Raw genomic sequence first — 59,157 nt, 5'->3', positions numbered from 1 at the left:
GTTGATAAATGCAAAGTAATGCACATTGGAAAACATAATTCCAATTGTACATAGAAAATGATGGGGTCTAAATTGCCACTCAAGAAAGCTTATGCCCAAATAAATTTGTTAGTCTTTAAGGTGCCACGGGACTCCTCATTTTATTTTATTTTATTTTTATTTTAAATACGGAACTGTTATTTACTCCTTCTCATAACACACGAACTAGGGGTCATCAAATTAAAGTAATAGACACCAGGTTTAAAACAAACAAAAGGAAGTATTTCTTCACACATCACACAGTCAACCTGTGAAACTCCTTGCCAGAAGATGCTGTAAAGGCCAAGACTATAACAGGGTTCAAAAAAGAGCTAGATAAGTTCATGAAGGACAGGTCCATCAATGACCATTAGCCAGGATGGTCAAGGATGGTGTCCCTAGCCTATGGATGTTTGCCACAAGCTGGGAATGGGAGACAGAGAAGGAAAACGTAATGATTAATTTTTCTGTTCATTCCTTCTAGGGCACCAGGCATTGGCCATTGTCAGAAGACAGGCTACTGGGCTAGATGGACCTTTGGTATGACCTAATATGGCTGTTCTTATGTTCTTATGGTCATATTTGAATGTGGCCCTTATCAGACACCAAAGTAAAAACACACAGTGCAGAAGAAGTGTATTTGGGGAATCAATTCTCAAGGTGTGATAACTAGGATTTGGATTTCAAAGGTGCCTAAATGTGCTGGCATCAAAATCCCATTGAGTTTTTTGGACACTAATGCTCTCAACTTCCTTTGAAAAATCACCTCATGCCACTACAGATCTAACACACTCCTGAAAGGAGACAGCAGGTTCCAAACACCTCTGGCCTCGATACAAACATAGATTTTCACATGATACTGCTCTGATCACTAATCGAATAGGCTTCACTGTAAGGGTGTGATCTAAACTCTGCTAAAGCCAGTGGTGGATCGTTCCATTTCCTTCAGTAAACTGCAGCTCAGCCCTTATATCTGGAGGGATGTGATGGATTTCAAGGGAGCTCTTTGTGCACTAGTAAGGTCAGGATGGCCCGGAACTCGCTGGGCACTGCCCAGGCACACGAATCCCTCTATAGAGCCCCAGGACCAATAGCTCTGATCATTCAGGGAAAGGGGTTGTGTCTCTCCTATAAGCAGAGGGATATGCAAATAAGGTGAGAGTTTCCTGTTCAAATCTGTCCCTCTCTCAGCCCAGGCTGCACCTGGAGAGACAATCCGCAGCCCCTGGGTCTGTGCAGTGACCAGCCAGGCCCCTGAGAACTCTCCCCTCCAAAACAGGGGACTTTGGTTTCATTTAGTTTTCATTTTTGCAGCTTTGGAAGGTATTTTTGTCTCCCGAGTAATTTGCACAGTCAGGTGAATGTGATACTGTTGCTCTTTTTATGTGATTTGTGTTGCGTCTTTCTTCCTAGGTGCCCGGTCGCAGGGCTTGGTGGAGTCCGGAGGGGATTTGAAAAAGCCCGGAGACTCTCTCCGCCTCTCCTGCAAAGCCTCCGGGTTCCCCTTCAGTAGCTACTGGATGGAATGGGTCCGTCAGGCGGCCCCCGGGAAGGGGCTGGAGTGGGTCGCCCGTATCAGCAGTGGCAGTGGGAGCAGCACATAGTACGGTGATGCAGTCAGAGGGCGATTCACCATCTCCAGGGACAATCCCAGCAACCTGCTGTATCTGCAAATGACCGGCCTGAAGCCGGAGGACACCGCCCGCTATTACTGTGCCAGACACACACCCTGCACAGTGAGGGGAAGCCGGGCTGAGCTCAGACAAAAACCTCCCGTGGCGGTTACCAGAGAAAGTCCCAGCTGGTTTGCTGCTGACAGGCCGCGCTGGGAGCTCACAGGAGACAGTAATTTCCTCCTTTTGAAATGGCAAAGAATCCTGTGGCACCTTATAGACTAACAGACGCCCTTGCATCCGAAGAAGTGGGTATTGTGAAAGTAGAATGAATTATATTACAAAAATAGATAGGATTAAAGAAATGCTGTCTGTACCTTTAAGGAAAATCGCTGGAATGCTGAAGTCCAGGTGTCAGGAAAACAGACATTAACATAAAACATTTGCACCGTTTAAGGGCAATTGTTGAAGCATTAGCCTTAGATCGATAGGAGTTAGTAAGGAAGTAGGATATGCATGCTATGCCCCAGGTGAATTTTGCTGTTTTACTCTTTTGTCCCTTTGTTTGATTTCCGCTCTTTTATCTGTATAAATAAGACTGTGTGGGCCTTGCATGGCCACTCACATTATCTGAGTGTTATTGGCGGAGCGCTTTGCTAATAAAAACAGAGTGGTCTGACAAATTGTGAGTCTTGATTCTAACTTTGACAATTTGGAGGTTCCACCGAGATGGCAACCGTCTTCACTGGGGCTGTGTGATCCCTGTCCGTTTTGTGGGACGACCGTGGCAGCCGGCACCTGGGCATTTGGCCCAAGCGGTCCTCCTTCTGAACGGAAGGGTGCACAACCACAGTGAAGTCTACGCCATCGAACCTGTTGGTTCCCACTCTGTTCTGGTAGGGATCCCAGGATCTGGCATCAGGAATCTGGTCAGGTAATTATATCTGTGTTTTGTCCGGACTGAGGACTGTCCTGTCTCTGTGTCTATCCGTCCTCTCTGTGGAGTGTTTGAGTCTGGGTGCCGTCTCCGTCCGGGGATTGGCCGACCAAGGGGTTCCTGTCCCCGCGGTCTGAGTGAGTGAAATCTGCACAATCGCAGCCGCACCGCACCTTGGGTAAAGCCCCTGGTGTGAAAGCAAGGGCGATTGAGGCAGTAGCCCGTGGGCTCCTTTTGTGTGTGGCACTGGGCATCGCTCTGCCGAACCCAAATTTCCTTCTTGTGTGATTGGTGTGTAAAGTCCTCCTGTATGGGTAACCAGACGTCTAAGTCGGGGCAGTTCCCTAAAGGAACCCCGGCTCATTTTATGCATTTTAGGAAGGGTCCGGACTCCTGTAAATTTCTGGAAAAATGGTCTAGGCTAACTCAGGGAGATCCCAAAACTCAGTGGCCACTGTTAGGATCTTGGGACAAGGACCGAGTAGACGTCTTAAAAGACAAACTCGGCCAATCTAAAACTAAATTGGCAAAAGGAGAGGTTGACTGTTTCATGCAATGGTGGGAAGAGGCAAATCGTAGATGGACAGAATCGAAACTCGCCTCTCTCAAAGATTCAAATGATAAGTTAAAAGCTTTATTGGAAACCTCCTCTCCCACCACTAGACCGAGCGCTCCCCTTTATCCTGTTCTCCGAGCAGACCCCCCTTCATACTCCTGTCTCCGGGTGGGAAAAGACGAAGAAAACCCCTTGCTAGATTCCGGGGACGATGATGAGGAAGACGCACTAATTGGCCTGGCAGCCTTGCGTCGGATCAATAGACAGCCACCCACGGCCCCAGCTCAGGAACAACCGTCACCAGATTTCTCAGCTCCTGAACAATTCCCAGAAATCTCCAGTTCAGACCTGTCTGGATCATCCAGTACGGCTGAGGCCCATTCCTCTGAACCCACTCTGCCCCGTAAAAGCTCGCGCTTGGGCCTTAAAAATGTCCAGGCTCCCCTCCGAATCCTGCATACTGGGGGCCGAGAAGGGGGTCCCACTTGGAGCTATAAACCCTGGACTCGCACAGAGCTCCTTTCAATTGTAAAAGGCTTTCCAAAGCCCCGGGAAAATCCTACCAAATTTGCAGAGGAATTTTTGTTAGTATGTGACACCTATGAACCCTCTGAGGCAGACCTCCTGCAGCTGTGCAAGCTACTTGTAGCAGCCCCAAGTGAGCATGAAAAATGGCTCACAGCAGCAAATTGGCTCACTGCTGACCGCCACTCTACTTTACCAGACACTGGTCCTGATACTGATTACCGGAAAAAGTGTAAAGAGCGAGCTAAAAATCTATTTGAAGCCATCCCTCAGGTATGGACTCCTAAAACCAACTGGATGGTCATAAATGGCTGTAAGCAACGACAGGGAGAACCCGGGCGACTATCGCACTCGGCTAACTGACATTTTTCTGCAACATTCTGGTATACAACAGCCAGACAGAAATGGACAGGGCGCCCTGGCTAGTGCGTTTGTTAATGGCCTCCTACCTGCTATTGGCAATATGCTAAAACGAATAAGTGTTGGGTGGGAGACTGAAACCATGGACAAATTGCAAACAGTGGCAGAGCATTGCCAACGTACTTTAAAGGGAAAGGAGGAACAATCAGCTCAACAGTTAATGGCCCTGCAAATACAGCATTATTCAGGGCAGGGCAAACAGTTCCGGGGAAGGGGAAAATACCAGGGACGGGGACGTGGTCGAGGGAGGGGCAAAGGAACTGGTTTTTCGGGTTATGGGGATGTTTGTAATTACTGTAAACAGCCCGGACATTGGAAGAACGAATGTCCCAGCCGGCCTGGTAATTCTGTAAATAACCAGCTAGACCCCCTGCCAGCACAGCCAGTCAGTCCCCAGCCTTACTTTGTCCCACAGCAATGATGGGATGCCGGGGAACCTCAGGAAATTTTAACTCCTTTACTACCACTCACTCCTACGGGTGAGTGTGTGTTAACTATCAATGATCTTTCTCTCCCTTTCCTTGTTGATACGGGAGCTTCACTCTCTGCAGTTCGTACTACTGATCTGCCTGCGGTTCCCCGCTCCGGAAAAACTGTGTCCGCTGTGGGCATTACGGGAGTCCCAACCTCTTATCCCCTTTCAAAACCTCTACCAGTCCAGGTTGGTCCCCTTTCTGCGGATCATGCCTTCCTTCTCTCTGATTCCACTCCGGTAAACCTTTTGGGTCGGGATCTGTTATGTAAGCTTGGCTGCACCATATACTGTTCCTCGGATGGGGTCTATTTACAAATTCCCCAGTCCTCTCTGAGTGATTCTGTAGCCTCCCTGCTGTCTGAAACTTCCCTTTCCACTCCAGTCCCTTGTTGCCCACTGGTCCCATCCCTTGAACACCTAATTTCGCAGGTCCCATCCTCTCTGTGGCCAACCCATCCCTCTGAGGTGGGCCGCTTAAACACTGACCCCGTCTGCATTACTGTGGACTCCTCCAAACCCCTGCCTCGCCTTTCTCAATACCCTTTAAACCCTGAGGCAGAGGCTGGCATTGCTCCAGTCATAGCTGCCCTGCGGGAGCAAGGCATTATTGTTCCCTGCTCCAGTCCCTGTAACACCCCTATCCTCCCAGTTCGAAAAGCTGATGGCAAATCATGGCGATTTGTTCAGGACCTCCGAGCCATTAATCGTATTGTCATACCCGCCTTTCCTGTTGTCCCAAACCCAGCAACAATTCTGGCTTCTATCCCACCAGCTGCAACTCATTTTACTGTCGTTGATTTGTGCTCTGCTTTCTTTTCTGTTCCGGTTCACCCTGACTCCCAGTACCTCTTTGCCTTTTCTTACAAGGGACAGCAATATACATGGACCACGCTTCCCCAGGGGTATACAGAAAGCCCATCTTACTTTTCCCAGGCATTAGCCCGAGACCTAGCTGACCTTGTTTTCCCATCCGGGTCCACTCTAGTCCAATATGTGGATGATCTACTCCTCTGTTCCCCCTCGTTATCTGCCTCAAAAACTGATTCTTTAGTGCTCCTTACTGCCTTAGCAAACAAAGGTCACAAGGCTTCTCGCTCTAAACTACAGCTCTGTCAAGCCTCTGTCACATACCTTGGTTTTCTCCTCTCCCAGGGTTCCCGTATGCTCTCTCCCACCCGTGTCCAGGCTATCCTTAGCTTTCCCCGACCCTGCTCCCCACGCCAGGTCCGAAAATTTTTGGGCATGGCTGGATTTTGCAGGCAATGGATTCCCCAATATGCCTCCCTTGCAAAACCTCTCCAGGAACTCACTCGACTCTCTGTGCCTAATCCCATGCCATGGCCCCCTGAAGCAGACTCTGCCTTTGTTTCCCTCAAACAAGGTTTAGCTTCTGCCCCCGCTTTAGGGCTGCCAGACTATTCTAAGCCTTTTACCCTTTTCTGCCATGAACAATCTGGATGTGCACTTGGAGTTCTTACTCAGGTGCACGGAGAAAAGAACCGCCCAGTAGCTTATTTCTCTGCCACTTTGGACCCTGTGGCCCAAGGCCTACCCCCCTGCCTGCGTGCTGTGGCTGCCGCAGCGCGCCTAGTCGAAATGTCTGAATCCCTTGTCCTTCGCTCTCCCCTAACTCTCATGGTCCCTCACTCTGTGGAAACTCTACTGTTACAGCGTAACACAAGCCACCTCTCCTCCGCTCGCCTTACCAGGTACGAACTTCTACTGCTGTCGGCTTCGTATATCACCATAAAGCGTTGTTCTCAGTTAAATCCTGCCACTCTCCTTCCCTTGTCTAATGATGGTGATCCCCATGACTGTCTTGCAACTGTGTCTGCTGTCACTGTCCCGCGCCCTGACCTTTCCGATGTCCCTCTCCCTAACTCTGACCTTGTTTTGTTTACTGATGGTTCCTGTTTTCGAGACAGCCAAGGTCGTCTCCTTGCAGGATACGCTGTTGTGTCACTCTCTGAAACCCTTGAAGCTGCACCTTTACCTTCTGTGACCTCAGCACAAGTTGCTGAATTAGTCGCCCTCACCCGTGCCTGCTTTTTGGCGGAGGGACGCTCTGCCACCATTTACACTGACTCCCGCTATGCTTTTGGGGTTGTACATGACTTTGGCACCCTGTGGCAAGCCCGGGGTTTCCTCACCTCCGCTGGTACCCCCATTAAAAACGGCCCCTACATTGCTGCTCTCCTGTATGCAGTTTTACTTCCCTCTGCCCTAGCTATTGTTAAGTGCCCTGGCCACTCGACGGCAGATACTGATGTTGCTAAGGGTAACGCATTTGCTGATGCCTCTGCTAAACATGCTGCTGCCATAGAACCTTCCCCAGATGCATTTCTAGGTTCCCTTTCTGTTTCTATAGCACCGCCGTCCCTCACTGACCTCACCCTACTCCAGGATTCTGCCCCAGAAGCCGAAAAAGACTCCTGGGTTGCCCAGGGTTGCTCTTTGCATCCTGATTCCCTTTGGCGTTCGCCTACTGGTGCCTTTGTGGCTCCCTTTTCACTCTACCCGTCTCTGGCCGCCCTGCTTCACGGTGTTTCGCATGTCGGAAAGGAGGGGATGGTCTCTGCTGTAACTAAGGTGGGATGGTGGGCCCCCCATTTCAGCTCTTTTGCAGCCCGCCACTGTGCCGCCTGTACCACTTGTCAAAGCCACAATATTGGTAAACCTGTAAAAGTGGCTCAGGGATTCCGGGGCCTGCCCCAAGCACCCTTCTTGCATTGGCAACTTGATTTTGTACAAATGCCCAAGTGCCAACGATATGAATTCATTTTGGTTATGGTATGTTTATTTTCTGGTTGGATTGAAGCCTTTCCTTGTCGCAAGGCTGATTCACTGTCTGTTGCTAAATGTTTGTTAAATCATATTATGCCTGCCAAGGGAATTCCTGCCACTCTGTCCAGTGATCGGGGTACACATTTTACTGGACAAATTGTTCAACACTTGGATCGTATATTACATATCACACATCTGCTGCACTGTCCCTACCACCCACAAAGTGCAGGTGCTGTGGAAAGGCGAAATGGTGTACTTAAGAATAAGCTTGCTAAGATTTGTGCCTCCACAGGGTTAAGCTGGCCAGCAGCTTTACCACTAGCCCTTATGGAAATGCGATCCACTCCATCCCAAAGACATAAACTGAGTCCCTTTGAAATTGTTATGGGACGCCCTATGCGAGCTGTGGCTACCATTACTCCAGTCCCAGACTTGAACTTGACTCACAGTACGCTCCTTCAATACTGCAAGGGATTAATGCAAGCTGTAAGTCACTTCCATTCACAGGTTCGAGCCGCCTGGCCGACGGAACCCACCTCCGACGCTTGCCACAACCTCGAGCCAGGTGACTGGGTCTACGTACGGCACCATCATCGAAAACACGCCTTGGAACCCCGATGGAAGGGTCCTCATCAGGTACTGCTTACTACCCAGACGGCTGTTAAACTATCTGGCATCGCAGCGTGGATACATGCTTCGCAGTGTAAGAAGACACCCTCCCCGGCGAACCAATCATCACCTCAGGACTGCGCAGAGTCAATTTTGACTCCAGAAGAAGACGCAGAGGAACAGCCTGCAATACCTTACAATCTACGCTCTCGTAAGGGTTGCCAGAAGCAGACGACAACCTAAAGCAAGGCCCACCAAAAGAAGCAGTAGTGAGCCTAGCGCCTGCTGCCTGGTGGATGTAAAACCGTGACTGCAGTTCCCTCAGTTGAGGTTATCAGAACCAGAAGGGCCTTGCCTCCAACATGCACCTCTGGTGGCGCCTGTTCTTCGGCTGCTGGTGTCTTAAGGTCTGGGGAGCCCACAATGACAATTCTTTTATCCAGCAGCAAGTGTGGATAGCTCAGACCCTTAATATTTCTAAATGCTGGGTCTGCAGCCACATCCCAGCCCATTCTCAAGCTGGTATTCCTGTCCTGGCTATCCCACTCAATTCCCCAGATCTCACTGGAGGACCTCGTCCGTTTAACAAAACATGGAACAGCAATGACACTTGGGAAGCAGTGGGAATAAATGTAACTAACTGGATAAGTGTGGTGGAGGGAAAGGGTCACTGGTGTTGGGTGTGTAATGGGACAGGGCTGGATCTGGGAAAAAGCCATTGCCTTCAGCATATTGTGGCCAATGGTGTATGGGATTATTCAAACAAAACTAAAGAGTGGCGGGTTGGGTATGGAGATATGAATTTTTTCTCAACCTGGGATCAAACAGAAAAATCAATCTCATGTTCCCCTTACAGTAATCTTAGTAAAAATAATACAATCTTTCAATGCCATACAAACACTACCACTCCTCGTAAGGAGAATTACCCTGTCCCCTTTGGAGGATATTACTCCTCATTTGTAGACACCTATGTAATAAATGGATGCAATCGACCCTTCCCGGCCTTAATAGGCCATCATTGGGTTTGTGGAACCAAAGCTTATACTGCATTACCAGCTAACTGGTCAGGTATCTGTTATCCCGCCCAACTCTTCCCACAATTCCGAGTGCTAGGTTCCTTCCCACGAGAACGCCTCCGTAATTTCAGGCGAAAAAGAAGGGACTTACCAGATGCCCAATGGTATATAAATAACATAAGCCCCTTAACCTGGGAAGATGCCATTGGCGGTTCCCTTATCCCACTTGGGGGAGTAATACACCATGCAAAAAGGCTCCTGAGGTTACAAGCAGTAGTTGAAATAATGGCAAATGAAACCGGAGAGAGTTTAAAAACTCTGGCCAAAGAAACAGAGGCGATCCGACAGGTGGCCCTTCAAAACCGTCAGGCATTGGACATAGTGCTGGCGGCCAAAGGAGGGACCTGTGCACTCATTGGAAAAGAATGTTGTGTGTATATACCTGACAATACCAATGAGGTAATAGATCGTGCTAGCCACTTAGAACAAATCGCATATCTTCCCCATGAAGAGCCGAGTTCTTTATGGAAGTGGCTAAGCAACCTGTTCAATTTCTCTGGCCTAGGAAACTGGTTGTTTCAGGGAGCCCTGACTATCCTGTTTGGAATCCTAGTGATTTTTGTATGTTTTCAGTTAATCTCCTGTTGTATCCAAAATTGTATAAAATATGCCACCCAGGTGACTGCCCCAAAACAGAGTACTAATATGATGATTTTAAATATTGCTGATGAACAAAAAGATAAAGAACGGTTAATATGTGGAACCCAGTCCATCGTTGGTCATGGCGAAGCGTGACCAAAAGGAGGGATTGTGAAAGTAGAATGAATTATATTACAAAATTAGATAGGATTAAAGAAATGCTGTCTGTACCTTTAAGGAAAATCGCTGGAATGCTGAAGTCCAGGTGTCAGGAAAACAGACATTAACATAAAACATTTGCACCGTTTAAGGGCAATTGTTGAAGCATTAGCCTTAGATCGATAGGAGTTAGTAAGGAAGTAGGATATGCATGCTATGCCCCAGGTGAATTTTGCTGTTTTACTCTTTTGTCCCTTTGTTTGATTTCTGCTCTTTTATCTGTATAAATAAGACTGTGTGGGCCTTGCATGGCCACTCACATTATCTGAGTGTTATTGGCGGAGCGCTTTGCTAATAAAAACAGAGTGGTCTGACAAATTGTGAGTCTTGATTCTAACTTTGACAGTATTCACCCACGAGAGCTCATGCTGCAAAATGTCTGTTAGTCTATAAGGTGCCACAGGATTCTTTGCTGCTTCTACAGAACCAGACTAACACGGCTACCCCTCTGATACTTGACTCCTTTTGAAATGCGGGAAATGAACCCGGCTGGTCAGTCAGATCTAGACCCACAGGAGGCGGCGATACCGGGAACGGGGTGTCGCGCACTGAGCGCGGTGGGGATTCACTCGGTCCCAGATATTCAGACACTGATACGGGGGATAGGATCTATTATCCGCCAAAGTCTTAAAATTCCCATGTAAACCGCTCACTTCCCGTGTGTGAGGACAGAACGCAGGAGAAGCAAAACCCTGAGCTCTGGCAGGTATAAAAGGGCCCAAGGCCTCTGCCGGAATCGCTGTTGGTCAGTGTCACAGAGCTGTGTCGGGTAGGTTTAAAATGTTACATACGGTGTTTATTCGACTCCCTGCCCTGTACATTGTCTCATCTCTATTAACATAATCAGTGAACTGGTCTCCAGCCGGTCTGACCATGGCTCATTATGGATTCAACCATCCATCCTTATTGTCTAGGCATCACTCAGTAAATCCGTCTATTTAACATTCCCTTGCCACGTATCTATCTTCCCCCATACAGCCTATCTATCCCCATCCCCAGACAGACTACCTAGCTATTTATCAACATTCATCCCATCTATGTACCTGTCCACCAAGCTCACGGTGCTCAGTCCGGGAACCGCTCCCGTATATGAAGGGGTGTCTATGCAAATCAAATGCTAATCACTCTGTTTAAATCCTGCCACGTCTCTGGTCCTGCAGCTCCTCCAAGAAGAAAACGCGGGTTTTCCCACACTCTCACTTTCGCTTTGCCGCTCGGAATTTCTAACTCTCACAGAACCCAGGAAAATGAGATTTTGGCTAAACTTAATTCTCATTCTGTCACTTCTCCCAGGTAACAATTAAGCCATTAAGTGTATCCTGAGTTACGGAGTCTGATAGAATCAAGTGTCTAAACAAATCTGTATTTGCAGGGGTCAGGCAGCAAATCCAGCTGGTGGAGTCCGGAGGGGATGTGAAAAAGCCCGGAGACTCTCTCCGCCTCTCCTGCAAAGCCTCCGGGTTGACCTTCAGCAGCTACTACATGGACTGGATCCGTCTGACCCCTGGGAGGGGGGCTGGAGTGGCCTGCCAGAACTGCTGCTCAGGGAAGCGCCTACTACGCTGATTCCGTGCAAGGGCGATTCTCCATCTCCAGAGACAACGCCAAGAGCCTGGTGCATCTGCAAAACAGCGGCCTGAGAGCGGAGGACACGCACAGCCAGGGACCTAGGACATAAACCAGCTCTGTCTTATAGCCACGCTCTGGAGTTGGCTGCTTGGGGCGCTCGAGGTTTGAAAGTCTGTGGAAATATGGGAAGAGACTCAGACAACGTTTAAACACCAGACCCGCCCCACTGGGGGCACTGTCTGGATCAACAAGCTTGGGAGTCTTGGGGCCTGCAGGTGGACTAGCTCCCCGAGCCGGGCACGCCTGCGGGAGGGCCACCGGAGCCGCGGGACCAGCAACCGGCAGAGCGCCTCCGCCCGGCATGCCGCCCTGCTGGGGGCGAAATGTCTAGAGCCGCCCCTGTCTAACTCACTCGCCTCTTACAGCAGGGAACAGAATAGAACCAAGGGTCCTGATGCCCAGCCCCTTCCCCTAACTGGGAATGAAATGCAGGACTCCTGAATTCTACTCTCCACTGTTCTAACCTGCTGGAAACCAACTTTCCTTCAAGAACAGAAGAGTCCCACTGCTTCTTATCTCTAAATTGTAGAAACAAACGAGAGGATAAGTCTGAATATTTTCGAAGAGCACAAATCTCCCAATGAAGTAAACCAAAGCTGGGGAAAGGATCATTTTTGTGGTCAAGGAACTGACTTAACAGTCAGCAGAGCTCGGTTCAGTTCTTACCTCTGGCACACGCTGCCTGTCCGATTCTGGTCAAGGCCCTTAAACTGGGATTTTGGTAGGGGCCTAAATGATTTGCCCAATTCATTTTGAGTTGAGTGCAGTGAAACTCCCGGTCTAAACCTCTCTGTGCCTCAGTTTCCCACCTGTACATGAGGATAATAATTCCACCTTTCTTGTCAACGTAGAGCCTGTGAGATCTCTGAGTCAGGGACTGTCTCCTACTAGGTGTCTGTGGAGCCACTAGCACAATGGGCCCCCAAACTCTGTTGGGGCTTCTACTCTGATAGAAATAATAATACTAACGGATACGGCTCTGTCATTCCTTCCAAAGCTGATCCCAGCTGCGGGAAACCTGCCTGCAGATCATTGGGTTCCTCTTCAACTCATAAACGGATGAATTTAGGGAGGTGCTGTGTCTGCCCGTAAACATCACCCGGGAATTTTCAGGCTGAAATCGTAGAAGAGAATGAAGTTGTTATTAATTTTCTTTTTCCTATTGACCATCACATCATGTAAATTTTCCTTGGGTGATAATGGACATCTGACTCAAATACTAGATTTAGGATTGGATTGTCAAATCCACTGAAGGTTTTTTTTATTACTCTCTAGTCTCATTAAAATCAAATTTAGTATCCTTGTTCCATAGGAGGGCTTTGAAAATTCCATCCCCAGAGAGAGACTGAGCAGGGAAGGATGGACAGAGAGATAGAGAAAGATATTACAGAAGAAAGGATGGATAGAAGAGAAACATGGTGCAGGAGATGATAGATAGATAGATAGATAGAACCTAAGGAACTATTGGCTTTAAATTCTCTTATGTGTAGGTGCCCTTTCTCAAATCCACTTGACCCAGTAAGGTCAAGGGAAAGTGAAACCCGGAGACACGCTCAGACTGACCTGTGCCGTGTCCGGTTACTCCATTCCCAGGGGTTACTATTGGAGCTGGATTCGGCGCCCTGCAAGAAAGAGGCTAGAATGGCTGGGAGGCATTAGCTTTAATGGCGAAGTCGTCAAAGACAGAGCCACCATCTCCTGAGACATCAGCAAGAATGAGTTCTACATGCAGCTGAGCTCGCTGATCACAACAGACACCGCCACATATTACTGTGAGAGAGGACACGGCAGTAGACACCATGGCAAATACTGGAAGGTGAAAAACAAACCAACCCTTATTTAGTTAATTATCGCTCAACCATCAAGACTGGACTTCTCTTGATAAAAGACATGACTAGCAGGAAGAGAAGTCTAGGCTTGATGTGGGAATCATTTGGAGAAATTCCCTGCCCTGTGTTATACAGGAGGTCAGAAGAGAGGAATATATTGATTCCTTATTTCCCCCAAAATGCCTAAAACTGATGTCAATAATAATAATAATAATAATAATAATAATAATAATAATAATGCTGGATATGTATAGCGAGTAGCTAACAGATACTTACTAACACAGCCATTTCAGGAGAAAGGGAGTATGTGGGTTACAATAAATACAATATTCAGAGGGGTAGGCGTGTTAGTCTGTTTCAGCAAAAATCAACAACAAAGGTCGGTTGCATTTGACGAAGTGGTTTCCAGCCCAGGGAAGCTGGTGCCCAAATAAATGTGTTAGTCTTCAAGGTGCCACAGGACTCCTGGCTGGTTCTTAATAAACACAATAGACTCCAGCAAGGCGGTGGGGATAGAATGCGTTATTTGCTCTGTGCGCTAAGCACCTGTCCCCGTACAATATTATTGCAAATCCCCACCAGTGTTGGTCAGTCTGGGGAGCAGAAAGAGGCCCCCCCCCCATGCATCGAAATTATTTCTCTCCCGGCTGTAAGGTTTAGACATAGCCCAAGGGGCCTCCTCACCTAACTACAGCTCCCCCGCCCCCTTTGCCGTCTCTTATCCCCTCTGTGCGCCACCGCCATGCAAATCACTGAACCAACTCTCCTGTTCAAATACAAGCGCCCTGGATTTTTTTTCACTGTCACAAACCAGAATCTGAGCTGACCGTTTGTGACAGATATCCCCCCCCCCCCCCCACAAAATACGATGAGTTCTCTGCTTATTTTCCTTTCTCTTTTAGCTGTCCCACCATGTAAGTTGTTGCTGTTTTGTTGGCTTTTTTAGAGTTCCATCCTGGTAGCCGCTGGGCATTCTGGGTAGAATACAGCAACATATTTAAGCAACTGCTTAACTTTAAACCTCCATGTAGCAGGTTACATGCCAGTAACTCCCACTGACTGTCAATGGCAATTATACGTCTAATCTCTAGGTGCCCGTTTGCATCTTTTTAGGTGCCTAAATATCTTTGAAAATTTAGCTCAATGTGCTTTACCCAAATGCTGCTGGTTAAAATGTGCTTCAATGCGTGTTCAGTTTAAATCCAGGGGGCTCAACTCCTCCTCCTTTGGGGATGTTGGAAGGCACGTATCCATAAGCAAATACAATGGGGATCTAATTGGTTTTCTTCCTCTGTTGCAGGTGTTCTCTCAGAGATCCGGCTGGAGCAGTGGGGAACAGAGCAGGTGAAGCCCACGGAGTCTGCCAAACTTACTTGTGCTGTTTACGGTACCTCTGTTGATGGCAACGCTTGCAGCTGGATCCGGCAGCCTCCTGGAAAGGGGCTGGAGTGGTTGGGAGTGATCTGGAGCAGTGGATCAACTGACTACAGCGCGGGTATCAAAGATCGAATCAGCATCACCAGAGACAGCTCTAAAGGCCAAGTCTATTTGCAGCTGAACAACATGAAAGCTGCGGACACCGCCACCTATTACTGCGCTAGACGGCACAGTGACCCAGACCAACAGAGCGCTCATGCAAAATCCTTCCTGCCCAGAGTCAGCTCAGACCCTGCCATCCATGCCTTGTACACTCAAGGCCGGCTCTAGGTTTTTTGCCACCCCAAGCAAAAAAATTTTTGTCTGCCCTCCGTCCCAGCCCTGGGCTCCTCGCCACATCCCCTGCTGCCCCAGCCCTGGGCTCTCTCCCCCACCCACACCCCCTGCCAGCTCTGGCCTCTCCCCTTCCCCCCACCATTGCCCCCCCCACACCTCCTGCTGCCCCAGCTCTGGGTTCTCTCCCCCCCCCACCTCCTTCCGCAGCAGCCCTGGGACACTGGTAACTCGCTCCCAGGGCGGGTCATTCAGCAGGAATTTTAGATGTGCAGAGAACACAGGCAGAATTGGTTCCCATATGGTTACAGAGCTGCAGTAAAGTGGAACAATTTTCAGCTTGTGTGATTGGAGGGTATCTGGATGCATATTATAAGACTGTCCTCCATAAATGATGAAAAGTTGAGGTGCCTTTATTATTCTTTTGTTCCACTCTTTGTTTCTATGGAGAATTTGCCAATGCAATATCACCGTCTTCCTTTTAAACAAACAAAGAATGGCTGTTGAAAATAGCAATTCCAGTCCTAACAACCACTGGGAAGCATTTCTTGCTCAATTTTATCCTATTTTTCTACAGCAAGTTACAGTGGATCAATATATTTGATTTGGGAGAAAAGAAGTAATAGCTGCCCAAATTGAGCTCCTGAATTTTGAGGTGCTCAAATCTGGAAGGCAGATGCTGGGGAGGGGGCTGTGGCTCCACGGGGGAGCACGGCAGCATGTATGCAGCAGCGTGTCTGGCGCTGCAGGGAGCCAGACATGCTGGTCTGAGTGGCAGGGTAAGGGGGCTGGGGAGATGGAGAAGGGGTAGGAGGTTCCAGGGGGGCAGTCAAGGGTCAGGGAGCAGGGAGGGTTGGATGGGGAGAGGTTCATGGGGCAGTCAGGGGCAGGGAGAAGGGGGGTAGATGGGTCAGGGGGTCGGGGGGGCAGTCAGGGGACAGGGAGCCGGGGGGCGGGGTTGGATGGGGCAGAGGTTCATGGGGCAGTCATGGGCAGGGAGAAGGGGGGTAGATGGGTCAGGGGTTCGGGGGGGGGCAGTCAGGGGACAGGCAGTGGTTGGATAGGTGTGGGAGTCCTAGGGGTTTGTCAGGGGACAGGTAGGGGGTAGGGTCCAAGGGGGGAAGTTTGGGGGGGGTCTCAGGAGGGAGCAATCAGGGGACAAGAACCAGTGGTGCTTAGATAGGGGGTGGAGTCCTGGGGGGCAGTTAGGGGCAGGGGTCCCGGGAGGGGGTGATCAGGGGGACAGGGAGCGGGGGGGGGGTTGGATGGGTTGGGGTTTCTGTGGGGGGCAGTCGGAGGGAGTGGATGGTGGCAGGGTGGGGCTTCCCTCCTCCTGGTGTCCTGTTTTTTTAATGTTAAAATTTGGTCTCCCTACCATCCACAGTGCAACTTTGCACTCCCAGCACGCTGCAGCATGAGCTCCCTCTCCTTCCTTTCCAGTTGGTAGTGGCCAAGGGAATGCTGGGAAATGTAGTTCTTTCCCTGCTCCAGGGCTGGCTCTATAGGCAGGGAGCTAACCAAGGAACTACAGCTCCCAGAGCCCCCTGTTGGTTCTCAGCTCCCAGGCTGGATCCCTGCCGCCCCTGCAAATGGGCTGCCCCAAGCAGGTGTTTGCTTTGCTGGTGCCTGGAGCCGCCCTTGTACACAGCACTATGTTCTTTCTGTAAAGGTCAGCATGTTGCCTCTTATACTGAAGTGCCTGCCACTTTGGTGTGAGTAAGCCACCACACACTGCCAGGCAACAGAATTCAGCTTGCTGGCAGCCGTGGGGTTCTGCTTCTTCTACATACATTTCAATGCGTTCAAACTGCTGGCCCCCTTTCCCATAGCAAGCAATGCGTGGTGGGGTTGCCATATAAAAGGAGGGCCTGTGGGCTGTCTGGGATGATCGCTTCACACAACACCCTCCCCCACACACACATACAGGGTCACCCAGAGGATTCAGGGAGCCTGGAGCAAAGTAATTTCGGGGGACCCTTCCATAAAAAAAGTTGCAAAACTATAGAATATTATATTCTTGTGGGGGCTCCTGCGGGGCCCAGGGCCTGGGGCAAATTGCCCCATTTGCCCTCCCGGGCAGCCCTGGGTTTAGGCTTTATTGAATGCTTGTGAGTTGTTGCATGCATTAATGTCACTTGTAATATATGTATGCTATAGAGTAAGGTCATATTTAAGTGACTGTATTGTGAGCCTGTGTGAATCACCAAACTGGGGAGACATATTAATTAGAGTGATACACTGAATCTCAACAGAAAGTGTTACCTCCTTCCCAAGAGAGTTCATTCATCCCAGGGGTCCGAAAGTGTCAGGAGGATCCCAGCGCCCTGTGCCCGGCGCTGCACAGACACACAGGAAGGGACAGTCTGACTCCCGCACCCGGAGCCCTAGGGCGAGTCACTCAGATCACTGGCAGCAGGAGTGTGTGTCTCTTATAAAGCGGGGACATGCAAATGAGGGAGACAGTTTCCTGTTTAAATCTGAGCCTCCCTCTGCCCAGGCTGCACCCGGAGACACAATCCGCAGCCCCTGGGTCTGTGCAGTGACCGGCCAGTCCCTGAGAACTTTTCCCTCCAGCACCAGGGAAAATGGGATTTTTGCTCCTTGTAATTTTCGCTGTAGCAGCTTTGGAAGGTATTTTCCTCCTCTGAATAACGAGCAGAGTTAGAAGAATATTGTGTTACCGCTGTTTTTATACCGATATTAATGGCCTGTCTGTATTCCCAGGTGTCCGGTCCCAGGTGCAGCTGGTGGAGTCCGGAGGGGATGTGAAAAAGCCCGGAGACTCTCTCCGCCTCTCCTGCAAAGCCTCCGGGTTCACCTTCAGCAGCTACAATATGAACTGGGTCCGACAGGCTCCCGGGAAGGGGCTAGAATGGGTCGCATTTATTTACAGTGATGGGTCGGGTCCAAGCTACGCTGATGCAGTCAAAGGCCGATTCACCATCTCCAGGGATAATCCCAAGAGTGAGCTGTATCTGCAAATGACCGGCCTGAAGCCCGAGGACACCGCCCGCTATTACTGTGCGGGAGACACAGTGAAACGAAACCGGTTTGTGATCCTACAAAAACCCAGGCTGCGGAATCGCGCTTCTCCCGGCAGCCGCGCGGGGGCAGCAGTGACACACACACCGCTCCGGGCTCGGACAGGAGACCCGGCACCCGGGTGAATGTAACACAAACCTCCCGGCAGTTTTAACCCTTCCGTTACCGGGCAAAGTGTTTCCCCTTCCTGCCCAGAGCCCCGCTGGGTGCAGAGATCCCTCGCTTCATCTGTGAACTCCAATCCGGAGTGAGTCCTGTTCTGAGTCGCTCTCCCTTCGCTGACCTGGCACGTTGGCTCTCCCGTGGCCCGTCTCTGTGTCAGACTCACAGGAAGGGCCGGATCCAGACCCCAGCACGCTGGTCCCGCGGCTTCGGTGGAACATCCGCAGGCACGTCTGCGGGAGGTCCACCGGAGCCGCAGGACCGGCGACCGGCAGAGCGCCCACCCACGGCGTGCCGCCCTGCTTCTGGAGGCGAAATCACTAGAGCTGCCCCTGCTCACAGGACAGCGTCTGTCAGTGTAAACGGGACAAGTGCATTGGGGTTCGCATCAGACCCAACGTATGGAGCGAATTCCTCATAAGGACAAATACTCGCTAGTGGAAAGTCACCGCAGCTGCTTCCGCTAGACTGAGTTACTCCGGATTTACACCAGGGAGGCTCTGGCCCTTTCAGCAAACTGGGACATTTAGCGGATTAATGCAGCGGAAGGTGATTAGTTCATTATAACCCATGTGGGGCCCCTCACCGTGGCGTCTCAGCCCTTCACACGCGGTTATCGCCTTTCTCCCCACAGCGCCGCCGGGAGGCCGGGAACTATCCCAGCCCCTGGTTCAGAGCGGGGAGACTGAGGCAGGGAGAGCTGGAGGCTGGATATGGAAATGGACCATTCAGAGTCCGGGCGGGGCTGTGGGCAGAGATCACCCAGCGCCTGAACAAACCCCACTCCACTGAGCCTGGGGATGTGGCACCACCCGGACTTTCCCAAGCGGCTCGTGGATTGTTTTCACCCCACTGACACTGGGCAATCACCGCCCGGACTCTCCGCGGGTGTCAGTGGGTGGAGCTGAGACATCCCAACCCACAGTAAAGTGCCACAATGTGACAGAGTCACCATGGAGATAACGGACCCCGCCCCTCGGACCGTGATGCCATCACTCAGTCTCAGCCCACTCTTGGCACTCAGATCATTGGGGACAGTCTTGTGACTAAGGGCACTACGATGGGGTCACTGGACTCGCTCAGAGTCAGGCGGGTGCGGAGGGAGACGCTGAGCCGGGCTGGAGAGAGGTGGGGCCAAGAAGGACAGACAACGGGGCTCCCACTGAAATAGGCCCAGGGCTTCCCTCAGCCTTCTGTGAAAGTCCCACCCTACATTAGGCGCCACCTCAGTGTTAAATGTCAGGACTCTCATGATTCTAAACAAGCCAGTCTTCATTGTCTCTGCGGCTCAGACAGAGCCCGAAAACACCCTGTGCCAGGCCAAGGGAAGCCGTGTGCCCAGGTGTCGTGTGGGGGCTGCTGATGGAAAGTGCCACCAGGCCAGGAATAAAGTCAGGTTTTAGGTCTCTAATTGCCAGATAATATTCCCGATTGTCCATCGCTCCACAGTGTCCGTGCAGCTCGGCTCATTCTCCCTTCAGCGACACTCGGTCCCACTGTAACACACAGTGCCGGGATTTTGAGAGAAATCTCATAGATTGAGGCAGCTCTCTCATTCAAAAACCAATCCAGCCCAGACTGTGATTTGGCCTCAGTGTCGCTTTCTTAAGGATGTGTGTGAACGGGTGCGGGAATATTAATGGCAACAGGAGTGAGTCCGAATGCTGCCAAATACTCTTGTCTCTCACAGTCTAACCTAGGGGTGGGCAAACTTTTTGGCCCAAGGGCCACACCTCGGTGGGGAAATTGCATGCAGGGCCATGAATGTGAGGCTGGGGCAGGGGACTGGGGTTCAGGAGGGGTGCAGTGTGCAGGAAGGTGCTCAGGGCAAGGGGTTGGGGTGGAGGAGGGGTGTGGGGTGTACAAGGGGGCACAGGGCAGGGGGTTGGGTGCAGGTGGGGGCTCAGAGCAGGGGGAGGGGGCTCACAGTAGAGGGAGGGATGTGGGAGGGACTCAAGGCAGAGGGTTCAGGTGCAGGAGGGGTGCAGGGTGCAGGCTCCAGCCCAGCGCCACTTACCTGGAGTGGCTCTGGAGTGGCAGCGGCGTGCACCGGGGCTAAGGCAGGCTTCCTGCCTGCCTGCTGTCCTGGGATCTCACCCCCACTTTGAGCTTGTGGGTTCAAAGATGGGGACCCGCATGTATTCTGCCACCACCCTAACCCTTAGGGTAGGGTTCCTTCTCGCTGCCACCACTCGATTATTTCGGTGAATCGAGACACCCCTCTGTCCCCCCCTGTCTCCCTTCAAAGACACTCCCTGGGAACACAGATCCACTCACAGAGGAGGAACCTTCCCCCTCCCTTCTCTTCCCTCTCTCCAGCCTGCTCCGGAGAGAGAGATACCTTGATTCAAACTCCTTGAATCTCTACACACAGGGAAGCAGCCCACTTCCCCCCTCCCTCTCCTCCTTCCAGAGACTTTCCCGGGGAAGCACAGATCAAATCACAGAGGGAGAAAGATTCCTTTCACTCCCCTCTCCCTTCCCTGCTTTCTCTGCTTGGAGACAACCCTTGTCTCCACAGAGTGGCGCCTAGCTTCCTTCCCCTGAATCCACAGGTAAGGAACTTAACCAAGTCCTGAACCTAAAAGAGTTTATTAAAAGAATAAAAAAGGAAAAAAATACACAATCTCTATGAATCCAAGATAGACATTCATAGGGTCTAATCTTATTAATCCCTGGAGAAATTTCTCCCTTTTCCTCAGTACAAACAATACAGGCAAAATTACGAATAATCAATACAAACACACAGAATTGCAGACACAGGATTCTTATATGAAATTACCTAGTACTTCTAATACTCACTAGCTTGAATAGAAGAAATTAGTTCAGAAAGATGAGCAGACTTGATTAAGCGTCTGTGCTGGTGTAGTTTCAGACGGCTAAGAACACAGAACAAAGAACACAGAGACCCAAGTTCCCGCTCTCTGGGATTTTCAAATTCTCTTCCCTGATTGGTCCTTTGGTCAGGTGTTTCACCAGGTCTGGGTTAACCCTTTACAGGTAGAACTTAACCCTTAACTAACTACTTATGACACCTGCCCTGGTCTCGCACCACTCCTGGCAGCAGCTGGCACCACATCCCTGCGGCCCCAGCGGGGGAGGGGGCAGAGGGCTCCGCGCAGTCCCTCACCTGTGGGTACCTCCCCCAAAGCTCCCATTGGCCACGGTCCCCCATTCCCGGCCAATGGCAGTTGTGGGCTTTGGTGCCTGCAGGTGAGGACAGTGCGCAGAGCCCTCTGCCCATCCTTCCTCAGGGGCTGCAGGGACGTGGTGCCGGCTTCTTCTGGGAGTAGCAAGAGGCCCGTGGCGCCAGGGGGTGGCAATCCCGTGGACCAGATCCAAAGCCTTGATGGGCCGGATCCAGCCCGCGAGACATAGTTTTCGCACCCCTGGTCTAACCCAAAGGCAAGGAGGAATAAGGGAAACTTTTCCCTGGCCCCAGAACACGCTCTAGCAGGCAGGGAAGGATGTCTTGGGATTTGAGATCATTTTATTTCTCCCTTAGGTAAAAGCACAGACATGATCCCCCAGCCCAGGCACTTCACAACACAGAATAAGGGGCCCTCTGAGTCCTCCACATTGTTGCACCCACTGTTATATATTTGCAGCAAATATTGTACAAAGGTTGTCTAATGAGGTGTCTATGAAAAGGTTATGAATTGCCGGTTATGACTACGCTATCTGTATGCAAGTAGCATTTTTGTATGTGAAGTTATAAGTATTGGAATATCCACCCACTTTATGGGGATTGTCTGCTCCATTCCTTGCAGTTCACCCTAATGGAGTGACCACAGCTATCCCCCACTGGGACACTGCCATTGGTCACCAGTGCTGGCTCTAGGCACCAGAAAACCAAGCACGTGCTTGGGTTGGCACATTTTCAGGGGCAGCATTCTGGCCATCTGTTTTTTTTTTTGCTTCGGGCAGCAAAAGCCTAGAGCCGGCCATGGCAGCAGCAGCACCTCGTGCGCTGGCAGAGCCCTGGGGCTGCTGTGGTTCGCGCCAAGGGGGAGCAGCACCCACACCTTGTGGCTGGGCTGGGCAGGCTCCAAGCGTGGGACACTCGGGTTGGGAGCCGCCCTGTGGGGCACATGGAGCTGCCTGCAGGTGCCACAGAGTGGCCACCCCCCAGCGTCGCAGCCGGGGCTGGGTGAAGCAGCCCGAGCCACCCAGGGACTGTGGCAGAGCGGCGAGAAGCAGGAGCAGCAGCGGGGCCAGAGAGGGCAGGGCGCTGCCCTGCAGACCCATGTCCCGCTCTCCAGGACTCCGCTCCCTCTGGGGCTACTGTGCCCCGGCTCCTCAGCCCCCTGCCGGAGCGGTCCCCCAGCTCTGCCCTGCTGGGTCCTGGACAGTCCTGGAGGCAGGAGCCCTGGCTGGAAGGACCCTGGGCTGAGGGTTAACCCAGACCCTGCCAGTGCCAGACCAGCTGGAGGTGAGGGGGTAGCAGGCAGAGTCAGCACTGGTAGCAGGGAGCCCAGGGCTGGGGTGGCAGGGGGTGTGGGTTGGGGGAGGGAAGAGAGAGCCCTGGGCTGGGGTGGCGGAGAGTGCGGGGGGGCAATAGTGGTGGTGGGGGGGTGATAACCCAGGACTGGTGTTGGGGGCAGCCAAAAATCTTTTTGATTGGGGCGGCAAAAAACCAAGAGCCGGCCCTGGTTCCATCTCCTTTTCAAGGGTGAGGTTGGAGTGTCTGATGTTTATGAAAATCTCCCGGCCAGGGCCTCCGTTTAAATAGCAGCTCCTGGGTTCTTATGGGGACCCGCCTGTCCAGGGGCTGAAGTGAATTTAATTTTTCCCCTTTTTCAAAAAAAATTGAAAATGTGATGTCACTTCTGGTTTTATTCGTTATCTCCCCCTGTAAGTCAGGAGGAGAATTTCGGGGCAATTGACCAAACCCTGAGGAAGAGAGGTCAGGATTTAACTGTAACGTGTCCTGTCTCTGCAGGTGCCCGGTCCCAAATCCAGCTGGTCCAGTCCGGACCGAGCTTGGTGAAGCCCGGAGACAACCTTACCCTGACCTGTACCGTGTCTGTTTACAGTCACCATTTCTTCTGGTTATGACTGGATCTGGATCCGGGAGGCTCCTGGGAAAGGCTTAGATTAGAATATATTGGGGTATATATATGCAACTAATGCTGAATCACCATCTCTGCACACACCTCCAAGAACCAGTTCTCCCTCCAGCTCCACTCCCTAACAATGGCAGACTGCTCCAGAGACACAGTGACACGGAGCAAAGCAGGACCTGTACCAAAATGGGAAGCGGTTTCTATACACACATCCAGGACATTTAATGTTCTCGTTTTCCTAAGAGGGACACAGGCAGGTGTAGTAAGAGGAGGCCCTAAGATATAAACCTTGGTATCAGAGGCCCGGTATGAGGCCTGAGGCCTGAACTAAAGTAATAGTCAAGACTTTGCTAACATAAAGCAAAGTGAAGCTGTGAGCCAGAGGCAGGCCCTGCTCACAGAAGCTGGCAAGGAAAGGGCTGATACGTACCTAAAAGGTACTGAACATTTACATACTTGCACATTCCACACAGATAACAAGAACAGGCTGGCCCATCCCAATGACAGGGGCAAAAGGGTAATATGATGGATAGAGTTGTTTTGTTTGAACCAACATATACAAGGTAGAAGGCGGCACCTAAATATGTAGAAAGGTTGAACCTTGCTGTGTAGAGGGGTGGCCCCTCAATACGTCAGGAGTGATGTGTAACTTGTTTGTATCTGTGTATAAGAATGCATCTCTGGGGTGGTGTCTTTGTCCGGCCTAGGGGGCAGTGGAAAGTCCCGCCACTGACTGAGCTGGGTCCATTGCCAAGAGGCACTTTCTCGTAGTATGCCCTGAATTAGGCTAAGAAACCTACAGGGAACTGCCATTGTGTCCGAGGTCGCAATAAACCTAGCCGACGTGGCTTTGCATCTTACTGGACTCTGTGGTTATTGGGGGTTCTCGTCGGGTCTGCTGTGTCAGCTATCTGCAGAGCTGGGGCAGCACACAGAGGGAACTCACGCATGCAGCCGAGTGATATCAACAAGGAGAAAGCAGAGCACCACACCGGTAACACTCTGACAACAGTAGGAATAGAGAAGCAGAGAGAATCTGTAACAGTGAAGGTGTCATAACGTTCACACAAGCAGTCGATATCCTGATATTGCAGAAAAGCAGTGAAAACATTGTCACTTCTTATTGCAGGACTAAGGGTTAAACAAAGAAATCACCGGCAAACCCCAACTCTCACCGTGTGCTCCCATCCCCCGCTGTTTCCCTCCCACTCCGCTGCCGTTCACACCTCAGGGTTCACTACTGAGCCTCGCTGGAAGAACTGGTGATGTCACTGTGCATAGGGCTGGGACAGGGAAATGGGAATTTGTGAAACCTCACGCAGTGATAGGAACTGCAAGATGAGTGAGAGCAATGCACAGGGAGGCGCCCAGATGCTGTGGTAACCTCTGTATCGGAACGTGCAGAGACTAGACTAGACTAGAGTAGAACAGAATAGAGAACCCTAGAAAGGACCTGGATGCGCCATCACCCTGCCAGATTCACCAGCTCGGGAGATGAAATGTCGCACATTGACACATGACCCTGAGTAGGTTTCAGCCCCTTTCCCTACAGGAGTAAATGTATTATCGATCCTTGTGTGAATAATGGGAAAATGGGAGTTGCTGTGATTGTGAATATGACATTAGTGCCCTCACTCCCCAGCCGAGAAGGGGTCACTGCCCTGGGCACCTGCTTTCTGTCCCTGCCCTGAAGAGCTCACAGTCTGCACAGACAAAGGGGAAGGGGAGGCACCGCCTGGGGAAATGACTTCCCAGGGTCACACAGCAGGGCCAGTGACACACCCACCGCAGTAGCTGGACTGTTCATTCCTAGCCGAGGGCCCCTCGCCTCTGTAATCACAACACAGCCCTGACGATGCATCTTCTCTCCATGCCCAGCCCCCTCCCCGCTCACTGAAGGGATTTCTCGGTCTCTGATGCCTGAAACGAACTCCTGTGAGGGATGGTCTAGGTAACACTTAGCCCTGCCATGAGTGCCGGGAACTGGACTACAGGCCCTCCCATGGTCCCTTCCAGTCCTACCAGTCTCTGATTTCCCTCCCCACCACATCAGCTCCTCTTGCAACAGATTCCCAGGACGATCTCACGGCTTCTGTCCCAGCCTGTACATTACATCAATTGATCCTATTTGCCCAGCCCATTCTGCATTAGCCCCTGCTCCGTTGGAGAGACACTAACAGCGCCTCAGTGGGTCACAACTGGGGATACCAAATCCAGGACGAACGGCTGAGAAATAGGGCAAACACAACCCAAACCTGGCGGTTAATCCCCCATGGGATATACTAAACCAGCAAGGAAAGTAAACTCCTGTTTCACCGCACTGGCTAACAATAAGCCATAAAAGCAGTTTCCTTGGGCATTCCAGTTCTCAAATCACCACCAAAACCACTGGATTCAGAGGTGTGTGGTTTTTTACAACCAGTCTCATCAAATAATAGGTTCTTCTGATCCCAAAGGACCAGCTACACACCCAGGTCAATATATAACTTAGATCTTACCCAAAAATCACAGTGATGTCAGTCCCTTAGTATCTAAAATCTAAAGGTTTATTTATAGAAAGAACGAACGAAAGAAAGAAAGTTGAAGTAAGGTCAATGAGGGGAAATCCTGTTCTCAAGGACTCAGATGGGCCATGTCTAAAAAATTATATCAGTTCATCTCTATTTTACTGTATGCTAAAAATTGTTGTTTAAGGTTCTATGCCTGTTTCTGAAAGCAACTAGTTTAAGAATAGCTTTTCTCAGGGCCTCATTGACCTCCTTGTTTCTCAGGCTGTAGATGACAGGATTGATCATGGGAGTCAGGACTGTGTAGAAGACAGAGACTAGTTTGTGTAGGACCTTGTGACTGTCGGCTGTTGGAACCACATAGACAGTAATCAGCGTCCCATAATAAACTATAACCACAATGAGGTGAGAGGAGCAGGTGGAAAAGGCCTTTTGCCTCCCTGTGGTGGACGGGATTCTCAGGATGGTGGCGATGATACGAATGTAGGATGTCAGGACCAGTAGAAAGGGCACAAATGTCCCTATGGCAGAGACAATAAATGTCAGCAGTTGCACAGCCTGGGTGTCGCCACAGGACAGCTTTATCACCGGTGAAAAATCACAAAAGAAAAGGTCAATTTCTTTTGAATCACAAAACTTTGATTCGAACAAGAAAATATTTATTGTGGTGCAGGCTAGAAAGCTACTTATCCAGGACCCTGTGACTAGCTGGCAACAAATCCTGCCATTCATCAGAGCAGCATAGCGGAGTGGATTGCATATCGCTAAATACCGATCATAAGACATTGCCGCTAGCAGCAGACATTCTGTAGCTGACAGGATACCAAAGAAATATGTTTGCACAAAGCAGCCCTTAATAGAAATGGTTCTGTCTCCAGTCAGGAGACTGGCCAGCAGCCTGGGTAGCAAGGTGGAGCTGTAGCAGATCTCCAGGAAGGACAAGTTCCCCAGGAAGAAGTACATGGGGGTGTGAAGGTGCTGATCAGCCACAACTAGCACAAGAATGAGGATGTTCCCTACCACGGTCACAACATAGATCACTAGAAACACGAGGAAGAGAAGGGGCTGCAGTTCAGGGACATTCCCAAATCCTAAGAGGATGAATTCCAGGATGGGTGTTTGGTTTCTTCCTTCTCCTTTTTCCATTATACGTATCTAGAAGAAGAAAATCATTAAGTGTTGATGGAGTGCACACAGTCAGGTTGTGCTGCCGATTACACTCGGTGAAACCAAGAGCGGGTAACCTCGTACCACGGCATCTCTCTACCGGAAAAGTGAAGCTGTCACTAAACAGAGGAAGACTCATATAATTAAGAGGCTGAGCTTCCAATATAGGTGTACCAAGAGCATGGAACCCTATTGAATTGCAGTAATGCTCCTTCTACCTCCTTGAATCTCTCTTGAACTTTAAAGAAAGACTTTTAGGCTGGGAGTTTGAAATATCTTTATCCTATCGGTGCCATATCAAGAAATCTAGAAGACATAAAAAATCAATAGCTTGGAAATGAAAAATATTTAGAGTTCAACCACGGGTACATCTGCCCTGCATCTAGGAGGTGTAATTCCCAGCTTGGGTAGATGGACATGCACTAGCTTGGATCAAGCTAGCAGGATAAATTTAGCAGTGAGAACACGGCAGCACATACAGCGGCTTGGGATGGCCACCTGTGTATGTACCTAGGATCTCATCAGATGAGATCGGGCTCGGGCAGCTAGTCTCTGCTGTGGAGGCTATTTTTAGCACAAAGCTCAGTAGCTCAGTCAAAGATGGAGTGTGTAGGTTTGCCGGAGCAGGGAATTACACTTGCCACATGCAGTATAAACACACCCCGTAAGGCACATACTGAAACACCGAAGAGGCCGAAGTTTGCACGAAGGTCTATCCAGGTGTCCTCTATCAGAGCAGATTCAAAGACAAATTTGCACCATTTGATAGATGCGGCTGAGAAACAAACATCCAAAAAAAAAGACCCCACCACAACCGCTCCTAAACACACACTACCGGCAATTTCCTGTACACAATTACACCAGGTTCAGTTGCATCAGTTTCATGTGGATTTACACAAGAGCAACTGAGATTGGAATCCATCTGCATATAAAGAAATGTAAGTGAAATAAAAATGAAAACTCATGAAGAGAGAAAGAAGAGAGTCATTTTTATCCAGAAGGGAGAATGTGCTTGGAGAAAAATGAAAAACCAGAGAAAAAGAAAGAAATATATAGACAGAATGAGTTAAAATACAGAGAGAGTGAGTGAGAGAGAGAGAGAGATTGTTTATTTCTCCAAATGTTATGAGCAATAAAATACAGATACACTTCTACTCCAATATAACACGAATTCAGATATAACACGGTAAAGCAGCGCTCCAGGGGGGCAGGCCTGAGCACTCCGGTGGATCAAAGCCAGGGCCGGCTCCAGGGGTTTTGCCGCCCCAAGCAGTCCAAAAAAAAAAAAAAAAGCTGCAATTGCGATCTGCGGCAATTCAGCGGGAGGTCCTTCGCTCTGAGCGGGAGTGAGGGACCCTCCGCCGAATTGCTCCCGAATCCCTGAAAGTGCTGCCCTGCTCCGGAGTTGGCGCCCCAAGTTCGGCGGGGTGGGGCTGGGGGGGGGCGTGTTTCGGTGGCGCAGTGCTGGGGGGGCAGGGCTTGGGCAGGGGCGGCCTAGGCATTTTGCCGCCCGCAAGCACGGCAGGCAGGCTGCCTTCAGCAGTGTGCCTGTGGGAGGTCCTTCGAAGCCACGGGACCAGCGGACCCCCTGCAGGCAAGCCATGGAAGGCAGCCTGTCTGCCGCCCTCGCAGCACCAGCAGAGCACCTCCTGCGGCTTGCCGCCCCAAGCACGTGCTTGGCGTGCTGGTGCCTGGAGCCGCCCCTGATCAATGCAAGTTCGATATAACGCAGTTTCACCTATAATGAGGTAAGGTTTTTTGGCTCATGAGGACAGCGTTATATCGGGGTCAGGGCCAGCTCCAGACCCCAGCGCGCCAAGCGCGTGCTTGGGGCGGCATCCCGCGGGAGGGCGGCAGGCGGCTCCGGTGGACCTCCCGCAGGCATGCCTGCGGAGGGTCTGCTGGTCCCACGGCTTCAGTGGAGCATCCGCAGGCATGCCTGTGGGAGGTCCACCAGAGCCACGGGACCAGCGGACCCTCCGCAGGCATGTCTGCGGGAGGTCCACCGCAGCCGCGGGACCGGCGACTGCCAGAGCACCCCCCGCGGCGTCCCGCCGTGCTTGGGGCAGCGGAAATCCTAGAGCTGCCCCTGATCGGGGTAGAGGTGTATGTTTAAAGAGGAGTAGCAGTTCCTTGCTGTTAAAGCAAAGATATCAGAGCAAATAAGTCTGAAATCTGCACGTCTTGATGTATCGATAATTGTACCTTCTGTTCTCTTCAGCCACTGCCTTCCGCTGTGCCCCTATAAACTATGTCTATACCAGGCATGGCAATGGTACACTGAAAGCAAAAGCAAAATGGAAATCCAGAAAAGCGCGCGCGCGCGCACACACACACACACACACGACTATTTTGTTTCAAAATGTTTACAAGCAATAAAACTCACATGGTAAAAAATAAAATACACACTCAAGGAGCCAATACACTAAATAAATGCATGGTGGACAGGTCCATCAATGGCTGTTAACCAGGCTGGGCAGGGATGGTGTCCCTAGCCTCTGTTTGCCAGAAGCTGGGAATGGGTGACAGGGAACGTATCTGTATTGCTGTATTATAAAACGCCAATGTATTCTATGATAGTGTATTGTGCGAGTGGGCAGGGGAGACATGGATCCTACCCATTGCAGAAGTGGAGAAAATAACTGATGCCTTTGCCTATCTGGGGCCTGAAACAAACCCCCTTGTAGTCAAGGACTGAGAGTCTTTTCCTTAATGACAAAGGACTTTGGATCTGGCTCATGGTTATAAGATACAAGATGCTGGAGCGTATGAAGCATAGGGAGATAAAGAATGATTTTGCATCTCCTAACAGGGTGACAACTTACCCAGTAGGGGGCTGGTTGGTGCTGTGAAGTATGGATCTGGTGATGTGCACAAACCCAGTCCAACAGATCCCATTCTCTAATTTGCTTTAATTATATTGCAACCAATACAATTTTACTTAGTGTTGATGAATTGTGTAGTAAATCCCTTCACCCACTTTGGTTCATTATCAAATATATTCAAGAAACCAGATAACTAATGTCAGTCAAGTGTTTTTTTTTTAACTATTGGAGATATACCAATCTCCTAGAACTGGAAGGGACCTAGAAAGGTCATCAAGTCCAGCCCCTGCCTTTGCTAGCAGGACCAATTTTTGCCCCAGATCCCTAAGTGACCCCCTCAAGGATTGAACTCACAGCCCTGGGTTTAAGCAGGCCAATGCTCAAACCACTGAGCTATCCCTCCCTCCACTTATTTCTATAAACCAGTAATAATATGGTAGATTAAAAAGGTGATGTGCAACAGGGAATGGATCACTTGATGATTCCCTGTTCTGTTCATTCCCTCTGGAGCACCTGGAACTGGCCACTGTCAGGAAACAGGATACTGGGCTAGATGCACCTTTGGTCTGACCCAGTTTGTCTGTTCTTATGTTCTAGATCTGAGAACCATTCATTGCTCTGTCTTAGGCATGTTTTGCTATAACCCATCTGTGATTGGTTCCCCCTGGCATGCTACCTGGAGCAAGGATTCCACTGAGCCCACTGACCCTCCAGTCTGGGCTCTTTCTCACACCTCCTCCAGCATTCACACAGGTAGGGACCCACCCAGCTGCAGTTACATGCAGGCTCTCTGATCAGCAACTGCATGAACCAACAGTAGAGAAGCTACAGACAAGATAACCACCAGCTTCCCAGCCTAGGACCCCAGAGCTGTACCACCCTGCCCTGGTCAAAACACCGACCAGTATGAATTTGTTACCCTGTTCTCTCTCCCTGACTGTGGAGGGGAATATGCACACTTGTGCTAACCAAGCTGAGATTTCCCCCCAGGCACTTCAGTTAAAGGCACACTGGTTTAAGTTAAACTACAAACAAGTTTATTAACTACAAAAGTGATTATTAGGGATAGGAAACAGATCAAAGCAGATTACCAGCAAATAAACAAAAATTCAAACTCGGCTTAACACACTAGTTAGATTGACTATGAATGAGGCAGTTTCTCACCCTGACTGATGTTACCAGCAGTCTGGCAGATTCTCAAGGCACAACCTGCATTTGCTTTGCAGCTTAGGTTTCTCAGGTTTCCATACGCAGGCTAGAAATCTCTTTAACCTGGGTCCAGCACTTCCCTCAGTTCAGTCTTTGTTCCTCAGGTCTCTCCAGGAATCCTCTTGTGTGGCATGATATCGCTCCCTGCCTTATATAGCTTTAGCATAGGGCGGGAACCCTTTGTTTCAAAACTTCATTCCCAGACCAATTTGTGGAAAAATACAGATGTCCCAAGATGGAGTCCAGAGTCACGTGGTCTGGTCACCTGCCCTGGTAGAGTCATGGCTACCATTACTTACAGGCTCTCTGGAGTGTTCTCAGAAGGCTCACCGGGGGGAGATAAGCTTCTCCTAAGGCCAATTGTTTTCCCTAATGGCTCATTACCCTGAATACACTCTTCCCAACCAGCTCTCTAGACTGAAAGCATCTACACTAGTGGATGTTACCCAGATGTAACTACATTTGAAATACAGATACACAGGCTATGGCTACACTTGCACTTCAAAGCGCTGCCAAGCGCTAAGTGTAGTCAAAACGCCAGCACTGGGAGAGAGCTCTCCCAGCGCTGTCCGTACTCCACCTCCCTGTGGGGAATAACGTACAGTGCTGGGAGCCGTGCTCCCAGCGCTGGGGCTTTGACCACACTGGCGCTTTGCAGCGCCGCAATTTGCAGCGCTGGAGAGGGTGTGTTTTCACACCCTGCTGCAGCGCTGCAAATTTGTAAGTGTAGCCATAGCCATAGTCAACATTCATAACTTCAGATACAAAAATGATACATGTATACAAATAGGATAATCATATTCAGCAAATCATAGCTTTTCCAATGACACCTTCAATGATCCATCTTGCACAAAATGCATCATATTTATGTTATAATCATGTCATAATCATATCCCTGTGAAGAATACGGGGAGCAGTGTCACACCATCTACCTTCATTGACTTTGCCCCTGGATTGAACAAGGAATCCTATTCTTCCTGACATGGTGGATGCCTGAGCAGGATTTTTTCATTTCTAAATCAGATTATTTCATTGTAACTGCACTGCTTTCTCTTTCACACAGATGATCTATTGCCAGCCATACCCTAACCCTAACCCTTCCATCACCTTTTGTGAGACCAGATTACAGTCTTTGCACTGCACTTTCCATTCTCTTCTACTATTCATAGTCTTCAATTATCTCAGTAAACTGAGTTTTGGGTTCCTTCCCGGATGTCTCAGTCGTGCTGCAGTTCTTGGTGTATTTTGTTGTTATTCCCTTTCATGGAAATTAGCATCTCTCCTGTTTGGTAATTTCTCCTTCATATGAAATGATGTAATCTCCCTTGATAGTCTGCTGGTGGGAATTTGAAATTATTACATAAGGAAAGTGAATATTTATTTTTAGAAAGGAAAAACAACAGTACAAGGGCAGTCTTTTTACTAACCTCAAAGAGGAAGTCATGGAAAACAACTGATTCCAAAGGGAAAATAACAGAGACAGGAAAATCGTTGACCCAAATTGTTTTTTTTTAAGGTCTGCCCTAGTTCAAAAGGAATTATTTTGGAGAAAGTTCTTTGGCCTGTTCTCTACATGAGAGCTGACCAGATGATCACAGTGGTCCTTTCTGGCCCTGGAATCTGTGAATTATCTCTGGGAACACCTTCCAGAGAGATGAGATATCTCCCTGAAAAGTATCCTCATATTCAGCTGAACTTGCTGGGTTTCATTCAGGAAACACCAGCTGAGATTCTACAGATGGGATTATCCTAATGGCCTCTACTGACCTTAAAATGTTTGTTTCTATGAAAAGTTCTCTCAAGTCAACTGTCCAGATTCCCCTCTAATTTAAACCAATGTAAAACAAAAGTTATTCAGATGAGGTAAATAGACCCAAGCCCAAGTAAACCTCATCTAGGTAAGAAATGTCAAGCATTTTATCACTGATGTATATCATATGATTGCTGAAGTTTTGATGTATCTTGAAGCGTCATGCATTGGGATTGGAAACTCATTTATTATGGAATAGTAATTTTCTGTTAAGATTTTAGCATACCTGTGTGTGTTATAAAATAAGAAATAATGCTACCCAGAAAAAAATAACTCTAGAAGACCTTACATTGTTCTTGTTATCCGGAGGAACTCTGTGAATAAACATAATATGATGTTTACCCATCAAACCACCTTTGATTTTAAAGGGACCTATGGGAGTTAGAAGCCCAATTCGGAGTGATTTTTATGGCAGTTGGGCACCTAATTCCCCTTGTTTTCTTTGAAAAATCTCAGACATAAAGAATCATGAATTTTGGAGTGTCTTCTGATTATTAATGAATATGCTCGAGTGTTTAAGTAGTACCATTTTTTGGGTGGTGTTAATTAGCTGGTTAGTCACTCTATACACTTACTGTGATGAAGTGGGGGGTTTTCTTGGGGTTTTCTGTGTTTTCCAGTGGGTTGCATGCAGAGGGAGGAGGACTCAGTGTTCCCGGGTGTTTAATGAGGTGAGGGGAGAGGGAGTTTGTTGTTACAGAGGACCGGAGAGGGAACTCAGGATCCTGGCCGATGACCTGGAGGATGGAGACCCCAGCGACTCATGACCTGGTGATGACTTGGAGACCCAGCTTAGGAGACTCAGCAGGTTCTGGCCATTGAGAGGACAATAAGCTGCGAAGAGAGCACCCCGGTGACCTGACCAGCCGGTTCCAGCCAGAGGAGCCAGAGGAGGGCTGACAGGAGAGGAGACCCAGGCGATCCTGTTTACGACCCTGTTTACCTGGAGAGAAGACAATGGACAGAGGCGGGGCTTGGGGCCGAGGATATGGGAGGCCCATCTGGGAAGCAGGGGGGCTCGGGGCTGGAGATGGGGAGCAGGCAGAGCCCACTTGGTTGCAGGGCGACTGGGATGTGCTGGGATGAGGGAGGCCAGGCCTGAGGCCCTGAGAGTTTCCTGTGCTGTGTTCAACTCTCAATAAACCCTCCTGTTTTATGCTGGCTGAGAGTCACTCCGGTCTAGAGAACAGGGTTGCATCAACCCCTTTCGGGGGTGAGGAGGCCCTGGGGGTCCAGAGCGTGTGGACTCCCTGAGGGCCCACGGCAGAGACAGATGTGCTAAGGCTCAGAGAGATGTGGCTCCAGGAGGTGGAGGGGCCTGATCCCAAGAGAGAGTGGATTCCTGAGATGGGCTGTAGCACTGAAAGGGGCACCCCCCAAGGACTGCACGGGGCCAAGAGTGGGCACAATCTGTGAGTCCGTGACACTTACATTTCTATAACTACTCTACAGATAGTCACTCCTACCGAATCTAAGGCTATAGAGTGATAAACAAACTAATGATGAGGAACAGCCCAAACTCCAACAGAAGTCATCAACGCTCCATCTATTGGCTTCACACAGGTCCTAGGCCTGGAGCCGGAGCTATGGTTTTGACATTTGTCCACTAGGAAATGGCCAAAGCTATGAAATTGTTGTCATGATTTACCAGCATTTAGACAGTAGCAAAAGCACCGGGATTCATATCAGTGAAAAGCCAAGCTGCCTGTTCTGAGCCCCTTATCCTAGCCTGTTTGCAACTGGGGAATTTGGGATTTAAATAACTGATGTATGAACAAAAAACAAGAATCCCTCAATGGACTGTAAACTGTGTCTTCACTAATTTATCCCACTGGTGATGGAGCATTTGTAATTAGCACCTTTGGGTATTAATTAACACCATTGCATCATGTCCTCTGAAATATTGCTAAGAAGTTGCAGTGAGTTTTCAATAGCGTGGTCCAAATTGTTCCCTGGTGTATCTCTCCTCTTTTCCCTGTGGTTACACCAGGGGTGCATCTGAACCAGTGTGTTTTTATCGCTGAGATACTGAGCTGGGTTCTGATAACAGATACACCACTGGAGTAAGGGGAATTACTCTGTATTTACATCAGCATACCTGAGATGAGAATCTGGGCCATTGTGCACATGCAAAGTTCTCCAGCATCTCAAAATAATGTGTGATAAAAATACTACTATCAAAAGGAGAACCCAGAAGAATTGCTATGTGTTGTGCTTCTATTGTAACCAGTCCATGCTGCCTATGGAGGACAGGCACAGTTATAACCCAGACTGTAAAAGCACACACACAGAGCTGGAGATCTGGATGACAGCCCTGGGTCCTTTATTTCCAAACACTCAGAGCCAGAGTTTCAATGGTATTTGTTTGCATAAAGATGCAGATAGGAACCTAGTGAGATTTTCAAAAGCAGCAGAGGGCAAGATGCAAAAAAATGGACCTTGGCTCCTAACCACTATAGGTGCCAAAATCCCAAAATCAGACCCCAATAGGATTCTCTAAACATCCACTTAGCTTCTCCCAGACTCTTTAGGCATCTAAACTCAACTTGCAGCCTAGTTTTTGCAGTGAAATTCCCTAGGGTGCCCAGGTTTCTGTCTCTGGACATGCACACTGCGGCCTCAGATCAGGCATCCAGACACATACATCCCAGAGTTCCTCCCCCTAACTCACCTAAGAGGCCCAGTCTGGTAGGTGAGCTCACACAAAAATTTGGGGTGGAAGGAGGGATTCTTTTGTCACTTTTAGCCCAGTGGTTGGGTACTCAGCTGGGATATCAGAGATCCTGGTTCAAGTTTTCCCTCTGTTGAAGGGGAAAAGGGAGGATTTGAACATGTCTCAGGTGAGTGTCCTCGGCAATGGGCAATGGGATATTATGGTATGTGGGACTTCCTCTGTCTCTCCAGTTGAAGCTGTTTCATGCTGTGTCATAGGTCTCACCCCCACTTAGAGCTGTTGGGTTCCAAAATGGGGACCTGCACTGGTTTCCCTCTAAACTAAAAATCCTAGTTTAGATCTGGTAAAAGCTGCCACCACCCAATCAGGTACGTGGATTGGGACACAGTCCTTCCCCAAAATCGTTGGGGATCCCAAGAGCCCCAAATCTATGGAGTTCTTACACCCAGGAGAAATAAACCATTCCCCCTGCTTCCTCCCCCCTCCCTTTTCCTAGGAGAGATACCGGGATCTAAATACAGAGGGATGACTCCTCCTCCCTCCTCCCCTTTCCCTGAGAAGCCACCCAAGGAAAGATCAACCAAGTTCTTAACAGAAAAGATTTATTAAAGAATAAAAAGAAAGTAACTTGTCTCTGTAATCCAAGATGGAACAATACACAGGGTCTAAATTTATTAATCTCTGGAGAGAATCCCCCCCTCCTTTCTTTCTCAGTAAAAGCAAAGTAACAGCAAACAAGAATAAAGAATTTCCTTTAGCAAACACACAATTGCAAATGTAGAAATCAAATTATAAGACTAATCCGCCTTTCTAATTAATACTCACTATTGAATAGTAGGAACTACTCCAGGAGAACTTGGAGACATGACTGGCCTCTCTTAGATCCAAAAAGAGAACTCTCTAACAAAGAGCACAGACAAAGGCTTCCCTCCACAGAGATTTGAAATTATCTTGTCTCTGATTGGTCCTCTGGTCAGGTGGTCATCAGGTACTGCATGTTAACCCTTTACAGGTAAAAGAGACCTTAACCCTTAACTATCTGTTTATGACATGCTGGATAACTAATGGAAGAGTTATTGGGTCAGCAAGAAAGACAACAAATATCAGAGTGACTCTATAGCTGGTTAGAGGATCCACTTCTTTCTCGGGGGGCTGTAGAAAAAAACCCAAAATGTCCTCAATAAAAAACGTCATTTCATGACTGGCTTTGTTCTCCCAGCTTTGCCCTGAAGAACTGGGATATGTGAATGCAGAGTTTTGCCTGCCTCTGCCTTACTTGAAAATACACGTATGCTGAAGCGGTAGAATCAAGTGTTCCTGGAAAGCTTTTCAATCCTGGATTCATGACATTTGGGTTCCTACATTAGTATTTGGCTGTGGAAATTAACTTTCGAGACCCATATTAAAAAATGTTCCACCTGAATTCACGATGCTGCTTTTTACTGGTTCACATTGATTTTCTCAACTACCTCTCATAGTTCCAGAGGCGGAAATGTGCACACTGCAGTTTATTGTGTATTGAAGGATCTTCATGAGGCAAACCAATCACATCACCCTCATTTTCTACCACCACAGCCTGACTAAACAAGAGGAAAACCACAAAGAAGGTAGAAGCCACTAAGCTGTACCCCTGTAACTCATTAAACCAGCAGAACGTATCCCCCTTTCTTTTAAATAAAAAAAAATACATTCACTTGGAGTCTCTGAACTCATGTGCAAGGCACAAGTTTACTGACAGAATTGCTCAGGGCCTCCTTTAGCTTTGTATTTTGCAGGCTGTAGAAGAGGGGACTGAACAGGGGAGTCAGGACTGTTTAGAAGAGGTGGAGCCCTTTGTTCAGGTCTCTCCATGATTTGGACTTTGGTAACATGTAGACAATAATCAGAGTCCCGTAGAACAGGTGGGAGGAGCAGGAGGAAAAGGCCTTTGCCTCCCAGTGGTGGAAGGGATTAGGAGGATGGTGGAGATGTAGGATATTAAAGTTAATTAAGAGAAAAGGGGCAGAGTGAAAAATATCGGTTAATGTTCATTTATTTCTTAGAATTCAGACCCATGTGATGCAAGAACATAAAAACTGAGGGAGAAAGCAGGCTGCTCCCTAACACAGAGAGGCCTCACTCTAGCCTGGCTGGATGCAGAATGACTCACAGCGACCAGAGCATGTTTCCGTACAGAAGTGCCCAGTCCGCAAGTGGGACCAGAAAATCCCCCTACACTCAGAGTGACAGCTTATAATTTAAACACAGTTCGCAATACCCCACACTCTACATAAGGATGAATTAGTCTGTGACAAAGTTTCTGGCCTACAGGGAGTAGGTGGCTGATCTAGGAAGAGAAATGAAGAGTTGTGATTCTCAGACCTGTGTCTTAACCAAAAGACAGACAGACATCGATGGATAACCCAGTCAGTGTGTATGTCGGTCCTGCCAGATGTTCCGTGGCACAAAATGACAATTAGAGCTCAGTGAACCACTGATTTTTTATTTCTCTGGCAGTTCTGGAAAATAAAAGCCTTACTACCAGGCTATGAGTCATTCTCACGTACTCTTCGTATCCCAGTGACTACTCAGTGTCATTCATGATGAGGATCAATAGTCATTGGGTCAAAAAGCAACTCCAAGGATGACTCTGTAGTCTGGTAGTTAAGACACACACTTGGGCTGCAGGAGATTGAAGTTCAACTCCCTGTTTCAATGACTATTTAATTATTTATATCCAATAGAACCACTTTAGGAGGAGAGAGCGAGGGAGCTTCTGCGGCGAATATGCCATAGGCCAGTGCACTTGTTTGCAATGTGGGACACTGAAGACTTCCCCCCGCATCAGGCAGGGGGATATTGAACTTGGGTCTTGCACCCCCCCCACATGAGTGCTCTAACCACAAGTTTAAATGTTATAACAGGGCCGGGTTGCTGCCCTGCATCTAAGTCCTGAAAGATTTTGATTGTTTTTTGCTGAAAATATCCAGCTAATTTGAGTTAAGTCCATGAATCACTTTGGGCTGACCAAATAAACTATTCTTCCAAACAAAGCCTGATACTGTATATACCTCCGTCTATGAACGCGTAGGGCCCTGCATCAGGGGAGAGCAGGAGGGTTGGGTGGGTGGTCAGGGGAGCAATGGGCACCTAATCAGTTACAAGGAGAGAGGGGAATTACGATACATTTTGACAAAAAACAGGGCCCAGAAATGTGGAGGAAGAACAAAAACACCAGGGAGACTCAGTGACATTTTATTCTTTAATTCATTTTTTGTCAAACTTTGGTGGTAAATGTTTTTACGCGCATAGCGCATTTCCATCTGTGGCAAGGGAGGACCATGTTACACTATCTAGGCTGAGATTTGTAAAGTTGCCTAGAGCTTTTGGGTGCTCATTTCCTGTTCAGGGCCAGCTCTACTGTTTTTGCCACCCCAAGCAGCGTGCCGAATTGTCGCTGCAGAAGGCGGGGGAAGTCCCTGTGCCATTCGGGTGGCACCCGCGTTTCCGTGGCAGCGGAAGACGGAAACTGCACCACCGCGGACACCTGAACATAGAAGCTACTGCCGAATCGCCGCCGCTGCGGAAATGTGCGTGCCCCCCTAACGGCACATGGACTGCTCCCATTGTCTGCGGCGGCAATTCGGCACGCTGCTTGGGGGCAAAAACAGAGGGACTGCCACCCCTTGCAGATTGCCACCCCAAGTACCTGCTTGGGATGCTGGTGCCTGGAGCCGGCCCTGGTCCCAGCTATTCTATTACAGATGTAAGTTGTGGAAGGGTCCCACTAGTGTGGGGAACTTTCCTGGCTTATACACTATGCTGTGAAGTGGGTGTGCGAAAGGATCTGAGTCCTCGCTCCCACTTCCTTTAAAAACACATAACGTTTGTATCACACAAGTTCTTTAGACACAACCAGGAGAAAGCTTCTGTCTACACTTTATTGCTTATTAATAATTAACTCAGTAGATGATCTGGTGATGACGCTCAGCGTTGATAGATTTGGTGCTGGTTGTGGGTCTCCAGAAGCTGGGAATGGGCGACAGGAGATGAATCACTTGATGATTCCCTGTTCTGTTCATTCCCTCTGGGGCACCTGGCTTTGGCCATTGTCGGGAGACAGGATACTGGGCTGGATGGACCATTGGTCTGACCCAGTCTGGCCGTTCTTATGTTCTTAATTACAGTCTAGGCTCCCATAGTCCTAAACCCGGTACAAACACAGACCATAAAACCTCTCTCAGTCCCACCGAGTTTACAACACGAGTGTAAATGGGAAGTGGCGTGTGACTGGGAACAGGAATAGAAACACGAATATAAACATCACCCGTGCAGAATAATCTTCCTTCTCTGTAGTCTGATCCTCCCTCGACTCCCCCCTAAAGAAAATCTCCCAGACACGCCGCTCTCGGCCCACTAATCCCAGGGAGGCTCCACTGCAAAAGCTTAACTCTGTCCTCAGACTGCGACCCCCTCCCCCGCAGCTTCTCCCACCTGCACCCACAGGCGGGCCCCAGACCCGGCCCAAAGCACGAGCCAGGCTTGCTCAGATCACGTTCCTAGTGTCATGGATCATTTCAATGGAGCCGGTCACTGCCGGGAAGGGAAAGGGGCTTCCGTCCCCAATCCCCCCCCTCCCAGCGCCATGGGGAATCTTCCCTCTCCAGCGGGTGGCCCAGCCCAATGGATCCCTGGGACACGACCCCTCCCCGGACACTGACCCCCCTGATTGGACTATGTATGGCCCCTTTGTGCGTGGAACAGGGCTCCAGAGCTGAGTCACCCCCAGCCCCAGTATCACCTCACAATAGCCAGGCCCTTAGTTCCCGGGTGAGGAAATATGGTCACTGCAGGGAGCTGTTTATTCCTCCCAGGGGTTTGAAAGTGTCAGGAGGATCCCAGCACCCTGTGCCCGGCGCTGAACAGACACACAGGCCGGGACAGTCTGACTCCTGCACTCGGAGCACTAGGGTGAGTCAGTCAGATCACTGGCAGCAGGAGTGTGTGTCTCTTATAAAGCAGGGACATGCAAATGAGGGAGACAGTTTCCTGTTTAAATCTGTGCCTCTCTCTGCCCAGGCTGCACCCGGAGACACAATCCGCAGCCCCTGGGTCTGTGCAGTGACCAGCCAGTCCCTGAGAACTTTCCCCTCCAGCACCCGGGAAAATGGGATTTTTGCATCTTGTAATTTTCGCTGTAGCCACTTTGGAAGGTATTTTCCTCCTCTGAATAACTGGAAGAGTTAGAAGAATATTGTGTTACCGCTGGTTTCATATCGATATTTATAACCTGTCTTTATTCCCAGGTGTCTGGTCCCAGGTGCAGCTGGTGGAGTCCGGAGGGGATGTGAAAAAGCCCGGAGACTCTCTCTGCCTCTCCTGCAAAGCCTCCGGGTTCACCTTCAGCAGCTCCAATATGATCTGGGTCTGACAGGCTCCTGGCAAGGGACTAGAATGGGTCGCTTATATAAACCCCCGTGGAAGTACTGCCTACTACCCTGATTCAGTGAAAGGCCGATTCACCATCTCCAGGGATAATCCCAAGCGTGAGCTGTATCTGCAAATGACCGGCCTGAAGCCCGAGGACACCGCCCGCTCTGACAGGAGACCCGGCACCTGGGTGAATGTAACACAAACCTCCCGGCAGTTTTACAGGGCTTCCCAGAAGATTCAGGGGGCCTGAGGCAAAGCAATTTTGGGGGGCCCTTTCATAAAAAAAAGTTGCAATACTATAGTAACATGTATTTGGAAATGTAAAAAATAAGCAGTGAAATACATTCAACAATTATTTTTTAATAATTTGAAAATACATGAATTACATTATTTAAAAACATTAAATGCTTTACTGGTCTGTCTACATTTGCAGTTACATAATGGCTGTCACTGTTTGATGGTTGGTGCCAATGGGCTGTCGCTGCCTGGGGGTGGCAGTGCTGTTGCCCAGGGCTGGGTGGGGAGCTGGGCTCTGGGTCAGGGGGTGCCCGGCTCAGAGGGGCTGGGCTTGGAGCTGGGGGGGTCAGGGCTGTGGGGGATGCAGTAGGGGGTCGCTGGCTCAGAGAGGCTGACCATGCCGCTTACCCCGTCCTCCTCATCTCCCAGAGCCTCAGCCGCGGCGTCCAGGAGCTCCTGCCACTCGGCGGCTGGAGCTCGCAGCCCCGCCCCCTTACCACGCGACTCCGAGCGGGAGGACCTCAGGCCCTGCCCGAGCTGCAACGCTGTCCAGGGCCGCTCCTGGGCGGGGCGCGCTGAGGCACCAGGGGGATGGGGGAAGGCGAAGGCAGATGCGACAGGGAGCCTCTGACATTCTCGTGGGGGCCCCCCGGGGCAAATTGCCCCACTTGCCCCCCACTCCCAGGCGCCCTGGATGGGATGAGGCCCTGTTCTGATCCTCAGCGTCTCCTACACTTTCAGAACAGGGGCAAGTTTCACCTCCCATTTCTAGAGTCGATGTCAGCTGATGTATAGAACAGGGGCAGAAACCCAGTTTGTCAGGTGACCAGAGTCACAACATAAATAACCTGCTGGTGAAGACTCCACAGGAACGGGTCACAGACATTTCACAGGCTGAACTTTATTCATCTCCACCAAGTCCAGGTACATAGAATGTCAAGGTCCCTTTACAAGCAGTTCCCTGGCTCAGAACAGGGGGATAAGTTAAACAAAAACATTGCTCGCCATCTATGTCTGCTATAGAGGACAGGGAAATCTTCAAAGTTACTCACACAGGATGGGGGCCCTTCTCTTTCATAGGGAACCTGGATACCAAACTGCCCTTAGTAAAGTTTCCCCATAAAATGTTCCAATTCAATAATTTAAAATAAAATATTTTCCTTTTTTGTTTGTGTTTCCTCATATTGAAGGAGACACTATTTTCCTAAGTGGTGTTAAACCTCTCAAATTCCGGGTGCCCAGCTTGGAACCACTACAGGGGGATTTCTAATCAGGAAATGCTGCACATCCAAACTCCGAGACCCAAGCCCCTTCTGTAACGTCTCAGACTGGCCGAATTCAAAATTGAGGCAGTTAAACGGGCTGGTTATGTTTTTAAAACCATGGCCAAGGAGCACAGCAGGACAATGTGTGTTATGATGCTAGTGGCTCCCAAGGTCTCCGTTAAGAGCAATGTTCTCTGTCTCTGATCAAGTATCAGGCAGTGCCTTAAGGACCCATGAGCGTTTGCCAGACTCTCTGGATGTGTCACTTTCCTCTCTGAGCTCCAATCTTGCGATTTCAAGTCAATTAGGGGTTGGGTTTATCATCCCCTTATTAAAAACAGGATATGCAAATAGGGTAACTTAGCTCCCTGCTTAAACCTCGCCATTTCCCACACCCAGGAGCTCCGCAAGTGGGAACCCAGAGCCTTGTGGGGCCAGGCAGTGAAAGGGTTATGCCCCGAGAACCCCTGACCCAGGCAGAGAAATGAGACTTTGGCTCCATCTTCTCCTCATTCTCGCAGCGCTCAGAGGTGATTTTCTTCCCCCAGAATAGCGGAGGTTCCTGATATTTCTTCTTGGTCAGAATCTCCTGATTCTTAACGTGCCTTGATTTGCAGGTGCCCGGTCGCAGGTGCAGCTGGTGGAGTCCGGAGGGGATGTGAAAAAGCCCGGAGACTCTCTCCGCCTCTCCTGCAAAGCCTCCGGGTTCACCTTCAGCAGCCACTGGATGGACTGGGTCCGCCAGGCTCCCGGGAAGGGGCTTGAGTAGGTCTCAGGAATTAGCGGAGGGGGCAGCACGTATTACCCCGCTTCAGTCCGTGGTCGCTTCACCATCTCCAGAGACACCTCCAGCAACCTGCTGTACTTGCTAATGACCGGCCTGACACCCGAGGACACCCGAGGACACCGCTGTGTACTACTGCACCAGAAAGTCACACAGCTCCGACAAAAACCTTCCTCTGCAGTATCCGGAGAAGGACTTCGCTGCTGGGAGGCACTCAAGCTCTGAACTATTATACGAAGCTCGAATATAGGGACAGAGTAAAGGGAGGTTGTTCACTGACCCAGGAAGGGAACAAGCAGGTATAACCCAGAAATATTTCAACTGCGCTGCACATCGGCTGGTGTTTACACCCTTCCCCTGTAGTAAGAGGAGGCCCTAAGATATAAACCTTGGTATCAGAGGCCTGGTATGAGGCCTGAGGTCTAAACTAAAGTAATGGTCAAGACTTTGCTAACATAAAGCAAAGTTAAGCTGTGAGCCAGAGGCAGGCCCTGCTCACAGGAGCTGGCAAGGAAAGGGTTGATGCTGCAAGAAGATACGTACCTAAAAGGTACTGAACACTAGATATCAGAACATTCACATACTTGCACATTCCACACAGATAATAAAGAACAGGCTGGCCCATCCCAATGACAGGGGCAAAAGGGTAATATGATGGATAGAGTTGTTTTGTTCAAACCAACATGTACAAGGTGAGAGGCGGCACCTTACTACGTAGAGGGGTTTTACCTTGCGACATAGAGGGGTTGCACCTCATACGTCAGGAGTGATGCATAACTTGTTTGTACCTGTGTATAAGATGCATCTCTGGGGCGGTGTCTTTGTCCGGCCGAGGGGGCAGTGGAAAGTCCCGACACTGACTGAGCTGGGTCCATTGCCAAGAGGCATCTATTACTAGTATGCTCGGTAGACTAAGTAATCTACAGGGAACTGCCATTGTGTCCGAGGTCGCAATAAACCTAGTTGACGTGACTTTGCATCTTACTAGACTCTGTGGTCATTGGGGGTTCTCGTCGGGTCTGCTGTGTCAGCTATCTGCAGAGCTGGGGCAGCACACAGAGGGAACACACACACGCAGCTGAGTGATATCAACATTGGAGAAAGCAGAGCACCACACCGGTAGGTTCTGGGTTCACCTTCAGCAGCTACTGGATGCTTTGTGGGTCTCAGGGCTGTGCAGAGGTAGGCATGAAGGTAGGCATAGCGGTGGCTAGGTTTTCAGTATAGGGTGGTTTAATGTGACCATCACTTATTTGCACTGTGATGTCTAGGAAGTGGACCTCCTGTGTAGATTGGTCCAGGCTGAGGTTGATGGTGGGGTGGAAGCTGTTGAAATCATGGTGGAATTTTTCCAGAGTCTCCTTCCCATGGGTCCAGATGATGAAGATGTCATCGATGTAGCGTAGGTAGAGAAGGGGCATGAGTGGACAAGAGCTGAGGAAGCATTGTTCCAGGTCAGCCATAAAAATGTTGGCATATTGTGGGGCCACGTGGGTGCCCATAGCGGTGCCACTGATCTGGAGATATATATTGTCATCAAATTTGAAATAGTTGTGTGTGAGGATAAGGGCACAGAGCTCAGCCACCAGTTGTGCTGTGGCATCATCAGGGATACTGTTCCTGACAGCTTGTATTCCATCAGTGTGTGGGATGTTTGTGTAGAGAACCTCTACATCCTGCAGCAAAAAAACGTCAGGACCAGACTTCAAAGAGAAACTGCTGAGCTTCAGTTCATCTGCAAATTTGACACCATCAGCTCAGGATTAAACAAAGACCAAAGCAGTTTCTCCTCCCTTGGTTTTCACACCTCAACTTCTAGAATAGGGCCTCATCCTCCCTGATTGAACTAACCTTGTTATCTCTAGCCTGCTTCTTGCTTGCTTATATATACCTGCCCCTGGAAATTTCCACTACATGCATTCAATGAAGTGGGTATTCACCCACGAAAGCTTGTGCTTCAATACATCTGTTAGTCTATAAGGTGCCACAGGATTCTTTGCTGCTTTTACCAATCCAGACTAACACGGCTCCCCTCTGATACTTGACATCTCTCCATAGACTCACAAACACACGTAGACATGTGTCCTAGCGGCGCAGCATGTAGGGAAGGGTGAGCTGTAGTGTTTGTACAGCTGGGGGGGGGAGGGGCAGGAGGATGAATCATCCCTTCACTGAATTTCCGTAGTAGGTGGTTGTTCCACTAATTGCTGATACCCACCGCAGCCCTTGACTGGGACCCACCCTGACAGATCCCACCTTCCAAAGCAGCTGCAACGAAAGCTAAATGGAGCCAAAGATTTATTTTCCCTGGTGTGGGAGGGGAAAGGTCTCAGGTGATGCACATAAACAGGGGGATGTGGATTCTCTCTGGGTGCAGCCCTGCAGAGAGAGATTTAAACAGGAAACGCTCACGGTTATTTGCGTATCCCCCTCCTTATAACAGATAAAACTCCTTCCCAGTGGATGATTTGATGATTGCCCTTGTCACGGGGCTAGACGGACCATTGTTCTGACCCAGTCTGGCCGTTCTTCAGTTCTTATGATCTCACATGTTGATCTGAGGATCCAAGAGTAGAAGCTAGACCAGGGATCGGCAACCTTTGGCACACGGCTCCTCAGGGTAAGCACCCTGGCTGGCCAGGCCAGTTTGTTTACCTGCCGCGTCCGCAGGTTGGGCAGATCACAGCTCCCACTGGCAGCAGTTCGCCGCTCCAGGCCAATGGGGGAAGTGGGAAGCCGTGGCCAGCACATCCCTCGTCCCGCGTCGCTTCCCACAGCCCTCATTGGCCTGAAGCAGTGAACCACGGCCACTGGGAGCTGCGATCGGCCGAACCTGTGGAAGCAGCAGATAAACAAAGCAGCCAGGAAGCACCCTGGCAAGCTGCATGCCAAAGGTTGCCAATTCCTGAGCTAGACTCATTACCGGAGAAAAAAGATGGGAAAAGATTTGAACTCTCAAGGGTTTAACGGACGCTCAGCCTTGGCTGTTGCATCGACAATTTGCTAAATGGCATGTGCTCTGTCTACAGGCCCAGGTCTGACACCCCTGAAGTGGGCATGACTTTCATTTTCGCAGTCAGGGAAATGTCTTTAATTGCTATCAGGGTTTGACAGCACGGAAAGGAACTTTCCCCACTCTGCCATGTTTTCTGCAGTCTCACCTTCCCACATTTTCAATGACAGGCAATAACAGATATTGGAAAGGGGTTTATTGGTGTCCAGTTCACAGAAAAAAAAAGAAGGCGTCGAGAGTCCTCGTCTTCCTGCTCCCCCCACACCTCTCCAGAGATCCCCTTCTGTGATTCTGATATTGTTTTGAAAGCACGGATTTCATATTTTCATTGCATGTACAGTGTTCTCTTCTCGCATGTCATGGCTGGGGCCCATCAGCCCCAGAGCAGATCTATCGAAAGGGGAATGAGGGTCCCCAGGCCGGCAGCCACCAGACAAGGCCTCCAGCCCTGCGCTCTCTGACCCAAAGACCCCTGACACCTCCCCTGTGGGGCTGCTGCCTGTCTCTGCACGATCCCAATAAGCCCTACCAGACTTCCTCCTGGTACCTTCACCAGCCACTGCCCTCAGCGCCAGCCTTGGGGAGCTTCCTGTAATTAAGAGCAGCCAGTCCCCGGTTACTATGTTAAATAGCTGGGTCTTTACCTCCCCCTGGGACAGCAGCAGGAATTCTGGACTGTGATTGCAGAATGTGAGGTGGGTTCCTTTAGCCATGAGGCCCCTTTGAAACTCCCAGCCCTGCGCTAGCAGCTGAGTGGTCTCTGCCAGGCCCGCTGACAGGCAGTGGCAAAGGGGGCAATTGTCCAGGGGCCTCTCAACCCAGTGCTGGCCCTCAGGTCAGGGGGGATAGTCACGTGACTAAGGGTTCTAAGATAGGGGTCACTGGAACAGCTCAGAGAGAGACTGGCACAGGGAGAAGCAGACGTGGATTGGAAAGATGTGTCAGAACGCAGCTCCTACTGATTAAGATAGAGCCTAATCCTTCAAAGTAAAACTATTTCCTCATGCTTATACCCCCCGACCAGAAGTTCCTTACAGGGGCAGCTCTAGGATTTCCGCCGCCCCAACCAGGGCGGCACTCCGCGGGGGGCGCTCTGGTGGTCGCCGGTCCCGCAGCTCCAGTGGACCTCCTGCAGATGTGCCTGCGGAGGGTCCGCTGGTCCCATGGCTCCGGTGGACCTCCCACAGGCACGCCTGCGGGAGGTCCACCGGAGCCGCCTGCCGCCCTCCCGCAGGACACAGCCCCAAGCGCGCGCTTGGTGCGCTGGGGTCTGGCGCCGGCCCTGGTTCCTTACATCTCCTTGTCAAATGTTGGAAATGGGCCATTTAATTACCACTACAAACAGTTCTTTTTCTCTCCTGCTGGTAATAGCTCACCTTAACTGATCACTCTCCTTATAGTATCAGAGGGGTAGTGTCACAGAGTGTGGGGGAGTCAGGCCCTGCACCCCCGGTCTCCCTGCCGATTCACCAGGACTCTCAGCCAGCCAGTAAAGCAGAAGGTTTATTTAGACGACAGGAATACAGTCCAACACAGGTCTTGCAGGCACAGATAACCGGATCCCCCCGGTTAGCTCCATCTTGGGGGCCTCACAGCCCCCCTCGGGGATCAGAGCCCGGTCTCTCTGCTTCCCCTTTCTTCTCCAGCCCACTCCAGTCTGCCAACCCCCTCCGGCCCCTCCTCTCTCCTCCGCTCCTCTCCCAGGCCAGCAGGTCACCTGACCCCTTTGTCTCCAACACCTTTAGATGCACCTCTGTAGGGAGGGGCCCGGCCATCAGTTGCTAGGAGACAGAACGTCAGGCATCTGGCTGCCTGGCCACTTGCTGCTAGAAACTTAGGATCTGTACCCAGCCCCCAGTAAGACCAGTCCCACTTCGTCACACCTCTCCCCCCTTCGAGACCGAACTGAGCGGGGTCACTTTGCCCAGTGACCCGGGGAAGTTCGGACCCACCTACATTCCCATGGCTGCCCCAGGGTCCCCCCCGTTCTGGGGGGAGAGTTACCCCAGGTCATTCCAGTTTCCTGCCCCCCTGTAGGTCGGGGGGACTCGAGGGCACTGGCAGGTTGCAGGGGGGAAGCCTTATGCCGCCCGCGCCCTTTCCCCACCCCAATACCCCTGGGGTGCACGCTGGGTTGGGGCCTTCTCCCCACGTTCCAGTCTGGGGGGCCGTGATTCGGGCTCTCTCGGTTCAGAGCCCCCCTTTTGACCCTGGCCCCCTCTGGGCAGGCTCCTCGGGGCGGGGCAAGGGTCTTACCACCATCTTCCCCCTGTCCCGGGCCTTCCTCCCCCTCTGGCGGGGGTCACAGGAGCGGCAGTGCTGCCGGACATGGGCAAAGACCCCAGGCCAGTAATAGTTCTGTAGCAGCCTCTGCTGGGTACGCCAGGCTCCCTGGTGCCCTGAGGGGGGAATGTCATGGGCCCGGCACAGCAGCTGGTGGTGATACTCCTGGGGTACCACCAGCTGCCTCCTGATCCCCCCTGACTCCATCTTCCCTGGGGGAGCCCATTCTCGGTACAGGAACCCCTTCTCCCACAGGAACCTTTTCCGACCACCTCGTCCCATGGTCTGTCCCCCCCGAGGCTGGCCAGGTCCCCTATCCTCCGCAAGGAGGGGTCTTCCCGCACCGCGGCCTGGTACTCAGCCGCTGGGGCAGGGACGGGGATCTGCTCTCTCTGACCGGCTGGGTCTGAGGCCACAGCATCTCTGAGCCCTGTCCCTGGGCGTTCCCTCCCCACCGGGTCAGGGTCCTGTGCCTCGGGCAGAGTACCTTCCCCGGTGTCAGGGTGCAGAGCCCTGCGTCGACTCTGACTACGGTTCACGGCCAGGGCACCCCGGGTGTTACTGGGCCAGTCCTCGAGGTCCCCCCCATTAACACCTCTGTGGGTAAATGTGGGTGCACCCCCACGTCCTTGGGGCCCTCCTTGCCCCCCCACTTCAAGTGTACCCTCGCCACAGGCACCTTGAATGGGGTCCCGATCACACCCCTCAGGGTCAGGTAGGTGTTGGGCACCATCCGATCTGAGCCCACCACCTCGGGCCGGGCCAGCGTCACCTCTGCGCCCATGTCCCAGTACCCAGTGACCTCCCTCCCGTCTACCTCCAGGGGAACCAGGCACTCGCTCCGGAGGGGCAGCCCTGTGCCCACCCTGTAAACCCAAAACTCCGGGCTGGTAGCCTCCAGCCCCTCGGAGGGGCCGACTCGGGGCCCCCCTCCCTCCTTCGCAGGTGGTACGCGGCCAGCCCCCCTGTCCTGCGAACGCTGCTCCTCATCTGGCTGGGTCTCTACCAAGTTGACCCGGTGTGGGGTTGGTCTGCTCAGTTTGTCCCGGAGCTTGGGGCACTGGGCCCGTATGTGGCCTTGTTGGCCACATTGATAGCAGCCCATGTCTCGTGGGTTCCCTCGAGTGGGACGGGTGGACCTGACGCTGGACGTTCCCCTTTCGTGGGGGTTCTCCATAGGGCCCCGCTGGGAGGTCTCATGGTAACTCTCTCTCTGCGTTGAGGCAGGCCTGTTCCCTCGAGACTCCTCCCTGCCATCCCCTGCCCGACTGTCCACATATTGGTCGGCCAGCCGGCCTGCATGCTGTGGGTTCTCCGGCTTCTGGTCCATCAACCACCGCCTCAGGTCGGACGGGCACTGCTCATCCAGGTGCTCCAGTATGAATAGGTCAAGCAGGTCCTCTCTAGTTTGGGCCCCAGCTGTCCACTTGCGGGCGTACCCCTGCGCCCTGTTGACCAGTTGTAGGTATGTGACCTCCCGGGTCTTATGTTGACTCCGGAACCTCTTCCGGTACATCTCCGGGGTCAGCCCAAACTCGCGGAGCAGGGCCTCTTTGAACAGGTTGTAGTCCCCCGCCTCCGCCCCTTTCATTCGGCTGTACACCTCCACGGCGGTGGAGTCCAGTAAGGGGGTGAGGAACTGGATCCTGTCTGCAGGGTTAACCTTGTGCAGCTCGCAGGCATTCTCAAAGGCCGTCAGGAAGGTGTCTATGTCCTCCCCCTCCTTACGCCGGGCCAGGAAGTTCTTATCGAAGCTCTTTGTAGGCTTGGGCCCCCCCTCACTCACCGCAGCCGGGGCCTCCCTGCTTTTCAGCTGGGCCAGGGCCAGCTCATGTCTGCGCTGCTGCTCCTTCTCCCTCTCCTCGTATTCGCGTTGCTTCTGCCTCTCCTGCAGCTCACGCTGGCTTTGTCAGTCCTCACGTTCCCTCTGTCTCTCCTCACGTTCCCTCTGTCTCTCCTCATATTCCCTCTGTTCCTTATGCTCCTCCAGCTCTCTCAGTTTTATCTCTCTCTCTAAGTCCAGCCGCTTGCGCTCCACGGAGGCCGAGCGTCGCCAGGACGATCCCCGGCTGGGGGGTGGGCTTCGCCAGGCCGATCCCCTGCTGGCCAGGAGGGTCACGGTGCCCTCGGTAGCTGGGCTCCTCCTCCCCCTAGGCCTAGGGGTGGGAGGTCTCGGGGAGCCCTCAGCGGCCGGCTGACCACTCCCAGCGGGGACAGACACTGGTGCCTGTGCTGCATCTGCCCGGCTGCTTCTCTCAGAGACAGGGACCGGTTCATTCCTGCGATCTCTCTCCTCCAGCCGGGCAATCAGCTGGGCCTTGGTGAGCTTCCCACAGTGCAGCCCCCTCTTCTTGCAAATCTCCACCAGGTCACACTTGCGCTGCGTGGCATACATCTTCCTGCTGGCCGCTCACAGGCCGGGGTGCTCGCCGCTCCCCACAGGTTCCAGGGGGACCCCTAGTGTGCCAGTCCTTGAGGTCACCACCTCTCTGCCAGGGTCGAGCTGCAGCCTCCTCCGCCCCTGGGACCACTCGCTGTGATCCCCCGGGGGACCCTGTTACTGCAAAGTCCTGCTCTCTGGTCACACTCTCCCAGGGGTTAATCGCCCCTTCGTTTTACTGCTCCCCAGTCACTTACTGCAGGAAGCGCCATCCATGGGGTGCAGTCATCCCACCGCTACCACCAGTTGTCACAGAGTGTGGGGGAGTCAGGCCCTGCACCCCCGGTCTCCCTGCCGATTCACCAGGACTCTCAGCCAGCCAGTAAAGCAGAAGGTTTATTTAGATGACAGGAATACAGTCCAACACAGGTCTTGCAGGCACAGATAACCGGATCCCCCTAGTTAGCTCCATATTGGGGGCCTCACAGCCCCCCTCGGGGATCAGAGCCCGGTCTCCCTGCTTCCCCTTTCTTCTCCAGCCCACTCCAGTCTGCCAACCCCCTCCGGCCCCTCCTCTCTCCTCCGCTCCTCTCCCAGGCCAGCAGGTCACCTGACCCCTTTGTCTCCAACACCTTTAGATGCACCTCTGTAGGGAGGGGCCCGGCCATCAGTTGCTAGGAGACAGAACATCAGGCATCTGGCTGCCTGGCCTCTTGCTGCTAGAAACTTAGGATCTGTACCCAGCCCCCAGTAAGACCAGTCCCACTTCGTCACAGGTAGCCATGTTAGTCTGGATCTGTAAAAGCAGCCAAGAGTCCTGTGGCACCTTACAGACTAACAAACGTTTTGGAGCATGAGCTTTCGTGGGTGATGCAGCCGACGAAGTGGGTATTTACCTACGAAAGCTCATGCTCCAAAACGTTTGTTAGTCTATAACGTGCCACAGGAATCTTGGCTGCTTTCTCCTTATAGTGTAACACCCATTGTTTCATGTTTCTGTGTATATATATCTTCCTACTGTATTTTCCACTACATGCATCCGAATAAATGGGCTGTAGCCCACAAAAACTTATGCTCAAATAAATTTGTTAGTCTCTAAGGTGCTACGAGTGTCCTGTTCTTTTTCCTAATCCTTCTGTATCAGGGGGTATCTGTGTTAGTCTGTATCCACAAAAACAACCAGGAGTCTGCTGGCACCTTAAAGACTAACAGAGTTATTTGGGCCTTAGCTTTTGTGGGTAAAAACCCCACTTCTTCACATACAGATACACCGACTGGGAGAGGGGGGTACCCCAAAAGTAAATTGCGGGCCCTTCTCTCAGCCACACACAAAGAAACTGAGTTCACTCTAGGAAATAATTGGAGTCTCTTATAAGGAGGGAGATATGCAAATAGCGGGGGAGAGTTTCCTGTTTAAAGCTGTCCCTCTCGCTTCCACGGCTGCAGCCGGACAGACAATCCACAGCCTCTGTCTCTGGGCAGTCACCAGACAACCCCCCTGAGAACTCTCCTCTCCAAACACGGGACAATGAGGCTTTGGTTGTATCTCGTTCTCATTGCAGCAGCGTTTGAAGGTATTTTCTCCCTTTCCGTCTGTTGGATAGTCAGGAGATTGTTATTCTGTTTCCCTAGATACTAACGTTCCCCATAATTCATCTTCATTCCCAGGTGTCCGGTCACAGGTGCAGCTGGTGGAGTCCGGAGGGGATGTGAAAAAGCCCGGAGACTCTCTCCGCCTCTCCTGCAAAGCCTCCGGCTTCACCTTCAGCAGCTACTGGATGGACTGGGTCCGCCAGGCTCCCGGGAAGGGGCTGGAGTGGATCGCCCGGATTCACGGCTCTAGCATATACTACAGTGACTCGGTAAAAGGGCGATTCACCGCCTCCAGAGATGACCCCAACAGCCTGTTGTACCTGCAAATGACCGGCCTGAAGCCCGAGGACACCGCCCGGTATCACTGTGCGAGAGACACTGTGCGGGGAATCCCGGCAGGGCTCGTACAAAAACTCAAGATGCAGAATCGTCCTTCCGCCATACGCCGCACGGGGGCAGCACTTCCCCGAACAATCCAGCCCTGGGCACAGGAACGGGAGCTACAACCAGAGCGAAAAATCACCTCTCGTCAGGTTTGAGATCTCTGTATTCATATATGATCACGGGTCCATAACAACTGCAACAACTTGACTGTCACACGCCTACAGTGGCACTCGTCAGAGACGGAAGTAACAATGCAGACTGCACCAGAGAAATATTCGGGGACCCGATTGTTCAGTGTGATACTCAGAACTTGGGCGTCCAAAGCTGCCTAAAAGTGATGAGTGTCCAAGTGCTTTTGTTGTCTGTTGGGGGAGGGGTAGAATTGCTCTCAAATTTCTTAGGCTTTTGCTAGATTTTAAAAGAGCAATTCTAAAAGCTAAGTACCAAGTATAGCTCTCTTGGGGTCCAGCTTAAAAGTTACAGTCAAACAGAAGCACCTGGGGATTAGCACAGAGGAGATCTCACGTCTATGGGCCTCATCAAATAACGCTCATCCCGCCCACGCGAGAACCCCGGGTCATGGCACATACTGGATCTCATCCATCCAGCTCCATGTCTTGGTAGAATCCAGTTAATCGACCCGGACAGGGAGTTGCACGCATGGTTCACTCAGGGAGGCTGGCGGTTGAAAGGGGCTGTCAGCAGGTGCCATAGGTAGATGGGCTCACTCTATCCAGGGGCAGCTCTAGGTATTTTGCCGCCCCAAGCACGGCAGGCAGGCTGCCTTCGCTTGCCTGCAGGAGGTCCCCGGTCCCACGGATCCAGCGGCAGGCCTGTGGGAGGTCCCCCAAAGCCAGGGGACCAGCAGACCCCCTGCAGGCATGCTGCCCAAAGCAACCTGCCTGCCACCCTCGCGGCGACCGGCTGAGCGCCCCGCCCCCCCCCCCCCCCCCCGCTTGCCGCGCCAGGCATGGGCTTGGCATGCTGGTACCTAGAGCCGCCCCTGCTTGGTCCTGCAAACAATCGCCCTGTTCACCGCTATGGAAGCGGTGTGCGAAGCAACCGCAGCTCACCCAGGGGGGATGTCACCATGTGGAAGAGCTGATTGGATGTCAAAGGAGAGAAAACTCAGTCTCGGCCTGGGGCAGGCTGCTGTTTACACCTGTTGCGACACCCCCGACCAGCCAGGCGTGCTCAGGAACCCAATCCGACAGTGTCCTGCAGGGATCGACAGGGATCTGTGCTGACTTCTCTCTCATGAGAGCAGGATCGGGGCCTCAGGTGGTGGAGATAGTCCCGGACCCGTGTCACACGTGCTGGTGTAGCTGAGAAACACCTTTGGGGGCAGCTCCTCAGATGGTGGGAATGGTCAGAGCTGAAGTCAATGTCAATTCACACAAACTGAGGATCGGCCGCTGCTTTCCTCTGGTCTTTTGCAGAGCGATCCGAGCCGCAAAGGGGGGGAGGGGGGTTCCCAAACCCAAGCGCCTTTAAGTGCAGCCCTGCTAGCAAAGGAGCCTCCAGTAACTCGTGCGGATTATTGTCTAGCTGTGGTAAAACAACAAACAGAAAAACATCCCCAGCAGTGAGTGTAATTCACAGCTGCTTGGCTGCAAACCCCACTTGTGTTGGGGAAGAGGAGAGAGCGATTTGGGAGCTGAACTGTCCGGGTGAGGTTTTTTCATGGCTCTGGGACAGACTGAGTGGCGCCCCCAGACCCTGTTGTCCTAATCCCCCCTCCCCCACTTCCCTTTTGATCTGTGGGATATTTCCCGACCCCAGACATGTGAGGCATTTGCTGCAGGAGCAGGTCACTAGAAGGAGGGTGCTGATGGGAAAGCGGGAACCGGAGGGACAGAGGACATTCCTTCCAATTAAGGTGAAAGGGAAAGACACCAGGAGCCTTTTACCGAAAGGAGGGAGAAGCGGGGGAAAGAAACACTGGTGGGTTTTAGACATTAAGGAGTGAAACTCTCTGATCTCGCTTCCAGTCTGGGTGGGAAGTGAAGTTCTGCGCTGAAAGAAGAGCAAATGCAAAAGAGATTCCCCTTTAACAAGACAAGTTGCCCCCAATAAACCGAGTGACGAATACAAGCCCCGTCTTTCTTTTGATTCTAAGAGGTGCCCTTGGAATGAGGTTACAGAGCCATCAGCAGCCGTTGCTGAGCAGAGTGGAAAACACCGCAAGTCAGGGGCTGTGCAAACGTGTGTAAAAGCAAAAAAAAAAAAAAAGGGTGGGGATCGGCCATTTTTTTTTGCTTGGGGCGGTAAAAAAACTAGAGCCGGCCCTGGGACCAAGTAACCCGCTCTTAGAACCCCCATAGACCACATCCAACCACACAACCTGCCTCCCCTGGACTCTGCCCTGCTGGATGGACAGGGGAGCACAAAACCCTGCATTAGCGGGGCCCTTTTCCTCTCTCTCCCCTGATCTAGCACCGCAATGAAGATGTGGCTGCGAAGTGCAACAGCCCAGTGGCCGCTGATGCGCTGAGCGGAACCACAGGCCCATGCCTGAGCTTGGATCCCCTCCATGAGCAGGAAGGTGCCAGCTCTGCGGGAACATTGTCAGGAAGGACCCTGCCCTGGTACTGAACTGACCCGGATCCGGATCCCTGCCAATCCGCTGTCAATTCCTACCCCAGGAGTTTATAAGAATGTCTGGACAGGATCTATACACCCATTGTGTCCCCGCACTGTCAGCTACACCCCGACACTGGGGGAGCTCTCACCGGGCTCCTGTTGTGCGGGGTCTCACCGCCCGTCGGGAGCTCGGGGAAGGAGCAAGGCTGGAAGTGGGATGGTGGAGTCCTCCCTCTCCAACCCTTCCTGGGGCGAAACTCCCATTGACTGCGGGGGGGAGGCTCCAGCTCTGCGCCTTTCCATGCAGCCCTGCAAAGCACGTGCCCCTGGCAGACCTTGTATCCGTGTGGATGTGCCCGCACAGGAGAGGGAGAGAAGCCAATTGTCAGGCAACCCAGCGCCTCGTGTCTTTCCTGGTACCAGGGCAGCACCTGCCCGTCTCTCCGGCCGCTGCTTGGCAGAGGGGCTGTGTTCAGGCGGGAGCACGCGAGGGTCCCTGAGTGCAAGCCAGCGCCACGGGCAGCAGCTCGGGAAAGCGCTTAGTTCTCAGACAAGCAAAGAACTCGCAGGGGGAGTTAGCCCGGCCTTGGCGAGCCCAGGATGGCATCTGGTGTCGCCTTTGTTAGGAGTGTGTTTGAGTCCGACAGTTACGTTCATGGGAGTTTTTGCTTCTCCCAAAGCCGCCTGGGTGGAAGCAGCGGGGTGATGCAGAAATATAGAGGCACGGAAAGAGAGGAGATCGCCTCTGCCCGAAACGTGTCCTTATGCCCTGTCCCTCTGACCAGTCCTTGTTTCTTTAGAGTCGGGTCTTCTTTTGTCACTGCTCTGTCAGACCAGGCGCCTTTGGCTGGGGCAGCCTGCTGCAGCCGTACAGAGCGACTGGGGGAACTGGGCTCCAGCGGTGATGGTGGGGCGGAAATGGGGCTGGCTGCATCAGCCTGACCCCCTGTGTCCGCTGCCTATTTGTACGGACAGTCCCCCTAGGTTTCCCTAGGAGCGCCCGGTCTGGAATCTCTCTCCATCCAGACACACGAGTGTGAAATAGCCTGAACTCTGTGTCAGCCTCGCCAAGGGCCAGTCCACGTTCGCTTAGAGGACAGGGTCGATGCACGTGGGATCTAGCCGGGGCGGCTCTAAGGGTTCGCTGAGGAAGGAGGAATTTTGTCTGCAGGCAGCCTGCAGGAGGTCCGCCTAAGCCGCGGGACCAGTGAACACTCCACGGGCAAGCCGCCGAAGGCAGCCTGTCTGCTGCCCTGGCGGCGACCGGTAGAGCGCCCCCCCACCCCGCATGGCTTGTCGCCCCAGGCACTTGGAGCGCTGGTGCCTGGAGCTGCCCCTGTCCAGCTTGAAGCTCTAACTCCTCCCTGTTTGAACCAGAACAATATCTCTGTGCACTAGCAGGGTCTACATGGGGCATTTTAACCACAATGGGCTGCTGCGCTGTACAGTTTACAGCCCTGTGCTGCACACTGCCACACCATGGAGACAAGACCTGGGCCTGCAAAGTCCATACTCACGGGCAGAAATATAGGTGCCCAGGGAACTTTTACTGCAAAAACTGAGGTGCAAAGTGAGCTCAGGAGTCTACAGAATTCAGGGACAGCTGGGGTGGGGCTTCAATCGCATTTTAGGCCTGATTGTAGGATTGAGGTTTCTAATGTGGTCATTAAGTTCCTAAATCCATTTGTGAATCTATCCCTTGATATTTAGGGAGCTTAGGGAGGAGAAGATGTTGGATTTCCTGTTAAAAGACTGATCTCCTAAATATCTTACACAGTCTCCTACTGCTTCATATTGAGACATGTCTGGGTATGTCTTCTACAGTGAAATGAATTAATTAAGCCTGAAATTTCAAAGATGCCTAAGTTCTCCACTTGTGAGGTAACTCTCTTCTCTTCATGTATAACAATGCCTGCAACTGTAATTTTCACTCCATGCATCTGAAGACATGGGTTTTAACTCACAAAACTTTATGCCAAAATAAATCTGTTAGTCTTTAAGGTGCCACCAGAGTCCTCCTTATTTTTTAGGGGAGTGAGGTTCTACTCTGCAGCTTCTTTCCACCACAGCAAGAAGGACTCTCACTGCAGGACCTCTTCTACTTAAACACCCACTCCAAGCAACCAAATAAACAAACAAAGAAAAATCCGGAACAAACAAATCAACCAACAGAAGAGAACAAACAAAACATACCCCCAGTGCACCTCCAAAGGGAACATAAACTAGTGACTTCACAAACTCACCTAGTGTCATCTTAAGGAAGGAGTGAATTGCTCCCTTTCGGGGTACAAGTCTTCCTCAGGTGCCCATGAAGGGAGCCCATGGTGTGAAGCAGGGGGGCTGAACGCTCTAAATTTTGGTCCCAAAAGGTGGTGAATCCCTGTGGCTTACCCTAGTGAGAGTGTGACCCTACTGGGGCTGACACACTGAAGGGGTCCTCCCAGTGACAGTTCCAGAGCTGTTCGAGAGCATGAGACCTATGGATTCGTGCCCCTTTTGTCAATCCTATGCTATGTGAAGATTTATTAAATAAGAATAGAAACAAGAGAGTTATTTACACCCTCCCATTCATATTGCCAGTCCCATCCATAGGAGTTCATAGTCCTATACCAGTTCCTATTTCCCCCTGTAGTCCCATTTATACTCCACTTCATATCCCCATTCAGATTCAGGTTCACATTAATACCCCCTGGATACTTCCGTTTCGGTTCCCCTTCCCATTCATATTTATGTTTGGATCCATACCCACTTTGGCCTTCCTCTTCCCACCACGGAGCATGAAACTCACAGACGTGTTTCCTTTGGATTGTGGTGGGAATGTGGATCTGGGCATCAGACCCTCAAATAATGTTAAACACTAAAATGCTTTGACGCCACTCAGGAGGTGCATAGACGCTTGTGCTGCCCCCTCTACAAAAGGGTGGATTTTTATCCAGAGGATGATCAATGGGCTGAGGGGGGAGATCACTCAGAGATTACTGACCCCACCCGGCCTGTCAAACAACCCCCACTCTGGGCTCCACACGCCCCCTGACCTGCACTAAGGGCTCGGCTTCTCCATTGACTGCACTGGGAGAAGCGGGGGGCCTTAACCTGGAGAAAGCAACAAAGAGTCTTGAGGGCACCTTATAGACTAACAGATGTATTGGAGCATGAGCTTTCGTGGGTGAATATTCACTTCGTCAGATGCATGGGTATTCACCCACGAAAGTTTATGCTCCAATACTTCTGTTAGTCTATAACAGGGGTCAGCAACCTTTCAGTTGTGGTGTGCCAAGTCTTCATTTATTCACTCTAATTTAAAATTTCGTGTGCCGGTAATACATTTTAACATTTTTAGAAGGTCTCTTTGTAGAAGTCTATAATATATCACTAAACTATTGTTGTATGTAAAGTAAATAAGGTTTTTAAAATGTTTCAGAAGCTTCATTTAAAATTAAATTAAAATGCAGAGCCCCCGGACTGGTGGCCAGGACCCGGGCAGTGTGAGTGCCACTGAAAATCAGATTGCAAGCCGCCTTTGGCACACATGCCATAGGTTGCCTACCCCTGGTCTATAAGGTGCCACAGGACTCTTTGTTGCTTTTTACAGATCCACATTAACACGGCTCCCCTCTGATACTTAACGTGGAGAGTGTCTGACCGGAGAGTCACTGGGGACATCCACAGAGCAAGGGCTCTGTTCTTTTCTCCTGCCCCTCTGAAATCCACCCTGGGCATCTGCTCCCTGCGCTCCCCAGGGGGAGATGGAGTCAGCCTCTCTCCCATTACAGCTGTGTGTG

General features: G+C 51.1%; 1 protein-coding gene and 3 gene segments (V, D, J or C); 3 read left to right on the top strand and 1 right to left on the bottom strand.

Moving 5' to 3' along the window:
- Window positions 1–13,166: 13,166 nt before the first annotated feature.
- Window positions 13,167–14,976, top strand: LOC123347598. The segment is given in 2 exon segments: window positions 13,167–13,212; window positions 14,570–14,976. Coding segments are annotated over 2 exon segments (453 nt in total).
- A 2,588-nt stretch (window positions 14,977–17,564) lies between these two features.
- LOC123347597 lies at window positions 17,565–23,241 on the top strand. The segment is given in 3 exon segments: window positions 17,565–17,610; window positions 17,704–18,000; window positions 23,126–23,241. Coding segments are annotated over 3 exon segments (459 nt in total).
- Window positions 23,242–25,924: 2,683 nt separating this feature from the next.
- On the bottom strand, window positions 25,925–26,902 carry LOC123347596 (olfactory receptor 10C1-like). The gene has a single exon (XM_044984913.1). It carries the CDS (start codon window positions 26,900–26,902, stop codon window positions 25,925–25,927), a length of 978 nt encoding a protein of 325 aa, XP_044840848.1.
- A 25,371-nt stretch (window positions 26,903–52,273) lies between these two features.
- LOC123347595 lies at window positions 52,274–52,947 on the top strand. The segment is given in 2 exon segments: window positions 52,274–52,389; window positions 52,484–52,947. Coding segments are annotated over 2 exon segments (510 nt in total).
- Window positions 52,948–59,157: the final 6,210 nt, after the last annotated feature.

Source organism: Mauremys mutica, chromosome 13 (assembly GCF_020497125.1).
Source record: "Mauremys mutica isolate MM-2020 ecotype Southern chromosome 13, ASM2049712v1, whole genome shotgun sequence".
Lineage (NCBI taxonomy): Eukaryota > Metazoa > Chordata > Testudines > Geoemydidae > Mauremys > Mauremys mutica.
Note: the sequence above shows the minus strand (reverse complement) of the source record. Positions and strands in the feature narration are given on the sequence as shown.

Coding starts and splice junctions, on each gene's coding strand:
- LOC123347596 (XM_044984913.1), bottom strand. CDS start 26,902: ATGGAAAAAGGAGAAGGAAGAAACCAAACACCCATCCTGGAATTCATC.